This window comes from Calliphora vicina, chromosome 1 (assembly GCF_958450345.1).
Source record: "Calliphora vicina chromosome 1, idCalVici1.1, whole genome shotgun sequence".
Taxonomy (NCBI): Eukaryota; Metazoa; Arthropoda; class Insecta; order Diptera; family Calliphoridae; genus Calliphora; species Calliphora vicina.
The window spans coordinates 52,816,798-52,888,886 of NC_088780.1; the positions used below are offsets into that span (position 1 = coordinate 52,816,798).

The 72,089-nt window shown below is 30.4% G+C and overlaps 4 protein-coding genes across 5 annotated transcripts in view; all 4 read right to left on the reverse strand.

The window, feature by feature from the left end:
• Positions 1 to 8,025: 8,025 nt before the first annotated feature.
• LOC135949074 (aquaporin-4-like) lies at positions 8,026 to 14,964 on the reverse strand. The gene is made up of 2 exons (XM_065498532.1): positions 14,458 to 14,964; positions 8,026 to 8,429 (listed from the first exon to the last, which is right to left on the reverse strand). The coding sequence occupies exons 1-2, from the start codon at positions 14,911 to 14,913 to the stop codon at positions 8,238 to 8,240; spliced, it is 648 nt and encodes a 215-aa protein (XP_065354604.1). The 5' UTR covers positions 14,914 to 14,964; the 3' UTR covers positions 8,026 to 8,237.
• Positions 14,965 to 32,849: 17,885 nt separating this feature from the next.
• Positions 32,850 to 38,152, reverse strand: LOC135964227 (aquaporin AQPAe.a-like). The gene is made up of 2 exons (XM_065516392.1): positions 37,592 to 38,152; positions 32,850 to 33,065 (listed from the first exon to the last, which is right to left on the reverse strand). Exons 1-2 carry the CDS (start codon positions 38,108 to 38,110, stop codon positions 32,850 to 32,852), a joined length of 735 nt encoding a protein of 244 aa, XP_065372464.1. The 5' UTR covers positions 38,111 to 38,152.
• A 5,682-nt stretch (positions 38,153 to 43,834) lies between these two features.
• On the reverse strand, positions 43,835 to 59,422 carry LOC135949075 (aquaporin AQPcic-like). The gene is made up of 2 exons (XM_065498533.1): positions 58,815 to 59,422; positions 43,835 to 44,105 (listed from the first exon to the last, which is right to left on the reverse strand). Exons 1-2 carry the CDS (start codon positions 59,343 to 59,345, stop codon positions 43,941 to 43,943), a joined length of 696 nt encoding a protein of 231 aa, XP_065354605.1. The 5' UTR covers positions 59,346 to 59,422; the 3' UTR covers positions 43,835 to 43,940.
• Positions 59,423 to 64,108: 4,686 nt separating this feature from the next.
• The window catches only part of LOC135961702 (aquaporin AQPcic-like), a 13,386-nt gene continuing 5,405 nt past the window's right edge, over positions 64,109 to 72,089 (reverse strand). The window contains exons 2-3 of one of the 2 annotated variants that reach the window (XM_065513251.1): positions 64,861 to 65,431; positions 64,109 to 64,796 (exon numbers count right to left, since the gene is read on the reverse strand). In XM_065513251.1, the coding sequence (XP_065369323.1) occupies positions 64,584 to 64,796; positions 64,861 to 65,400 (753 nt within the window). In that variant the 5' untranslated portion in view covers positions 65,401 to 65,431 and the 3' untranslated portion in view covers positions 64,109 to 64,583. The remainder of the gene's footprint in view (positions 64,797 to 64,860; positions 65,432 to 72,089) is intronic. The other variant, XM_065513259.1, reaches the window with a different exon arrangement.

Consider the following 72,089-nt stretch of genomic DNA (forward strand, 5'->3'; position numbering starts at 1 on the left):
AAATAGGTATAATCTAACATTATGTTATTTTGTAAGGATGCCTCGTGTACTCAATGAACGTTTAATTGAAGATATTTTGTTCGAAGGTATACCTTCAGATGGGAATGTGTCTGCAGTCTTGAACCTGGTGAAGAAAAGGATTATTAGGAGCAAGTCGATCTGATGATGGTGCTCGGTGATATACCTTTGGGGCTCCAGTTAAAATATGATGATAAAATTTGGCTAATACTTCTGTTAGTGACTTATCTACCCAAACTGTTGTGGTGGAACCAAAATGGTGAAAAAATTGTCGAAAAGAGATTACACAGAAGGTGGGGGTATACCAAATTATATAAAATAATTGGAGAATGTCTCACCTAGACAGCTATTTCGATTATTTTATTCAGAAAATTTTGTCAAAATTACAAGTTTTGAAACAAATTTATACGCTACAAAAACCACCTTATTCCATAAATACCTTTTGCTGTATTTTTATTTTTTCTTATTTTTCATAATTAAAATAAAAATGCAATTGTCTTGAATAAACTTATACATAAACAAGTAAGAGTGCTATATTCGGCTATGCCGAATCTTATATACCCTTCACCTTTGTTGTGGATGCATTATTATATTTTATAATTAGTATATATGTATGTACATTGCCCACTTTCAGCTTACAGCATCCTAAATTTATCAAGAACACAAAAAACAACAACAACGCCAAACGAAACAGAACACCAAAAGAAAAAACTAAAACAAAATACGCAAGGCAATGAAACCAACACACATCCAAACATACGTTTAATTGTATAAAAAACAACAACAACGCCAAAAGAAACAAAATACGCAAAGCTTGCACATCCAAACATACGTTTTGTTGTTTTTTTGTCAAAAAAACCAACACACAACCAAACAAACGGTTAGTTGTATAAAAAACAACAACAACGCCAAAAGAAACAAAACACAAAAAAAACAAAATACGCAAATCTTGCACATCCAACCATACGTTTTGTTGCTTTTTTGTCAAAGCATGCAATACATTGTGTTTTTTGATGAAATTTTCAGAGGTTGTCTCGGATTTTTGCTCATATCTCCGTTATTTATGGACGGATTTTGCTCATTTTAAATAGCAAAATTCTCGAAAGTATTTCTGACAGAATTGTTGAAGATTTGGATCACGGAGATATCTGGGGCCTTCAGAAAATTGATTTCAACAGACAGACAGACGGACAGACAGACAGACGGACATGGCTTAATCGACTCCGCTATCTATAAGGATCCAGAATATATATAATTTATAGGGTCGGAAATGAAAAATGTAGAAATTACAAACGGAATGACAAACTTATATATACCCTTCTCACGAAGCTGAAGGGTATAAAAAACAGTGGCTGAAAGCGTTAAAAGACGAAAAAAATCAAGGATTTCATGAATACTAGAAGGTAGAAATAATCTTGTTATATGGTTAAGTTAGGTTCCATGGGCAGCCACTTTGTTGTCTCAGAGTTAAACCAACCAGATTCCCTGATGCAGAAGTAGAAATGGGATTCCGAGGATGCGTTCCCTTAGGTTTGTCTTCATGATAACAGCTTCTAGAGTAGTCGTCGTTGACAATTAGCTTTATTTGCTCACGACGAAATTCCATAAGTATATTCGTCCTGTTGGCACGGGTCAAGTCGACCTCGTTGCAGAGCTGTAAATGAATCATTCTTTTTTGATTTTAATTCATTATGGATGAGCTAAATTTTGAATTAATTCATGTAACAACAAAAATGAATTGAATGAAATATGAAACAATTCAAACGAATTAGGCAGAAATGAATTTCAATTCATTTCCAATTCAAATAAATTTGTAAAAATGAGTTGCAATTCGTTTCCAATTCATTTGAATTAATACAAAATCAATTCAAAATAATTAGCAATTCAAATGAATGAAATCAAAAATGAGTTGCAATCAATCAAATTCAAGAGCAGATCTCTAGGGGGAATGAAAAATTTCTCCTACCAAAATGAAAATATTAAGTTCAAAAATTGAAAATCCTTGTCCTAGTTCCGAGTTCCTGATCAAAGAAAACATGGTGTTTGGAGTTTGTTTCTTCAAGAAGAACTGATTTTTATTTTGAAATATGCTGAACACATTTAATATTCAAGAAACAATAAATAATTTTTGAAATTTTGTGACCCGCGAACACCCAACGACAAACTTTTTGCTAATATTTATGTTAATTTATTTCAAAAAAATAAAACTATCTTCCACAAATAATCAAAAATTAGGAAAAATAACAATATATGTATGGAATAGGGTATTCATTAGACTAATGATCGTACGATTAATCGAATAATTTCTTACGAATAATTATTCGAACAATTTAAAAATGGCCATTTTCGAATAACGAATAATTCGAACAATTTTATGTGGAATAATCGAATAAAACGAATAAATGTTCATATATGGGGGATTTCATGTCAAGTGAACCAACTTTTGAAATCGATGTCTTCCGATCGGGATGAAATTTGCACCAAGGTTAGCTCTATTGGATAGTAACTCAGACACAATTTTTCAACAACATCGGTCGAGAACTCTCTGAGTTATAGGGGGTAAAATTTTGACAATTTGGTCAAACAGGGGTTTTTTCTTATCCATGTAACTTATTACCTATTGTTCTTAGCAAAATGTGTTCCAAATAGTATAGATAGCTATTTCTTCGATCTTTCGAAAAAAAATATTTAAAAAAAAAAAAAAAAAATTTTTAATATTTTTTTTCCGAAATCAAAAACTTTTTTGACTTTTTTTTAAAATACGCTATTTTTTTTTTTTTTTTTTTTTTTCTTAAAATAAAGTTTAGATATTTTCCTTGAACACCTACTTGGTCGCTTAGTGGGATGCGAGTGGGATATCTATCAAAATAAATATTTTGTAACTCAAAACATAAAATTTTTGACTTTTTTTGCAAAATCAAAAACTTTGTTGACTTTTTTTTTCAAAATGGACCCTTTTTTAATCTTTTTTTTTAGGTCAAACAAAAGCTTAGATATTATCCTTGAAGACCCTTTTGGTCGCTTAGTGGGATGCGAGTGGGATATCTATCAAAATAAATATTTTTTAACTCAAGACTTACAATTTTTGACTTTTTTTTTTGCAAATACGATTTTTTTTCCAAATGGGCCCTTTTTTTAAAATTTTTTTTGTAGTCAAAAGAAAGCTTAGGTCCATTCCTTTAAGATATTTTTAGTCCCTTAGTGGGATGCGAGTGGGATATCTATCAAAATAAATATTTTTTAACTCAAGACTTACAATTTTTGACTTTTTTTTTGCAAAATCAAAATTTTTTTCCAATATGGGCCCTTTTTTAATTTTTTTTTTGCTCAAAAGAAAGCCTAGGTCCATTCCTTTAAGATATTTTTAGTCCCTTAGTGGGATGCGAGTGGGATATCTATCAAAATAAATGTTTTAACACAAAAATTGTATGTCTTGAGTTACAAAACATTTATTTTGATATATATCCCACTCGCATCCCACTAAGCGATCAAAACCATCTTAAAGGAATAGGCCTAAGCTTTCTTTATAGCAAAAAAAAAATTACAAAAAGGGCCCATTTTAAAAAAAAGTCAAAAAAGTTTTTGATTTTGCCAAAAAATCAAAAATTGTATATCTTGAGTTACAAAATATTTATTTTGATAGATATCCCACTCGTATCCCACTAAGGGACCTAAAATATCTTAAAGGAATGGACCTAAGCTTTCTTTTGACTACAAAAAAAATTTTAAAAAAAGGGCCCATTTGGAAAAAAATCGTATTTGCAAAAAAAAAAGTCAAAAATTGTAAGTCTTGAGTTAAAAAATATTTATTTTGATAGATATCCCACTCCCATCCCACTAAGCGACCAAAAGGGTCTTCAAGGATAATATCTAAGCTTTTGTTTGACCTAATTTTTAAAAAAGGGCCCATTTTGAAAAAAAATTCGAATTTGCAAAAAAAAAGTCAATAATTGAATGTCTTGAGTTACAACATTTTTATTTTAATAGATATCCTACTCACATCTTCCTAAGTGACAAAATAGGTCTTAAAGGAAAAGACCTAAGCTTTCTTTTGAGCAAAAAAAAAAATTTTAAAAAAAAGTCCCATATTGGAAAAAAATTTCGATTTTGCAAAAAAAAATTAAAAAATTGTTACAAAATATTTATTTTGATAGATATCCCACTCGCATCCCACTAAGGGACTAAAAATATCTTAAAGGAATGGACCTAGGCTTTCTTTTGAGCAAAAAAAAAATTAAAAAAGGGCCCATATTGGAAAAAAATTTTGATTTTGCAAAAAAAAATTAAAAAATTGTATGTCTTGCGTTACAAAATATTTATTTTGATAGATATCCCACTCGCATCCCACTAAGGGACTAAAAATATCTTAAAGGAATGGACCTAAGCTTTCTTTTGACTACAAAAAAAATTTTAAAAAAAGGGCCCATTTGGAAAAAAAAATCGTATTTGCAAAAAAAAAAGTCAAAAATTGTAAGTCTTGAGTTAAAAAATATTTATTTTGATAGATATCCCACTCGCATCCCACTAAGCGACCAAAAGGGTCTTCAAGGATAATATCTAAGCTTTTGTTTGACCTAAAAAAAAGATTAAAAAAGGGTCCATTTTGAAAAAAAAAGTCAACAAAGTTTTTGATTTTGCAAAAAAAGTCAAAAATTTTATGTTTTGAGTTACAAAATATTTATTTTGATAGATATCCCACTCGCATCCCACTAAGCGACCAAGTAGGTGTTCAAGGAAAATATCTAAACTTTATTTTAAGAAAAAAAATTTAAAAAAAAATAGAGTATTTTAAAAAAAAGTCAAAAAAGTTTTTGATTTCGGAAAAAAAATATTAAAAATTTTTTATTTTTTTTTTTAAATATTTTTTTTCGAAAGATCGAAGAAATAGCTATCTATACTATTTGGGACACATTTTGCTAAGAACAATAGGTAATAAGTTACATGGATAAGAAAAAAACCCCTGTTTGACCAAATTGTCAAAATTTTACCCCCTATAACTCAGAGAGTTCTCGACCGATGTTGTTGAAAAATTGTGTCTGAGTTACTATCCAATAGAGCTAACCTTGGTGCAAATTTCATCCCGATCGGAAGACATCGATTTCAAAAGTTGGTTCACTTGACATGAAATCCCCCATATATTTAAATTTATTAAATTGCTTAAAATTTTTCATAATTCGAAATTTAACTAAGTAATAATGACTCACAAAAATTGTATTGTTTCTGAAATTCGACAAATAACTAAAGACAAAGGGACTTTCGATCACTGTAGATGAGCGTTCTGATAGCTCCTTCTATAAATATATAAATATTACTGCAAGAAGTTACAATTCTAAAAACAAATATTTCAAAATTTTTAACTTAGGACTTGAACCAATGAAAATAAAAGGCATGGAATAAAATATTTGTTATTTAGCTGGCGAAATATTAGAAGAATTGCAATTAATAATCAAAATTTTAACTTAGATTAAAGTGGAGTTGAATGTGATGGAGAATGTGATCTTGAAACGGCCGTCGAAAGTGATATTGATTTATATTGATTATATTGATATGTATATAAATGATGTTATTAACCGCGTACGTAAGTGTTGCAAAATATTTTATAAACCGAATGATAAACACAAATATCGTTGAACATCTTTGTCTAATATGGTAATAAACTTTTTGCGTATTTGTAAATACGTCAATCATGCACTGCCTGACTTCAAATTAGCCACGTTCACTGACAATGATATGAAACTTAGGACAGATTGCCTTTATTATGTAATTCCCCAAGTTATAAATAATTTAGAAATAGTGAACAATTAATTAATTTACTAAAGAATTAGTTACTCAATTTAAAACCCGAATTAATGAACGAAATAAAAAAGTTCTTAATACGATTATATTGTATTTGAATTCAGGATCATGTCCAACTAGCTCAAATTTTTTAAAACATAGTCAATTGTTTTCTAGATTTTTCGGGAGGCAATCTGACCAAAATATTTCTAATGAAAATTTAATAATGGAGATTGTTTTTGTATGTTTTTTAACATTATCAGTACTTGCATTTTTTACTTTAACGTTATTTTTTGTTTTCATTTAACAATAAAATATCAAAACTTCATTCTTTACTTTTTTTAAAAAAAAATAATTATTCGAATAATTCGATTAATTTTAAACGTGTGATCGAATTATTCTAACAAGTTAAAATCTCTTATTCGAATTATTCGTTTAATTCGAACAAGAGAAAAATCGAATAATTCGAATACCCTAGTATGTAATGCTTGCTTTTACATAAAAAATTAATTGAATAACAAAACGACAGTGATGCTTACTGTAGATTTACTTACAGAAACAATTCAAATGAGTTGGAAGGAAATGAATTGCTAATTCTTTTTTCTAATTCATTTGAATTAATTCAAAATCAAGTCAATTTAAATGAATTGGAAATGAAATGCAATTCACTTTGCCAAATTCATTTCAATTAGAAACGAATTCTACAAATTCATTTGAATTGGAAACGAATTGCAATTCATTTTTACCAAATTCATTTGAATTGACTCAAATTTCATTCAATTTCTTTTGTGAATGATTAGCGAATTAATTGAAAAATGAATGATTCATTTACAGATCTGCCTCGTTGTAGACCAGGATGGTTCATTGGTCCACCTGTTTTGTACAGCCATCTTGCATTTAACAAGGGAAATACGTAATATAAATTTTGTCAATACAAGTGAAATTTGTTTACATTTTCCTTTACATTTGACCTCTGATACATATGGATGGGAGGAATTTTTATTACATCGAAAATTTTTCAACCTATTTTTGACTATTATGTCTATTTAGTAAAATAAATTATACAATTTCTTATCACGTCTGGGCATTTGCGTTACAAAATGTTTGTAAAAATATTTAATATTTATAACAAAATATATACCAGTATCACTTTCATTCTGTTACATACTAAAAAATAAACAATATGTCGATAAATAACGCCTACATCTACATAGTAGTTTATACATGTAAACAAACAATATTTGAAATCTGCAAGACAAACAGGAAACGGATATAAGAACATGTAAGCATTACTAATCACAGCATGTGGTTTGAATATCTAATTTTCGAAATCGAAAACAAATAATTCAATTCTAATTTCAAACCCAAATGGCAAAACACAAACAACAATAGCAAACACATTCTAAAGTCAAAAGTCAGCAATTACTTAAAATGCAACTATTTGAAACTATCAAATGGATGAATCTTCTCCAAAACTGAAAATATGAACACAAAGACATACAGGACAAACTAAAATGCTGAGACAACACACATTTGAATGAGAACGAGTAGGAACTTTAAATGTTTCAACTGACAACTAAAGCAGCAACGAAATTTATTTAATTTAAGGGGTGTAGGGCAAAGGGGGAGGTAGATAACTATAAAGGGACAAGGACTTAGGACTGAGTAACTAACGTACATATTTATGTTTAGATGACACTATTTTGTAAACTAAAATGTCTACAAGTACAATCTTTCATGTATTAAATATGCTGCCAAAAAAGGCAAAAAGTCATAAATCACACGAACAAAAAAATAAAAATATAAAAAAAAACCAAACAGAACTAAATAATAATAAGAAGAAAATAAATTTAAAAAGGATGTTAAATTGTATACAAATGATTTGACATGGTTGGTAATGCGACAATGTACAAGTGGTAAACAAAACCAAATGTATTCACTGGAATTGAATTTCACATTTACTTTAAGATAAAATACAGTTAGTTATGCATTCAAGCAAATTTATTCGCACAAACAAATAGAAAAGGACCTTTTGTTTGGCTTCAACTTGGCGTTTTATGTCGGGGAGTGAGCAGTCTATGTTGTTTGTAGATTTTCTGTTAAGATGACATATTTACAATTGTTCGTTTCAATATTTTAAATGTGACCAAATCATTTCAATTTCATATATTTTTTTTAAAGTAGAAACTTAATTAAGTTATATGTAGAGAGTAGAGAAAAACAGAACCACTTTTATAAATAATTGTTTCATTTATTTTTCAATAAAATAGTACAATTTCATATATATTAAACTTAAAGCTTATGATCTTCTTTTCTATGTGTTATAACTAACAAATATTTGTTTAAAGTAAGTAAATAATTACATATTAAAAGTTAAATAATGTATAATATACACAAAAAATTACTTAATATCTATGGAATACACCTTAACCTAAAATTATATTTTATTCCGAATCAATTGACATTCGAAAATCCGAGCCCGGATTTGTTTTGAAACAATATTTATAGATTATGCTAGTGATAACCGATGATGATAACGGTGCTGCCCAATAAATCCATTGATATTCAAAATTCGTCAACCATAAAGCGGGACCAAAGGATCGCACGGGATTCATGCTGCCTCCACTTAAATTAATCTGAAAGGATGTATAATCAAATAATTAAAAATATATAAATAAAATGTATGTGATTGTTAAACATCATACATATATTCAGTGTTAACCAACTAAAAATTTAAACATTTAAACGGATCTATACTTAATTGCAATGTCTACAAATTATAGGTCCAAAAATTATTGAAACGGACTCGTTTCGGAAACTCGCTTTTTTTACCAACACTTAGAGACTACCTACATATGGGCAATTCCACGAGAATGGAAACCACGGCTGAAAAAACAAAAACATTTAAAACTTTATTTCAAGATGATCTGAATAGGAGAACACTCTAAAATTGTACTATGTGAAGGTATTTATAGCTTATTACAACATTTTAAGGGCAAAAATAATTTTTTAAACTGACTATTGTTAATTTTTTAACTTAATTGGTATGTTTTAGGCTAAACTTGCGGCGAAAACTAATCGCCCAATTAGCATTAAAGTATTTGAAATGTATTTGACTCTGTTGGTTTTTTGCTATTATCACCTTGTTGTTTGAAACCGGATATATAGTATTTTCTACTTATTATACCCTTCGCCATGAGTGGCAAGGATATATATAAGATTGTCATTCCATTAGTAATCTCTACATTTTTCATTTGCGACCCCACAAAGTATATATATTCTGGATCGTTATAGATAGCGAAGTCGATATAGCAATGTCCGTCTGTATGTTAAAATCAACTTTAGGTAGCCCCAAAATAACTTATAACTTGATTCATACATCAATATATCGGGAATTCGTTCGGCTCAGATCGACAAAATCGGACCACAAATGGCTGAGATATAAGGAAAAACCGGAAAACCTCGATTTTTGGCCTATTTTTGATCTATATCTGGATTACTGTGTCATTACTATATACAATATAGATATCTAATGATAGATTTGCAATGATGTATATAAAGCTATAGTAAGTTGGACCTACAATGCACGATGGGGCCAATGACCAGTTTTTGAGGCAATAAATCACAGGAAACAGCTAGACCTTTCAAATTTCGTACAGATGATAATAATGAGCTTTTAAGTCTTCAGTAAGAAAATTAAGCCAATCGGGCTGTGCCACGCCCATTTCCAGTAGGTGGAATAAAGTACTACTGCGGTTGATGATCACCGGGAAATACAAAGTTTCTGAGTTTCAAATAGGTCACATAAATGCTCACCTAAGACTTTAGTAATCATTTCAAGTCAATCCGCCTACTGCCACACCCACCTCTAGTGACAGGAAATATATGCATGGCTATAGGCGGATCTTGAAATTAAGCGATAATTGAATCAGTCTGTTCAAGATACATTTATTTAGAAACTTACATTAAATAAACAAAATAGTTCATATTAATACATTTAAGAAAATTACTTATTTTATTATTTTTTTTAAATGGTTGACTTTAAAAAAGTACTTTTTGCATCAAAAACCTGTCATTGGCCCCATCGTGGATCGTTATAAAAGTGATTTTCGGAAGTGGGCCTTATATGGGAGCTATGTCTAATTAAAGACCGATCGACACAAAATTTGCTGGTGCGATTTCGGCTTATATAAAACTTATTTGTGCTGAATTTGGTTTGGATATCTATATAAATAAGATTTTTATGAGAGCTTAACTATTTTCTTGTTATTTATTAATTGGAACCTGTAGTTTGATTAAAAGGTTTACATTGACAGAAGGACAGACGGACGGACGGACGGACGACAGCAAAACTTCACAAAAAAGACAACACAAGTTGACACAAAAAATTATTTACTACATCTAACTTTTTTTTGAAATTTTTAATAACATTTTAATTTACACACCTTTACATGTGTTTTCCATTTTACAAAATTTTTATAATCTTAAAAGTTTTTGTTTGACGACTAAAATTCCTTTGTTGTTTCATTATGATTGAATGTCGGAAAATGTAGCAAAGCAAAACTTGGCAACTTTGGCAGCTCGGCATGTCGCCATGAGTTGCCACCTGACTTTAATTTTTTAATATTTGAGTGTTTCAAAGTGTTAAATATAAAATTCCGTTATTATTTTTTTTAAATGGTTGACTTGAAAAAAGTACTTTTTGCCTCAAAACCTGTCATTGGCCCCATCGTACAATGGGTCAAAATCGGAAAAAATATTTTTTAAGCCGAATTTGTTTTTCATCAAAAATTTTTTTTGTCATAAATTATTTTTCCAAAAAAAAAAATTTTTAAAAATTAAAAAAAAAAATTGGAAAAATCTTTTTTAAACAAAAATTAAAAAAAAATTTCTAAAAGAAAAAATTTAAAAAAAACTTTTTTATAAAAAAAAAAATTAATTTTATACACATAAATATATTTAAAAAATTATTATTAAGTATAATTTGGTGAATTGTATCTAAGATTCGGCACAGCCGAATATAGCTCTCTTAGTTGTTTTTTTAATACGGTATGTCACGTACGATATTAAATTTTATTTATTATAAAACCATCCAATTATTGCTTTCATTTAAATATGACGGATTGTAAATATTTGGTTTACTGTAGGAAATTAAAAGAAAATAAATTTTCGAATATTTCTGCATGTACCTCAAAATTATTTCCATTTTATGTCACTTACAATATACCCTTATTTCGCTAGATATTTTGGACAACAATGTTTCGAAAGAACTTATTACTTTTTTTTTAATTATAGTACCCTCTGAATGGAACATAAATTATTTTTCAGATACTCTTATATTTACAAAATCTATTCCACTCTATAGGCGAAAAATGTCACGTACGATCCATGTCATCGTATGCATTTGAATTTAATAAAACTTTGAAAACGCGATTTCTCGCTTTTTTTCTGGGAAAAGGTACTTTTTTTCATTTTAAGTTATCTAAAAATTTTTTAAGAGGATGTATAAGGAATTAATACTTTTTGAAAAGCTAACTTTATGTCAAATATCTTAAATGAAAACTAAATTGAAAATTGTAGAAACCGAGGGACCAGGTCCATCCAAAACACGCCTATTTTTTATGTAAAATTCAATATTAAGGCAAACATTTTCAAATCGCATAGTCGATATCAAAATATAGTAACCCATTATAGATGGCCAAATATGTTCTTAATTAAAAATCTATTTTCTTGGATTTTTCAACACTTTTTTGGGAATTGCGGAATTCCTGATTACAAATTTCAAAATTTGTTTTTATTTTTTCATTTTCAATAGAAAATTCTATAAAAATGTAAATTTTTATTAAAAAATATTCATAAATAAAAATTTGATAAATTTGTGTCTTTGAAAAAACTCAATAAAAAGCGTTTTTTGTCATATTTTTCAGAAAAGTATTCCATGAATTTTTAATTGTCATAAGTTATATACATTTTTGGAAAGTAGACAAAATTTCGTATCCAATGATATATAAAAAGTCTGCTTTATGTTTTTTACGTAGCAAATTAATTAGGGAAAACTTAACATCACGTAGAGAATGCGAAAATCTCCTAAGCTATAAGAGATAATTGACAGTTAGACGGAAATCGGAACACAAATAAATCGTTTTAAAATTTTAATATACCCGGACTAGAAGTTACATATTTATTTTCCTCTTTTTTTTTCTTTACCACTGTGGACAAGCTGGCTTTCCATGTAAAGCTTATGCGCAACGTACAAATCGCAATTTGTAAGATATTTCGATCAGGGACGAAGCCTATTAAAACTGCTTAAAATCAGTCCATTATTTCACCTAGCTACCACTAAAATGTCCTCCCGAAATATCACTTTATCGTAAGAAATGTCAATCATAGCTCCAATATAAGGCCCACTTCCGAGAATCTATTAGCCGAGCATAAATCTCTTAAAAATTTTGGTATCCAAAGAATGGTTAACAAAAATAAGTTTCTTATAGAAATAAATCACACGACCTAATTTCATGGCGATCGGTCCATACTTGCTCATATGTAGCTCCCATGTAAAGCCCAATACCGAAAATCATAGAAATATTATTGACATTTTAAAAGAAAAATGTTTGGCTATGAATGCAATGAACGATACAGAGTCTTAGTGCATCAAAATTAATTGGGATCAATTCAGCAAATATAGTTAAATAAATATGGAAGGTCAATATTACTGTCATCTCCAAAAAACCTATTAGATAAGAATTGATCGCCTATAAATCGTTAAGCCAAATTAAACAAGCAAGAGTGTTAATTCGGCTGTGCCCAATCTTATATAACCAGCTTCAATATAATTCGCACTTGGATTGTTTTTCAATCACTACACAGTGGGGCAGAATCAAAAAAATATAAATCTGGCAATTTCTAAACTATTCATCCGATCGGGATAAAATTTGATTCAAAGTAGGGTACCTTCGACATGTAAAATTTTTAAACGCGTGCAATTTTTTTGTTTTTGTTTTTTAAAATTGTCATTCTAAATAAAAAATGTAAAAAACTTGTCAAAAGGTCAAAGGGAAACCCGCAATTCCTAAAAATTGGAGCGAAAATCCCAAAAATGGTAATTTTTACAATTTTGCCCATAGGATCCACAATTCCTTCGAGGCTGGGAAAATGCTTTGGAGATAAATAGGGAACATATCAAGGTTTTCAAAGCTGCTTCCCCTTTTTTGATCCCAGCTATGGGATCTTAGAACATGTGGCCCAAAGTTGAAATTTTGATAAAAAAATATGTCACATTCCGAAGGGCGTAGGGGCGACGTAATCGAAACATGGGACATCTTTTTATATCAAAATGTTCTTCGTAAAGATACCTTATAGAAAAATAATATAAAATTGCTATATGTTCTTAAAGAAAGTTTATTTTTATTAAAAAAATACAATTTTTTTAATATTTAAAGAAAATCGTTTATTTTTGAATCCATAATTGATATTGCTCTGAAATCTTTTGTAAGTTATTCGTAATTTAGTTGTCTAACCAGCAAAAAAGGGGACCAAGGTATGGCAAAATTTTAAAATTTCAATTTCGAAATGCCTGTCACTCGGAAATTATAAGAGATAAATAGGACACGCAAGCATGTTTAAAAACTCTGAAATCGGATGTGAAACAAAAAACGTGTTTAAAAATTTTACATGTCGAAGGTACTCTACTCCTTGGCAACGCCCGTGTCAAATTTTATGCAGATCGGATGAGCCGTTTAGAAATGCCAGATTTATTTCCAAAAAACATTGATTCTGCCCCACTGTGCACTGTCTTCACAGTTGACAAAGTTAAATCAATATTCCGACCATGTGGCCACCAACTTTCGTAGTTTTTAAAAATATTGTTTATCAATGAAAACGCGTTGTTCTCTGGTGTAATACTTCATTTTACTAACTGTAAACTGTCACCTTTTAAACTGCTTTTTATATTGGTTGGTAACCCTTTAGTTCACAATTGGCGTCAAATTCTAATGAATTTTGGAATGTGACTTGTCTTCAGCAATTGCTATGGTTTTAAAACAAAATTAAAGGAATTATGGAAGTTGAGATCCTAGAATTATTTTGTGCATTACTATCGACGACTTCCTGAAATTCGCATGTTATCAGACTAAAATTAGCGTTCATCCTATTCTTCTGGATCCAGATCTATGATATCGGCCTTGATATGATAATGACAATGTAGATTCGCTCATGTGCGAATAATTCGAAAGATAATGAGCAATTTGTAATCATTATTATCGCACTTTTTGTTGATATTCGAGTTTATCAAATATCTATATAATCTTTAGAAGCTAATGCTAAGCAAACATTAATGTGTTTAAATTGTTTCAGAGTTAGCTTAGGCCCCGATTACCGTTTACAACAGTTGTATTTTAGTGTTGTATTTTTTAAAATGCAAATGTAAATCATGATCGCATTTTTAAAAATACAACTGTTGTAAACGGTAATAGGGGCCTTAATTTATTAAATTGGGAGTCTGACTAATATTTCTATCAAAAGTCAATACGAATGGAGTTTGTTAAAGAAAATATTGGAACGACTCCGAATGTGATTCTAGATAAAACTGGTATAATAAAAAATGTGTGTTGAACCAAAGTTACAAAGGTAACATTTGCAAAGCTATTTCTGGATAAAAACACTTACCGCCGAAAATATCAGACATCCCACCGTTAGACCCAAACGTACTGGTAGTGAATCTTGATGTTTAACATTACGCGAGTCCCAAACCGCACAACAAACAACCACCAACATACTCGTTACAATAAATTCTACAACAAAAGCTTGCAACTGAGTGATGTTGCCATTGGGCAAAGTCATGCAGAATTCGTCTGGCATTGGAGATGAAACGGCTACTAGAAGACCAAAGCCCACAATGGCACCAAAAAACTGACCAATGAAATACACGAGCAGCATATGAAACTTGATCACATCATTTGTGTAGGCGGCCACAGTGACAACAGGATTGACATGAGCTCCGGAGATGTGACCAAAACACTGTACCACTATCATAACAACCAGGGCCATATTGAGACTGGTTTGAAAATTTGTATTTGCAAACTGCACCGATTCCCAGTGGCCCATACAACCCGCAAACATCATAAAAGCGGTGGCAATAAATTCCGAAAAGAAACACTGAATTATTTGTTTGTACGCACAGGGCATTTTGAGATCATTTGTTTTTTTTTTATTCTTTTTCGTTTAAATTATTTTCTTATTTTGTTAATTTGCACTAGAAATTCACGACCATTCACACTAAATTGCAGCTAAAGACTTGACGTTTTTGACTTGTTTTAAAACAATTTTAATATTAATTTGTTAAACATTCTCATACTACACGTATCTAAGTAAATAATTTAATTTTAATGTGCAGTAAATAAATAAATATTTTAATGTGGGAATGCTACCTTGTCAGCAAACACCCAATCGGTTTGTATTTTATATTGCAGTTGGCGATAAGTATTTTATTACAATAATAAACTGATTACTGTTACTGTTTTTGCTGATATCGTGTGTACGATCTAGATATCAGTATTCTAATTTTAAACTATGTTTTAAATTTTTAAAAGTCTGCTGCAATATATTAAACTAATATTTAAAGAGCAATTATTCAAATTGGGGCATTAAAAAAGGTAATTTCTAGGCCAATATATATTTGTTGACTTAACATACTACTGAAAAATTACATCTTATTTGTCGTCAATTAAACGTAACTTTTTGGAACTTTGTGGATTTATAATTGTATGCAATAAATAAAGACAATTTCAATATTTAATTTCTTACTTGGACAAAAGCACTGAAATAATACTCTATACAAAGTAAAAGTATTTGTTTGGTTAATGTGGAAGCATTATACGCTCAAGCAATTGATTGCACAAGCAATCAAATATAGGACACCATTTCAAAAAAAACTTTATCCGTCTATATACAGTGGTTTAGATATGTTTTTTTGGAAATAATTCGGTATATCGAAACGAAATTTCATATGGATGGAACTGAGCTGGTTTCGAGTTTCGATTTACAGTTCTTGAGCTTCGTAGGTGGATTGCGGCCAGTTAGGGACCCCTCAGATTTGGTCACATTGGGTCTCAAATTAAAAAAAACGCCAAAAATCCATTTATGATCCGAATGAGCTGAAATTTTAAATATATATAATTCATGATACACAACGGCAACGGAGAAAAATTTGTTTTAATTTATCAAAATGAAATAAATAAACTAGCAATGGATATTTGACTTTGGTGTCGATTCGGCTAGTTGGCCGGGCTTCACATACAATCTCTTACTCTTCGGGTTTCGCAATGGATCTATTTTTCATCGCAAGTAATGATTCGGTGCAAAAATTATTTCAGACATACAAAATCGTTTTTCTAGGTCTTTCGGCTTCAAGGTCTTTCGACATTTTGAAATGACTACTTACATTCATTTATATTTTGTATAACAGTATTTTCCATAGAAAATATTGAGTATAGCAGAATTTGCCATATTTTCTATAGAAAATATTGTGTATTGTAAATATTGTGGAGAAACGTTAGACATTTTTAAAGGATCAATGTTTGTGGAGTCGTTGTGTATCCTGAATTATATATATTGATACGTTTTAACCTTTTCAAAACGTTAGTTTATTTCCTTTAAATAAACCGGATACTTTTGATTGCAAATAAAAGCCGTTTAGTAGTTTGAAAATGGTAACAACTCTTTATTTATTCAAATGTACAACAACAACAGAATTAAATAGTCACTCAATGTTTTTTATACACGTTTGTAAATTCGCAGAAATACAGACCCAATTTATAATGTACACGAATTTACTTGAAAAAAAAAACACAACACACTTTAAGGCACTCAGTTGATGTTTATTCGAAAAGCGTCTCTGATAAACTCACTCACGACTGCAACCTCTGCCACTATTTATAACACTGCCATCTGCATTCTAGATTGCTCTTTAACTGTCAAAATTCGAATATTCTAGATCTTACTAATACATACGCCATCTGTAGTGTACTTTCTACAATGTTCTTTAACTGAATATTCGAATACAGCGTAGCCAACGTACGATAAAATCAACTGAAAGCTTTTATTTAATAATGCCCACAAATATGTTACAGTTTGCTATTACAGCACTGTTATTTTAAAAGCATTATGCTACTTTTAAATCAGCCCTTAAAATCATTATATTTGAATTCAAGTACATTTTCGTAACAATATTTTAAATTTCTGCTCATTCGGATCATAAATGGATTTTTGTCGTTTTTTTAATGTGAGACTCAAGGTGGATAAAGTTTTCAACATCACGTGCAAATAATAAAATTGTTTCATAAAAATGGGTGTTCTGGTGTGACCCTAATTTTCATCAATAAAAATTTTCAGCGACAAAAGCTAAAAATCAAAATTTCGAATTTGGGACGAAAACAATACATATGAGATTCTAGAACATCCAATGCATCCCGAAAATGTCGATATTTGGTGTGGATTTTAGGCTGGCGGAGTCATTGGTCCCTATTTTTTTGAGAACTACGTCGCACGGTGGCTCATATCTCAATTTCATCGGCCAAAAGTCCAACTTTTTGTTAACTCCATTCAATAGTAAATATATTGAAACTAAGGTAGCCAAAAAATTAGATACAAATATTGTAAATTGTGTGCGTGGCATGCTGTTAAAGTCAAATATTTTATGTCATTTTATAAAAAATGTGATTTTTGTAAATTTGATCAGAAGTAAATTATCGTTACTCGCAAACTATTATCGGTAATTGGATGATTTTTGTTTGTTATGTTGGTAAGATAATAGTCTTTAAGAACTGGTATGATTTGTCACTGTATCGTTTATACCTGATGTGCTATTAATTTTTTTCTTAGTTACTTTATTTTAGTCATATTTGAATTTTAGTGCAATAAAATTGCTTATGGTCAAAATGGGTTAAACAAATTTTACTATTACGAGAAAGGCCAAAGTGTCTTCTTTAACCCCATATATACTTGTTGACCTGTTTTGACATGTTTGTTGAACACTCTTTTCATTTGAATGAAATTACTACCAAATTTTTTTTCTATTTTTATTTTACCTATTCATATGACTGGGGCAAAGTCATTTTGAAGATATTGCGATAAAATTTGGTACATACGTTTTCTTCGGCCCAAGGACAAAGCCTATTGAAACTGACTGAAATCGGTCCATTATTTCACCTAGCACCCATACAAATGTTCTCCCGAAATTATACTTTATCGGTCGTAAATGGTTAATTTATATAGGTACTAGCTGAACCCGGTCCGCGTTGCTGGCCCTTACAATAATTCTGTTTTATATTGCATCTCGATTTGAATATATAGTGTCGGAAAAAAAAGCACAGACTCCCCCGACCTGACATCGCACCCGAAACACTGAGGTGGTCATTTCACAAAGTTGTAGCAGATATCATCTATAAGTACAGTGGCATGATGTGCCCTTAAAAAAAGAACCGGATGTATTTAAGACAAATGGGATATATTTATGAATTCAACTTAAGGACAGAGGATATACGTTTCTTTTTTTTTATTTACTCGGGAGCAAACCACATACAAAAACGTGAATTTTCCAAATGTAAGCCAGCAATAATCAACGATTGGCCTTATGCTTTGTCGTTGGAAATCTTTGGTATGCGTGAAATCAGTACGTCTTTGCATTTTAATCTGCCACCTATTTAATTTGGTGAACATTTTTTGATGGTCAATCATGTTCCGTTGCATAATTTTGGCGCGTTTATATTGAGGAGAAACATTATCTGTGATCCAATCTTCAATGTTTCAGTATCATAATTGAGGCTTGTTCTTCGTTCATTACTGTGTCAATCGATTTGTATTTCATTGTTTCGCCAGTCAGTTTCAATTAATTCGCTCATTGAGCTTGTTGACATCATCATTTATTTCTCGAATGAAAAAATAAAAATAATTTGTTGACATTTTTTTTTTTGGATTTTTTTTTATTTGCAAAAGTTTGGCCACAATTACTGACTTTGAAATCATTAGTATATAGCGGTATAGTGTCATTAGCGGTATAGTGTAAAAATTTGATTTTACCACGCCCCTCCGCCCACAAACCGAAAATCAAAGATCTGAAGATTCACTGAAAATTTGATAAAAATCGGTCCAGCCATATCTCCGGAACCACTATGCCGATTTCGTGCAAACTTCACATAAACCATCTACAGACCATCCCCAACGTACCCTAAAATTGGTTGAAATCGGTCGACCCGTTTTCGCAGTTAGTGGTGACATCAAAATGTACACTTCTTTTTATATATAAGAAGATATACACAAATTTTGCTCCAAATAAGTTTTAAATAAACTGAATTAATGTCGCCTAATTTTATGATGATCGATCCATAATAAGTCATAGCTCCCATATCATGCCTGCTTTCAAAAATCTTTTTAACGAGCATAAATATCTTAAAACTACAGGTAAAAACATAAAATTCAACAGAAATAAACTTCATATTGACATTGATCACACAACCTAGTTTTATTGCGATCGGTCCATAATAAGTCATAGCTCCCATATAATGCCCTCTTCCGAAAATCTCTTTAACGAGCATAAATCTCTTAAAAATATTGGTATAAACACAAAATTCAACAGAAATAACTTCCATATAGACATAAATCACACGACCTAATTTCATGGCGATAGGTCCATAATTAGTCATAGCTCCCATATAATGCCCTCTTCCGAAAATCATTCACGAAAATCAATTATAGTGTAGGGTATTATATGGTCGAGCTTGACCGAACATACTTCCTTACTTGTTTTTATCTGCTTACAACATTTTTATTTATAAGTAAAGCTGATGCAAAAAATATAAAAAATCCGCATTTTCATAGTAAATACTATAAAAAATTAAAAGTTCAACTTTAACTTTAAATTTCTCAACAACTGCTAAACAGATTTTAATGAAATTAAAACTGGAGAAAAGTTCAAGAAGTTATCTGTCCATCAAAAAAAATTCTAAAATATCTATATCGGTTCAAATGTTACAGAGTTTTGGCCGATGAAAAACGATAATGAGCCACTGTGCGTTGGCCAAGTCATCGCCATCAACGAAAAGCGTTTTTCTTAAGTCGCAGATTTATGCGCCAGATTCATGAAATATTGGACATTTTGGATGCGCTTCAACCACCTGACGGTGATATATTCCATACATAATGGCATCGATTGGCCTTTCAAACAAATAAAAAATAGTTCACTAGTTCACCGATCGTACAGTGAACAGTAAAAAGTGCCTTCAGCCTCCGAATGTCTCATTGATTCGTTGAGAGATACCCTATGATGTAATGCATGAATTTCAAGTGTCGTACTCACAGGTAACCCAACGACCTTAGAAAATACTTGCAATAAAAAAAAGGAGTTACTCTGGCACAACTGAGGTCATGATGGAGGAACAAAATAAATGCATTATTGGGTAATGCATTCAAAGAAGTGGCAAAATTACTTTCTCAAAACCCATGGAAAATTTTATAATTTAAGGTAGCAAGTTGCTCTATACAAAATAATAGTGGAAGAATTGTACTTTAGTGACTGAAATGCAGATTGACTTTCAATTAAAATAGGAATATATTAGTCACATAGAAATCCCCGATATCAACCAAAAATACACTGGCAGCATCAGTGTATGGGAGAACATGATCCCGTGTAAACTAGCCAAAATCTACACCTCAGTTGATTTTAGACCTATCAGTGCTTTTGGCATATGGACGGATCCATTCATAAATCCAGCCTTTATACACACAAGTATACAAAATTTCAATGCAAATAATAATGTTTATATATCCTTTGGAATTCATTCCCCTAACAAACCACTTCAGTTAAATATAAAAAAATCGTTTGTACGAGTATTAATTTATAAGTGGTATTATCTAGTCCATTATCAATACTTTCAAAATCTTTGTGTGAATAGTCTTCAACTTGTTGCATTTTATTTACATTGACACTCGCAAGTAACGCAACAAATTAAATCAAACAGAAGAAATTTCATTTGTATTTCTGCAACAAATTTCAAAACAATAGTAAAAACGGAACAATGAACAAATACTGGCAAATGTATAAATAAATAATGTACATAGTTAAATATATAAATATTCTTTATTCTATTGAGGAAAACACTTGACATTATTTATCAGTCATTTGAGAATGTCGAACACTTGCGACCCTCATATCAAATGATCTTTTGTATATCGATAAGGCGAAAAACCCACATCGAAATTTTTTTGACAGTAATTATGATTTTTAGTTATCACACCATTCTGCTGGTTTTTTAGAATTCTACAATTCTTTAATGTTTAAACATTTACCTTAAGAATAGTAAAAAATAACAATAAACATTAGATATGATACGATGAGCAATTAAACACTTGAGACTCAGACAGCAAATATAATTGTGAATGAAAAAAGTTTTTCGAAAAAGTTTGAATGAGAACGATAATGGTCAAGAGTTAATTGTGCGAGCAATTTTATAGAACCGTTGTGAAGACTAGAGTGTGCTGAGTTATAAAAAAGTTACAGTGGGACTGGTTGACAAAATTTAAATAAAATGTATGTAAATACAACTTTGATTGACTGATTTGAATTGCTTATAGCTTTTTTATTTTTACAATTTTTAATTTTATATTTCTACAAAATTTAATAAAATTGTATAATTGCATAACGTGTATAAACTGTGCAATTTTTTTTGCGAGAAAAACAATAACAACTTTTTGAACAAGCTCATTATGAACGATGAAGCACATTTTGGAGTACCCAAAATCCTAGAGGTGTGCATGAGCGACAATTTCACCCTCTCAGATACACGATTTGGTGTGGAGTTATCGATTCATAATTTTTTGAAAATGATGCTGGTGAACCAGCAAACGTCTCCGAAGCGGAATATCGAGTCATGTTGGAATTTTAATGCGTTTGTGCAGATGTTTGTAACGCCCTAAAATATTAGTCTAACACCCACCTTAAAGTATACCGATCGACTTATAATCACTTTCAGAGTCGATTAAACTATGTCCGTCCGTCTGGCTGGCTGGTTGTCTGTCCATGTAAACCTTGTGCGCAAAGTACAGGTAGCAATTTTGAAGATACTACGATAAATTTTTTTCGGCCTAGGGACCAAGCCTATTGAAAGTGGCTGAAATCGCCACATAGCCCCCATACAAATGTCCTCCCGGAATTGGACTTTATCGGTCATAAATGTTTAATTTATATAAGTATCTACACAAATTTAGCTCCAAATAAGTTTTGTATATACAAAATTCATGCCACCAAATTTTGTTACGATCGGTCCATAATTAGTCAATATAGACCCGGACCGGGAGCATTCTGGATAATCAATTTTACCGGTTAATTGAGTACCAATTTTAAGTAGTTTTTTAATACGTATAGTTTTTCGATAATGACATTTAAGGCTCTATATTGCACCCTGATCCATCAGTTGGATCAATATCGTCCAATTTGGTGGACAAGCTTTCACAATAACGTTTTCAGCATTAAGGCAAACTGCTCTCAGGTAAATTTCAAAAATGTCTGTTTAATCTCCATTATCTCATTGGTGAGTTTTTTCATTGATATGAATTCATTTATTTTTTCCACGAAAATTGTAGCAGCTGCATATTTTTCTGCTGCTGCATTAAGTTTGTGAATACAATGTCGCTTTTTTATTTAATTTTGAGTGAAATATTTTAGTCTTTTCTTCGCTGTTAATCCAGAAATTCGAGTTCCTTTAAATCTTTCCTTCCGGAACCATTCATAAACAGCAAAATTTACTTTTATATATGCTTCCGAATCATCGTATGCATCGTTTTATTCACATTGATTGTTCGTAGAAAGAATATTAGGTGCTGTTTCGAACGGACTCTACAAATTTATTTATATTCTTATGTGTGTCGAAATTATGGTTTTTTGTGTGATAAAATTACTTTAGATTGCAAACATCCCCAGCGGGAAAAATATGCACTAAATAGACCTTCCTAAACACCTAATTTTGCAGACACAAGAACGTCTACACACAATATACAGAGGTGTCACGAGACAGAAAATAATCTCGTTTTATATTTGTCTCTTTCTTTATAAACTGCCCTTTTCATTGTTTTGTTTGTTTTGATTACAATACTTTTTCTGACTATTATCTGACTGAATTTTTGAAACGTCAAATTTGATACCTCTGACTTCTGACTTCTAGGCGCTAAGGTTCTATAAGTCGATTGTTCGATGTTCGAACATAATAGTCGATAAAAGTCGACTTTTTTGATTGTTAAAAACAAATATTAAATAAATTTTGTACACTTGCATTTTTTGTAGTGTATGCTAATAATAAATAAATGTTTATATTTAAAATAAAGCTTTTTTCTACACAAAATTCTTACAACATTCTTCTAACTATCTTACTTATCTCCTTGATAAATTTAATTTTTATTGCTAAACATTACAAAAGGCGCATTATTAAATGTAGAAACCATAGCGGTATTCACTGTTAAGTGCGAATGGTCTAGCATCATTGCAAATGCAAAATTTTAACGTAATCCAATAACAAAATACACACAAAAACATTTACAATTTTGCATTTGCAATGATGCAATACCATTCGCACTTAATACTGAACTCCGCTCATGTAATTTTTACAAAAAATGGTAAAAAGTTGAAAAAAGTCGAAAAAGGTCGATTAACTAAAAAGTCGAAAAGTCAACTTTTCATAAATTACTAATAGTCGAAAGTTCGAAAAGTCGACTTTTTAAAATCGGAAAAAGTCGATAAGTCGACAAAGTATTATTTTTTTGATGTAGACCAGGGATGGCAAAATTTGTACAATTGTACTTTTTTTGGTACAATTTGATCTTAAAAAGTACAATGGTACACCAATGACTCATTTTGTAAAATTTGAAAATTTATTTCACAGTTAATATATTTAAACCAATTTACGAATTTATGTTCTCTATCAAGTATACCAAAATATCAATAAATTTTTTAAAATTATTCTTATGAGTTTTTGAAATAAAGAAGAAATAGCGGCATTTGACTAGTCTTGTCACACTCGTAATTTTAAGTGTTTTTCAAACCAAAAAGTATATAAACAAATTTAAGCCATTATCATTGCCATTATTTTCTGCTGAATATGAATATCCATAGAATTTGTAATTCTTAATGATAGAATTTTTCTGCTGTGGCTAAAAAATGTTAGATGGGTGACAAAAATTCGATAATTTAATAATTATCAACTGAGTATCTGTTGCTAGAACCAAAAGAATGAATGGATGTAATGGAATCGAACCAAATTTATTCGTTACAACTGTACATTTGTTCATTGTAACTTTTAAAAAATCCGGAAATTTCAAAAAAAATATTCACGGGAAAAAAATTTCCGTAGAGGAACCCTAGTTTTGGTACAATTACAGTCGAAATAGTACAATTTCTGATACTGATTGGTACAATTTTTAAATTCCGTTTGTCATCCCTGATGTAGACTATTTTCATTTAATCACTTGTTATGAGAAGGGGATTCATAAGGCTTCTTGAATACCTTCTAAGAGCAGGCAGAGTGGAATGAGTATCGAATCTTTTAGAATGTGTAAGTATGTCTCTAAGAAGGCCTACAAACTGAAGTCCTATCATTTTTTCCAGCTGGGTCATTGTGCTAACAAATGTTCCAACATGGTTGTTCGAACAAGAACATAACATCGACTAGAACTGTCCAAACGAGACAAATTCATGTGCTGACTTATAAGGGAAACCCTCAAATTCAGAACTGATAACATACAATGAATGTACATATCGTTATCCTAACTCTAACGTTTTTTTTTGTAAGCCCAGATTTTCGTTTATTTCGATAAATGGTCCACTCATAGTAATATCATATTTAGCCAAAAAATCTCGACTTAAAAAACACGAGTTAGGGCCTTTATATATTAACGATATGTATGTATTTTAATTGTTACTAAAGCTAAAATTTTGCTTTATTTTGAAATGACGTTTTAGAGCTTTGTGGTTTGGTTGAAATTTTAGACTCTAAAACTATAACTGTATTCGATTAAATAAATGACCACACAAAATCCCCATAGTTAACTCTCTCAGCCACAGTTTTATGTGTATAAGTTAATAATCAAAGCAATTGCATTTTTACTTTAATTAGGGTTCATATAATATGAAAAATAAGAAAAAAATAAAAATACAGCTAAAGATTTTTATAGAATAAGGTGGTTAGTTTATTAACCACTATGCCGGTCTGCATTAACAATAATTATGATAAACAAAATATGTTCAGTTTAATATTTATTTAGTACACGCGGCATCCTTACAAATTAACATAATATTATGTAGAGAAATACTTGATATCGAACCTATTTCAGTCACTGTGGTTAGTAATCTAACCACTTTATTTCATAAGTTATTTATCAAAGAGTATAGTATGTATAAGGGTATTCAATTAATCGGGTTTATGGTTTAATCGGTTAATCGAGCAAATAATTAATCGGGGTTTAGATTTAATCGGTTAATTTTAAATTATTCGATTAACCTAATAATTTCTGTTTTTAAGAAAAACAGGAATTTTGTGAACTATCACTGATTCTAGATGCTAGAGAAATCGAAAGTAAGAAAATAATATCCAATTTCTCAATTCTTTTTTTAAGCATATAAAATCCTCCATCATACCATTGGAGTCCTTTTTGTTTTTTTTTTAGATTTTGAATACTTTAATAGTTTCGTTAAGTTCTGATAAAAGACTCGTTTCAGTAATGTCTTCAATTTCGTTTATTATCATGTCGGCATCCGATTCTTTTCAAATTCCTTAGTTTCAGTTTTCACACTATGTATACTTCAAAAAACTATTGCTAGGAGGGAATGTTCACGAGTTAAGAAATAAAATATGTGGCCCATAATCATAGTCAAAAATAAAGTACATTTTAAGAGAATTAAACTCGACTTTACTTAAGAGTGGACTTTAGGTCTATCATAGACAAGTTAAAGTATACTTCTGACGCTGAAGTCGACTCTAAATATAAAACTAGCTGAAGTTGTTTTTAACTCGTTTAACAACAGCATCAGCTGTTCTTCGCCGAGTAAAAAAGTTCATCACAAAGTAAAAAATGTTTAAGTTACAAGATATTGGTAGAGATTTTGCAATTATTGAACAGTTATCAATAAAATTAGTACCAAAATATCGTAATTATGATATTAATCTTATCTTTTCCATTTTTCCACAACAAACAACTTCCTTTCTTTAGATGTCCCGGTTACTTTTATTGTTTACGTTTTTTGGATTTTTTTTTAATTTTGTATGTCAGCTGTTCAGCGTTGCCACTTGTCTGTTTTTTGTTGTATATTGTATGAAAACATTTTCTACATTTGTGGTGGCACCCAGTTAAAGTCGGTTCAATTTAAAACATACTTTAATTTTGACTATGGTTGCAAATTAATAAAAAGCTGGTTTTTATTTTAAAGTTGTTTTTAAAAAGATCCGACTTTAGTGTTTGACTATGATTATGGGCCTGTGTGTTTAGAAAATATTTCTATATAAAGTGCAAAAAAAGAGAAATTTCGGTTAATCGGTTAATCGACACAAATTAATCGGTTTATTTGTTACTTGAAAATCGTCAATTTTGAATTATTCGAACAGTTCACCGACCAAAATTAATCGGTTAACCGATTAACGGTTAATCGATTGAATACCCTAGTATATATAAACTATTACTTTGTTACCATAAGCCAACCAAACAGACACTAAATAACAAAGTAACACTGAATTTGATGAACAATAAAAACTCTGACTTTTTTTATTGAATGCGGGAAAACCCCATAGAAAAACTGCGTTTTACAATATTTTCAAATTAATATACAGAGAGCCTCAAAAGTGAGTAAACACCACAAATTATTTGGTGTTTTTTAAGATAATGAAAATCCTAAAATCTATCATCCATCGATTACAATTTAAAAGTTTCGGTTTTTTGAATATTGGGCTGAATAATAGATTGGGTTCTGAAAAAAAAGATTTAAGTCGGACTATAATGATTTTCATGATCATAAAAAAATCACAAAATTCTAAAGGCAAAGTTTTACAAAAAAAATTTAAACGATGACTTAAACAAATTTAGTTGTTTACCAAAATGTTGTTTAGGTGGTTAGCAAAGTGACCACTAAACCGGAAAGAGTTAATGCTTCTTAATATCGATTTAAACATATTCACAATATACATACATAGGTACATACAGTGGTGATCAGATAATTAGGGATAATATTGTTGCTGTATTCCATGTGATCACAATTAATTTTTCAAATATTTCCACAAATATATATGCAAAAGGACTATTTTAATACACAAGTATGTTTTATTCAACTGTGCCAATTCATACATATTCACCACAAAAACATACGGTTTATTTACAAATTGACAATTTTTTTTTAAATAAAGATATTTCCTAACTTTTATATAATTAAATTTTTATTATAAGAAAATATTCAGACCAAATTTCGTATTTTTACTGATTCGGGTCAACATATTTCCACATATCTTTTTTTCCAAACTTTTTTGAGCAACTAAAAATAGTAATACAAAAATTTCATACCCTAGGTCTTTTTGTTTTGCCACAATTCTCACTTAAAATTCAGTCGATAAAAAATTCAAATATTTGTCCCTAAGTAGCTAGCCGCTACTGTGTATATTTTTTGTGATAATTTCAAATTTAATTGTTTAATTTTAATTTTCGTTTAGTTAGTTAGAGTATCTATTGTTATTCGGTATCGTTTTTATCATCCCAAATCATTTTTTAATTATAACGATATTTATTATTTCCGTTAAACAAACTGTTATCTTTTTTTTTGAAATTTTAATACTTTTTTAATTTATTTATGTATTTCACAATTCATACACGAGCGAATTTTGGTTTGTTTTGATGACACATAACTAATTTATTTATTATCGATAACAATCAGTTGGAGTGTAATACGATTGTTGTGTTATTCCACTGTTTTTACTGTGATTAGAGTATCCAAAACCGAAAACTGGTCAACCGGTTTCATCATTGTAAAATCCACCGGTTTCGGTTGTTTTGTAAGACGGTTAACCGGTTTAATGAAATATATTTTCTAAATCTCATTCAAACATATTTATGAAAAACTTTGATACCACTTTTAAAAATATTGATTTACTTTATAAAAGATATAAAATAATAGCATAAAGATAAAAGTGGCCTTAAGAATTCAAAAATGCATTTGACTTTTAGTCAAATAATGTTGAAACCAGAAAAATTGCTTTTTGATTAGTCCCCTGACCTGTAACAGAGTGATTTGCCGGATTTGTTTAAAATTCATTGAAAAGTTGTCAACTTTTTGCCACAATTGGACAAGTAAAAGTGATATCAGTAGTGCGATTCACTAACTTTTAACGAACCGACAATCGTAATGTTTATCGACATAAATAATCGCTTGCAGTAACGATAGTGTGATTCAGTAATTTATTTTTAACGATTGTTTAAGATATGACATCTCTGTCTACAAAATATCAAAATAAGCGAAAAGTAGAAAACCATTATTTGACACAAAATGAAATAATTAACCAGTGGTGTAGTGAGTACAACGTTGACTAGCAATCGGAAGGTTGTTGGTTCGACACTTGGCTGCGACTTACTTTTTTTTATTTATTTTTTTTAGTAAATACATAATTTTATAAATAATTCTACTAGCAAAATAACTTATTTCAGTCCAAAATGTAAAGGATTACTTTTGGGACATCGGGAACAAAAATAAGTACTTCTTCCAGGTGAATAATTAGTAGTATAATCTTCAAATTTCCCTATTTTTCAGCTTATTTTTTATATTTTATTGTAAATATTTATAAGTTAAGTAAATAAAATTGTGTTTCCATTATTTTTACGATAGTTCCAGCTACAAAAGATGAAGATGACGAAGAAAAAATTGCAAATACACTTTATCGATTAAATAAACACAACTTAAATTATTGTCGCTAACATAACGAAAAAAAAAACTGCTTTAAGTAACAGCTGACTTCAACCGACAGCGAATGTCGTTAAAAATGTTACTGAATAGCAAATTCGATAAATTTTCGTTATATTTATTTTAACGATACGATTATCGTTATAAAAGTTAGTGAATCGCACTACAGATGTCACGGGAATATAGTGCGTTGGTAACCATTGACAGTAATTTCCCGCAGGGTACAAATAACAATAACAACATTTTGAGTATCTACAAAGTTCTCTAACTAGAAAAGTTAATTTTACAAAGAAACATCAATTCCACTTGGTTTCATTCCGAAAGAAATTTTTGTTTTACTTTTTCTGAAGAAGCGAAATACTGAATTAATTATGCCTTCGATCGGACCGGGATAGCCGACCGTTGATGGAATTTTAGAGCATTAAAATGTGTGACATAAATTTGATATACAAATCAAAGCAAACATTATTTAGCGGTCGACAGATAACTCAGCCTTAAATGCATTTCTTTTAGATTTTGAACTTAATTAATTTTGAGAAAGTCTTTGAGCTATCAATTTAAACTAAATAATTATTATATTTAGCAATATCTCAAAATCGAAAATCGAATTTTTCAAAAAGATACCGTTATTTTTATGTTACCCCCGAAAATCGCCTTTTTGACCCTTAAAACCAAAAAATTAGGCTTGACAATGTTCCGCAAATTTATCCAGGAGTGTTAGGTCTACATTTTTTCTGAATGTACCAACTTCGAAAAAAATCCAAATAAGATGTATTTTCTTAAATTTATAAGAAAAATGACATTACCACCACCTTGCGGTCATTTTTTGCAAGAATTGGTGAAACAGAAAAATAGATAATTTCAAAACCTTTCAAAAGAGGTATCTGTGATGAAATTCTGACAAAAAATAAGAAATTTAGACGTAAAAGTAATAAATATTACACCGAATCTGTTTTTTTATAATTAAGTTTATTAAGATCAAACGAGTTTATTCAGTGTTATTCAATTTTATATATAGCAAAAATTGTCACAAATAGTTTATATAGCTATTTTTCATCAATCATTAATAAAAAATAGTTGACTTTTTTTTTTGCAAAATCAAAAACTTTTTTTCTTTTTTTCAATTTGCAAAAAAAAGTCAAATATTTTTTATTTTTAATTTTTTTCCAAAGATTGAAGAAATAGCTATCTAAACTATTTGGAACAAATTTAGCTAAGAGTAATAGGTAATAAGTCACATGGATGAGAAAAAACACCTGTTTGTAAAATTTTGACCCCCTCCAACTCAGGGAGTTCTTGACCGATCCTGTTGAAAAATTGTATAAACTACTATCCAATTGGAATAACCTTGCTGCAAATTTCATCCCGATCGGAAGACATCGGTTTTAACAATTTGTTCACTTCACATGAAATCCCCCATATAGTTACAGTAAACCGTACCTCAAAAAAAAACCGTTCACCCGCTAATATAAAGTATTTATGCAAGGCTGTTACGAAATTTTTTTTTTAAATTTTTTTGCCGAATGTAGGTGTCGCCTTTTTAAATTTTTCGTTATATCTTTGTCATTTTCAGTCGGATCTCAATGTATGATATATCAATGTTTTCGTCTCGAGAAGACCAATGTTTTTCTCTAAGGTTAGCAAAAGTTTAGTGATTTCTAGCGAACTTTAATTTTCTGACATTACGGAGGTACATTAGGTTGGTAGGATCAGAGATCTGGTGGATAAATACTAGAACGGGATACTTAAAGCCAATGGCCCTTAGAGCCTTTTTTTCAATTGATATGATCTATTCACATTGCTATCATACATCAATCTCGGTTCACCATGTGAAAAATCGAAAAATGCCACAAATAGGTTCGCTTGTTTTTAAAATGGCACAAAAATGGCTGAAGAGTTTTGCTCGAAACTTTGCACACTGGACAAGAACTTCAATATCTAAAATCCTCCGAGGCGCTTACCAATGCAATGCTTAGTTTCTGAGATATCTATAGCGAAATGTCTGAGATATCTATAACATTTTTCAGTTTTTTTTTAAATTTTTTCAATTTATGTCCGAACAAAACATTCTATCGTTAAGCGGCTCGGAGGAATTTTAGATATTGAAGTTCTCGTCCAGTGTGCAAAATTTCGAGCAAAACTCTTCTGCCGTTTTTGTGCCATTTGAAATATAAAGTTGTGATTTTACCATTTTCACATAATTCATACAGTATTTTTTTTTCAGTGTACTGATAAATTTTTTATCTTATACGATAGTTTTTACTCCAGCTAAGTATCCGCAAATTAAAAACAATTGTTTTTATATTATTAAACAAACTACGGCGTCTAATTCGAATTATCTTGAAAAATAAAAGTCGCAAATATCATCCTATATTTCATACAACGGATAAATGAGAGCCGACATAATGTCCGTTTGAGATAGCCGAATGTATCGCCCATTGAATAGAAGTAATTTGGTATAAATATCTTTAAGTTGGAAAAAACGTTTTTTTTTTTTGATATATTGCTAATTATATTTATTCAAATTTATAAAATTTGTCGTAGCTTATTATTTATTTTTTTAGTTATAATACAATTACTAATTAAATCATAACATAATTTACCAAATGGCGTAACAAATATGATTGTGTTATATCACACCAGATACTGGTAGGAATCGAACCTAATTACAGGTTCAAGCTCTCAGTGATAACTTAGTAAAATTAGTCGTTAAAAAATAATTTCAAATAACATTATTATAACAATTAACTTAAGTATTAAAATTTGTTCGTAATTTCGTTTGATTTAAGGAGTGAGATCGAAAAATTCTTAACATACATATATGTTTATAAAAAAGAAACCACTAAACTTACAGCTTTAATTTTTTTTTTATTTGATTGAAATTATTATTACAATTTACAAAAAAAATTATTTTTATAGTTTTAATCACTAGTGATGAAATTTTGAACCTTTTTCGGAAACCCTTCCATTAACGTTTTTATAGTGCTTTCTGTCACTTTGCTCGAACATGTAGTCCATCTCCGTTTAAAATCTACCACACTTTTGGACACCTTTTTTGTACTCTTCAATTCTCTTTTAACAAGAGCCCAATATCTCTCCACTGGCCTTAGCTCCGGGCAGTTTGGAGGATTTGCCTCTCTTGGTACAAATACCACATTATTGTTCTTGTACCACTCAAGGGCTTGTTTGCCATAGTGACAGGATGCCAAGTCAGGCCAAAAATAAGTGGACACATTATGAAGTCTTATGAATGGAAGCAGCCTTTTTTGTAAACATTCCTTGATGTAAATTTCGGTATTTATAGAGCCCGTTGTAACAAATGAGTGGCTTCTTTTGCCGCAACTGCATATTGCTTGCCATACCAAGAACTTTCTGGGAAATTTTGTCTGCTTTTGGGTCCTAAACTTTTCTTCAACATTCCCTCGAGCATCAGCAACATAAAATTTTTGACCTGGAAGTTGCGAAAAATCTGCCAGAACATACGTTTCGTCATCCATTATGCAGCAAGAATATTTTTTTATAAAACTTGACTTCAATTTCCGTGCTCTGTTTTTGGCCTCTAAATTTTTAGTAGCGTTCCTGTCAGGAACTTTTTGAGCCTTGTATGTTTTTAAACCTGCATTAGCTTTAACTTTTCGTACCAAATAGTCCGAGCACTGAGCTAACCGGGCTGCTTTCCTACCGGATGTGTTGGGAGCTCTTTTGAAAATGCGTTCTATTTTTTTGGCTTTAGAAACATCATGTGGACCATTCCTTCTACCTGAACCAGGTTTTCTATCAACTGACAAGTTCTCCCGGTACTGTTTAATAACATTGGAAACAGTTTGACGGCAGACCTTTGTATGCTTGGCCAACTTTTTGTAAGACCAAGTTGGGTTTTGTTGAAAATATTTAATAATTTCAGTACGCACTTTTTTCTGGTCACTCATTTTAATCAGATTAACAAAAAAATTAATATAATTGACATTACACATAATAACTGACATGTTTTTCAAAGGTAACTTGATCAAAAAAAAATTCAAATAATACTTGGGTTAAAAAATGTAATGAAAAACGTGTGTTAAGAATTTTTCGATCTCACTCCTTAAACCTGAACCTTGTTCTGGTCTGCTTCTACAGTGTTATTGGTTATGGCTTCTTTCGGAGCAGGAGTTTTGAAGAAGTATTTGTATATAAGACTTGAAATGACAGCAGATGACAAAGGAGACACCCAGTAGAGCCACTGGTAATCAAAATTTGACATCAATAGAGCAGGTGCAAAGGAACGTGCTGGATTCATGCTACCGCCACTCAAGCGACTCTGAAATATAGGGGATAAGAAAAAGTTATAATTAAATTTTATTCCTCTTATAAAATATCTAAAAATAATTCATAATTTTCGTCCACAATATCCTACCAAATAAATAATACTCATACTAAATTATAAATCTAATTTAAAACTTCAGCTTACATACTCATTTTCACGGTAATACTTAGACTTCAACCAGGGATATTAAAAAAAAACCTTCCCTTGTAAAATTTGGTTTTTGGCGTCTTTTTTGCTGTTATGACTCGATATTAATAATTAGCAGCCAACCTTGGTCCCAACCATTGCGACTAAAACGACTCAGAATCACTTTCTGAGTTGATTAAACGATGTCCGTCTGGCTGTCTATGTAAATCTTGTGAGCAAAGTATAGATCGCAATTTTGAAGGTATTTCCAAATTATTTAATCTTGCTGCCATACTAATGTCCTCCCGAAATAATAAATATCTGATTTTAATAAGTATTCCACAAATTCCTCCACAAATGATTTGTATATAAAAGGAAATCACATTTAAAATTTTGTTCGGATCAATCACACTATCGGTCCATAATTGATCATAGCTCACATATAAGGTTCTCCTCCGAAATTCACTTTAACAAGGGTAAATATCATTAAAATGTTTGTATCCAAATAAAATTTAACAAAAATGAGTCTCATATAGAAAGAAATCCCGCAACCTAATTTCTGGGCAATCGGTCCACTTCCGAAAATCACTCATGAAAAAAAAAAATTATTTTAATAGAATAATGATTTGCTCATATACTCAGTGTAGGGCTTCTTACTGGTTTTTATCTGAATAAGTTCAACAGTGATACAAATAAAACGAATTCAATTATATTTTTATTGTAGTCAATTAATTGAAATGAAACATTATAAATCTTTCTGGATACCATCCAACAATCAAATAGTTGATGTCAATAATTTCACAGATATTAACAAGTAAGACAATAAAATAGTTTTCTGATATAGGGTTTATATGCGGGTAGAGTAAATTATGGACTGATCTTCACAAAACTTGTTTATGTTCAATTTCATCACGATATTATTTAGATCATTTTTGTAGAATAAACATATAGTTCAGCTGGTCTGAATTTTTTTTACAGTGGGTCAAAGTTTGAAGTTTTTGGTCGAAGGGATCATTATACTAAATGAAAAAAATGTTGTAAGTTAATGTCTGAGAGAATTCTGAGTTATATGGTGGAATTTTACGAGGATAATTTTTGTGGAAGATCTTAACCCTCTAGCTCCTTTCTTTAGCGATTTTTTTAAAAAATCTGAGACCCAAGATTGCGTATACTTTTTCTAATTAACTGTAAAGAGCTCTACTTACAACTTTGGTATCTTTGTAGACCCTCACTGAAGTTTTTTGGAAACCATTTTCATGGAATATTTTAATCCTTAAATGTCCTTTTTGAAAGGACTTTTTTATTATCTCAAAAAATGGGTCAAATTGATCCCTAAATAAAGGAGCTAGAGGGTTAGGATCTTCCACAAAAATTATCCTCATAAAATTCCACCATAAGAATTCTCTGAGACATTAACTTACACATTTTTTTCATTCAGCATTCAGTTTTTTTTCATTCGATCAAAAAAATTTAAACTTTGACCCACTGTAAAAAAGATCTACACAAAATGCCCTTTCAGAAGTATAGGGTCGCTATTCTGTTCCAATCAAAAAGTCTCAATTGGTTGGACAGTATTATTATAAGACAATTATGAATGTTCAAGTCATTTTCTGAAGTGGAAACTTGTATGGGGACTAGCAACAAATGCTGCCCGATTTTCGCCATACTATAAATCTTTTTTGATGGTGTGTATAAAAACAGCGACCAAATTAGCAATTCGTATAGAAAACCAATTCGATAGCGAAATTATAATAAAATGTATTCAATATCTTGTTCGATATCGAATAATAAGAAAATAACGATAAATTTTACTCGATCACTAATACGGTAATTCACACCTGAATAAAACTAATCACTAGAGTCTCTTCCGTCTAGTTTAATAAAAACTAATTCCTGGATGGCATTTAACGGTTTCAATTATAATATTTTAAATTAACATGCATATTGCATGAATAATCTATTTTAGATGCAACAAAATGTAACTAAAATTAATTAATAATAATTGATAAATTGTTAACGATTTGCCACATTTGGATAAGTTAAGTGACATGTCCACTTTTCACAAGTCATAGGACTAATATGTTTAAAACAATTGACACAAATTCTTCAGACTGGAGATGTTTTTCTAGATTAAACAAAAAAATCAATGAATTTGAATTAGTCAATATATGTCTGCTACATTCATGTAGAAAAATTCCAACAAAATTCAATGTTAACTTTAATCTAATCACTTTTAGGATAATTCACATCGAAAGGGATTATCAAGCGATTAACATGTGACCACTTAAACTGATACAACTGTTGTTGAGATAAATAATATTTGGTCAAGTAGGACTCGTGTTAGTTCAGAATGCGTGTACAAATGACATGCGATTTTAAGTAAAACTTTTAAAGAGTGATTCGAATAATTAGATTATTTTTTCTGCTACAGAAGAATATCTTGTTTTAAAGATTAAAATTCGATTTAACCATATTCAAGAATATTTACACTAACAAACCGGCATAATGATAATAATTTTCAGGACCTCTATAATCTTCAGTATTTTATTGGTAGTTAAATTAACATTAACTTTTTAACTCTTTCAGCCACGCTTTTTTGTGTATAAGTTTAAAATCAAAACAAGTAAAAAAAATTAATCAAAACATGAAAAAACCACCCCATCCAAGGGTTTTTGTGGAGTGAAGTGGTTAGTTTACTAACCACCGTGGCGGTTGGCATTAAAAATAACTATGATAAAAAATTTTGTTTCGTATAAATTTTTATGAAATCGAATATTTTTGACTAAATTTTCTGACCAAACAACAGAAATATCAAAGTAACACTGAATTCGATGTACAATAAACACTTTGTGCTTTTTTTAATTGAATGAGGGAAAGTCTCTTAAAAAAAGTGATTTTTACAATATTTTCAAATTAATATATTTATCTAACCAGAGCACCCTGATGGCAAATCATAAACGATGACTTCAAAAAATATAATTGTTTAGCAAAATGACAATAGATGTCAATAAACCATGATTTAAAGACCATAGAATATGTGGTTAGTAAGCGTACCACCAAACCGCAAAGAGTTAATAGAATAAAGAATTGGAATTAGGTTTAGAAAAAAAGTCTTGAAAACTTCTTCTCAATAACTGACATCAAAGCCCATGAAGAAAGCTGACACAGACCGTAGTGTGCCAAAAAAAATGTTTATTTAGATAGTTTCCAATATTTGCAAGTAAATATTCTTTAGAAACAAATTTCACTTTTCACATCTAATTTAATAAAATTACGTGACATGAATTCCATATATACAAAAGTTATTTGGAGCGAAATTTGTGTATATACCAACATAAATTAAACAGTTAAGACCGATAAAGTCCAATTTCCGGAGGACATTTGTATGGGGGCTAGGTGAAATAATGGACCGATTTCAAATTTGAGTTGAGTTACAAAACATTTATTTTGCTATATATCCCACTCACATTGCACTAAGCAACCAAACAGGTCTTAAAGGAATAGACCCAAGCTTTCTTTTGAGGAAAAAAATAAAAAAGGGACCATTTTAAAAAAAGTTAGATTTTGAAAAAAAAAGTCAAAAATTTCAGAAATCTGAGCTTTCTGTTGAGCAAAAAAAAATTAAAAAGAGTGCCCATTCCGAAAAAAAGTCAACAAAGTTTTTGATTTTGCAAAAAAGTCAAAAATTTGAGTTACAAAACTTTTTTTATAGATATCGAACTCGCATCCCACTAAGCGACCAAACAGGTCCTCAAGGAAAATATCTAAGCTTTATTTTAAGAAAAAAAGAGCCCATTTTGAAAAAAAATCAAAAAAGTTTTTGATTTCGGAAAAAAAAATATTAATTTTTTTTTATTTTTTTTAAATATTTTTTTTCGAAAGATGGAAAAAATAGCTATTTGGGACACATTTTGCTAAGAACAATAGGTAATAAGTTACATTAATGAGAAAAATCACATGTTTGGCCAAAATGTAAAATTTTGACCCCATCTAACTCCGAGAGTTCTTGACCGATCTCGTTGAAAATTTGTGTTTGAATTACTATCCAATAGGTCTAACCTTGGAGTTCAGATCGGAAGAAATCGATTTTAAAAGTTGGTTCACTTGTCGTGAAATCCACTATATACCAAATTTTATCGAAATATTTAAAAATTGCGACCTGTACTTTGCGCACAAAGTTTACATGGACGGACAGCCAGCCAGCCAAACGGACGGACATCGGTTAACCGACTCAAAAAGTGATTCTGATACGATTCAAAGAAGGCCAAAAAAGTATTATTTACAAGAACATAATCTTGTTAAAATTTAACTGATATTTAATTTAATCACAAAAATTAAAACGTTTCTTTTTTAGCTAATTTAAAAACTCATCCCACAAACTTGCATAAACTTACCGCTGAAAACACCAAAGAACCCAATGTGAAGCCAATACGTATGGGCAACGCATCGTGTCTGCCAGCATTACTTGAATCCCAAAACGTGCACACTACCACCGTCAACATACTCGATATAACAAATTCCACAACGAACACCTGCAACGTCGTGAGTTCCTCATTGGGCAAGGTCAGACAAAAATTGTCGGGCATGGGTGGCGAAACGGCCTTTAAGATGCCAAAACCAGCCGTGGCTCCAAGAACTTGGCCCAGAATGTAGACAACCAGCATGGGAAAATTTATGACGCCATTTATAAATGCGGCCACTGTAACCGTAGGATTCACATGACCTCCTGAGACATGACCAAAACACTGCACTACGATCATAACGATGAGGGCAATATTAATGCTGATTTGAAAGTTGGTATTGGGAAATATTGTTGATTCCCAGGCTCCCATGCAACCGGCGAACATTAAAAATCCGGTGGCAATAAATTCCGAAAAGAATAGTTTCGTTAAAAGTCTTATTGTTGTAGACATTTTGGGGGCTTGTTATTTGTTCTTTGATTTTGTCACTTAATTAAAAATAATAATTAGAATTATTTTTTTAGATTTTTTTGATTGTTCTGATTTAAGCGATCCAACTCACGACGACCATTCACACCAGTAACCACTTCTCTACTCTAAATTGTTGTGTTGAATAAATATTATTTTATTTGATATTTTTTTGGGATACTAACACAAATAATAACTAATTTAGTATTATTTAGTGCTTATAATTATTTTAATAATGGGAAGGTTGGCTAATCAACAAACTAGTATCATTAGATTTGTTTATAAAATTTTAGATTTAAGAATTGTAGAAATCTAGGCTGCAACAGTACAGTTTATGCCCATTGGCTAAAGCTTAATTAAAATTGAGCAAAAATTAGAATTGGTAATAAAATATGGAGTGTGGGACAAAAAGACACAGGTTTTGGGATCAACAATTTTTTTATTTTTCATTATAGTCTCCTTTGAGCTCTATGCACTTTGTCGTTTCTTCAATTTGTTTATTCCTTCCAAAAAAAAATTTATTTGTCGATGTCATCAAAATAGGTGATTTCATCGTTGGAGTCAAATCTCTTTCCGCCAACACATTTCTTCAGGTTTGGAAACAAGAAATAGTCACTCGGGGCTAAATCCGGAGAAGAGGGAGCATTTCGGAGCAAAATATATGGATTATGGATATATGTGCACCAGATTGTGAGCAAAATTCCATATGTAACGCCTATGGCTTTCACAAATTCATTCAATCTCCGATCGGCCAACCACTACTTCTAAATAATGCAGTGGGGGTGTAGTATTTATTACAAAGTAATTTAAGTAGTTATTATATGTAATTAACCAGATATTGCTGGTATTCTTCCACACCCTAGCGAAGACACCTACATTAGAATTCTTTCCCCCAGCTGATCAAAATCAGTCTACTATTTCAAAGCGCCTGTATTAATTTTGAAGTACCAGGTGATTATTTTAGTGGTCGTTATTATCTAAACCATTATTATCACTTCTTTTAAAATCACTGCATAAACCAATGCTCAAATGTGGACACACATCGCTCGCACATACTGGTTCAAACGAATTAAAGAATAAAATATCTGCGCCAAGTCATTTAAAATATCGTACACAAGCGAAGATAGTATCAAAATATTAGTGGCCACTAAAGCACAATAAGAGATATGACGTAAAAACATATTTATTTTAAAATGAAAACTCCCTCAAAATAACGTCAAAATAGATGCTATGAAATAAGCACTTCAGTGTGTCAAATAAACAATCAAGATCAAGAAATTAAATACCTTAAATGGTTTATCAAAATAAATAATAGAGTTATGGCTACCAATAATCTGAGAATTAACACTTTAAAACGACAATTACAAAAACAATTGACTAAGGTAAATTCTTAAGGTTTTAAGAAAGATTAAACTAGTTTTTCATAAAATATCTAATTTAATAGTTAATCAGCGAAATCAAAAAATATTTATAGAAAAATGTGCTACTTTAAGAAATCAATATAATATGGCTACGTTTGCCAAAAGATAATTGTAGGAAGTTCTTCACACTTAGTTAAGTTCTTACTTCTGATGATTTTAAAATAGTTTTTGGCAACTAACTGTGGCCAATTTTCCCTGTGAACCTCGGTTAGCCAAAAAATTACAACTCTACTTCTATTATATCACAGCAAACAGAGTGATACAAAATTAATTATCTCTGTGTTTTGCAAAAATTTTTATTAGCAAATTTTAATTTTTAAATGACTCTGGGTAAATCCTAATGTGATGATCAAAAAATTCCGAAATTTGTTTATCAAAGTTTTTAAAAAATTGAAAATGGAGATTTGAAACTACAGCCACTGTGGAAATAAGTAAAAATAAAAATAACTTATAAAAGAATAGACCGATTTTAATAAAATCAAGGAGGTGTTGAAAAATTTAAGTTTTGAATTTGGGGGCGTCGAGTCCCAATGCCCCAAAGTGGGGCACCTCGGATATATCAAAAATTAAAAATGATGCCAAATTTTTGTTTGCGATCCGATTGCATTATAGTTTACGAGTTATTCGCATTTGATAAATAAAATTTATGTTTTTTACCTATCTTGGTCAGCTTTTTTGCTAATAACGGATCCAATCCTTTCCGTTTTTTCGCCATTTTTTCCGAAAAAAGTACTTACATTAATTTTAAATTATACAGAAAATAAGAAAAAGATATACAATGTGTTTATATTTTTCTGAAAGAAAACATCTCGGGAAATATTATAAAAGCAAAATAATATCAAAATTTGTATTAGTGCGTGGTCCAGAGCCTTCCGAAGTAGACCAATTTTTTATATAAATTTCGACTTTAGCGAACATGTTCTCTAATCGCATAGCTGCTTTCAAAAAACTAAGACCTGTTTTGTACGTCCCATTATATTCTTCACAGAGACCGAAAATAACGGGTTCACTTTCATTTCAATGGTAAATTCTCATTCGCAGCCATTTAAAAATAATTTTTTGTGATATATCACTGAGAAAGTGATTTATTCGAGAACATTTTAGGTTTGGGTTTGAGAGAAACAGAAAAGAAACAAACACAAATAATCTGGATGAGTGATTTATAATTTATTTTTTTCGTAAAGGTCAGCTTGTGACCTCACACCAAATCATTAAAAAACAACAAATTGAATATAGGTCATACCAAACCATTTAAATAAAAATCATTTTATAACTGTTATTTTCAGTGATTTATTTTTATCACAAAAATATAAATCACAATTTGGGTTTTTTGGTATATGGACGAGTTATTTTCGATTTCTGGTTCTTCAATATTGTGCGAAGGGATTTTATAGCCCCAAATTTGGTGCCTTCAATATATTCAAAAATCAAAAAAATCCTAATTTTGGGATTTTTGAAATTCTTTTTGGGAATTGTGGGATTGTCATTGACAATTCAGAAATATCTTTTTCACTTTTGGATTTGAATCGGAAGTTTATATAAAAACGATTCATAAACAAAACTTTTATTGCATTTTAAAAATTAAAATTTTCCAAAAAAAATCAGCTACCATTTTTTATTCCCACATTTTTGAAAAAAGTCTTCTATAATTTTTTTAATTCTTAAAAATTTTGTACATTTTTGAGAAGAGGGCATAATTTCCTACACGTTCATATATAATATGTATATATTTTCTTTTCCACTAGTCAAATTTATGGATTCATATACATACATATACTATAAACATTTTTTTAATAGTGCTCCACTTTGAGGCATTGTGACTCGGCGCCCCCTTGGTGTTCTAAGTAGGGTTTGGGGTCCGGGAAATCCCGGGAATTCCCGTAAAATTATTATATACATTTAAATATGACATCTCTGTTTAATGAATGGCTTGTACCATATATTAGTGGAAGTTTCAAACCCCATTAAGGTTACAGTAGAAGCATTAAGCCGACATTTTGCTATGATGAACACTCTTTATGAACAGCTATTATCAAAAAATTCTACGATTTCTCAAAAAATGGTTATTGCAATAAAATGTAAAGTTAATAAACAATATAACAGCAGACTTATGTAAATTTCCTAATAACTTCACAACATAATAAGCTAAATTATAATACATAAAGACAATGTTCATACAAAGCCTATTTGACCGCAATGTTCAAAGCGATGATGATAATGTTTCCGAAATACAAATGGAGCTAAATTTTAAAAACGAATTAGATTATTCAATCTATATTGAAAAAGAAAATCCTAAACATTTAAAATAAAATGCTGAAAGTAGTTTTAAGCGGGAATTAGCTTTATTTGAAGCAAGCAGCAATCGGAGAAAAAACTTAGATTGTCTTTATAATGCTTTATTAACGATAAAGCCACCACCTTTAAAGCGAAAGAGTTTTCTCGTTGTCTGGAAACTTTGCCACAAATGACTAATGCAAACTATTTTTTTTTTTAAAAAACATTATTTATATGAAATAATAGCGGTATTCAAAATGTAGAGTACTTTCTATAGCAAAGTAGCAAAAGAGCAGTTTATTTACACTTTTTAAATTATATGATGCAACTTTTGTTTTGGAAATGAATTAAATTTTGTTTTAAAATATATCTTATAAACAAAATATGTATAATAGAAAAATTAAAAACATGAAGCTAAAAACTGCATTACAAATGCAATTAAAATATTCATCGACAGTGAATTATAAAGGTACATTCACAATTTATAAAATTTTGTGACACTTAATTGCTCCTTTGCTCTATTACCAGGACAAGAGCTCTACATCATTAATATCGCTAATATTTAATTTTATAGTAACAAATGATCTCCAAATATTTTATTCAACATTTTTTTTTTGTTTTATGTTAGTAGAATTGATTTGTAATGTTTTGTTTTTCATTTTCTTTTAATACACAGAGAAAACAGATTCGTGATAGCAACCGAATTTGTTGCCAATCGAATGATTTTAGAAAGGGTAACTAAAGTTTGGTTGCTTTAAGCGAAATTCTTCTTTGTCAACTGACTTTCTGTTTGTAGAACCGAAAAATTCTATGTGTGCAACCGAATCATTCGATTAGCAACAAATTCGGTTGCTACTACGAATCTGTTTTCTCTGTGTAAAATTAAACAATTTTTTAAAATAATATTCTTTTTACTTATTTTTCTAGTTGAAAAGAAGTTCCCGGGAATCCCAGGAAATTAAATTTTTCATTCCCGTTTCCCGGGAAATAAAATTATCCGGGAAACCCCAAACCCTAGTTCTAAGCCTAAATTCAAAACTTAAATTTATAAACACCTCCTTTATAGCCATGGGAACTATTATTAAAATTGGTCTATTCGTTTAGATGTTTTTATAAAAACTGAAATAATAAATAGTAAAATGTTGCAAATATCTGAACTTTGACCTCGATGCGCGTCCCGAAATCGTTGTGCGATTTAGCTCAAACTTTTAGCAGCACTTAACTTTTAGGCCTAGTGTCACAATATTCCACCGGCACCCTTCAAAATTCAAACATAATTTTTTTCCATACAACTGATTGTCACTCTAATGTATACAATTGGTCCATTCACAAGATCTCTAATCATGTCATATTGTCATAATGTCCTAATGTTTCACAATGGTTTTTATGACTTTTCAAGCAAAAAATGTCCTAAAATAATACTACTCTGTATGCTATGTATATTGTGTTATCGTGAATTGATCAAATGTATTAAAAAAAAGAAATGTTTATACAAAAAAGAACACCCTAATATACATATGTATATGTATGTATGTACATTAGGGATATAACTATTGACATTTTTTGCAAATTGGCATAGCATGATCGAATAGAGAGTTAAAAAATATGAAAATATACGGTATTATTTTTTAACTTTAAAAAAGTTCACGCACTAAACGCAATAAAGTTTTTCATTCAATATTTACAATTATTTTGAAATAAAATTGGTTAATTCACAAGGTATCTTATCAGTCATATTGTCATAATGTCCTAATATATCACGACTCGGCGGGTCGGCTTAATCGTCTCTTAGGCATTCGGCGCAGGTCTCTGCTGGTTGGCTACGATAACACAATAAACATAGCATACAGAGTAGTAATAGTTTAGGATATTTTTTGGTTGAAAACCAATAAAAAACATTGTGAAATATTAGGACACTATGACAATATGACATGATAAGAGACCTTGTGAATTGACCAAATATATGTATTTTATTTTAATAATAACGGACATACTTCAAAAAAAAAATATGAAATTATTTGGTGCATTTTAGAAATTTTGTTGGTGAAAAAAACCTTTTTTTAATATCTTTATACACTTAAATTAATTTCAAATTTATTTTACAATATAATCGTTGAAAATCATTCATGTACTTCACGCCAAAAAACCAGCTTGTAAACATAAGAACTAACAACGGCTGCACTTAAAGGGCCAATCCAATAAACTCCCTGATATTTGAAATTGTTATTCCACAAAGCAGGGGCCAAAGATCGTGCTGGATTCATGCTGGCACCAGTAAAGTTACCCTGTAAAAGATAATATATAATAAATCATTAAATTCAAATAACATTATTATAAATATAATATAACAGGAGTGTAATCAGAACCACTTCAGATTCTTTAATGACCGCCTAAAAGCTATTGATGTCCCAATTACTTCTGAAATGCATTCTGTAGAATGCTATTATTATGCTAAAGTGCTACTAAAGAGTTTGGCACTAATTATTTGAAACCGACTTTATATTTTTTGGAAAAATATTCATCTTAAAAATTTGGAAAACTACTAGGGTGATCGGCCCGGTTTTTAATAACCGGTTATAACCGGTTTTTTTGAAAAGCTCACATTTCGAATATCGAAGAAACCGGGTTTTTCTCCTCGAATAGCCGGTTTTTTCTAAAGTTTGTTTTTGTGAGTTTTAGTGTATTTTAAAAAATATTCAAAATCTTATAGATAGATAGCGGAGTCGATATAGCCATGTCTGTCTGTCCGTCTGTGTGTTGAAATCAAGTTTCCGAAGCCCCCAAATAACTTACATACACGATTCATACATCAATATCTCCGAAATTCTTCCGGCTCGGTTGCTATTAAAGTCGGTCCACAAATGGCTGAGATATAGGAAAAAACCAGGACAACCTCGATTTTTGACCTATTTTTGACCGATATCTGGATTACTAAATCGTATATAAAACCATAAAACAAGGGGTCAAAATCGGGAAAAATATTTTTTAACCCGATTTTTTTTTTCAACAAAAATTTTTTTTCACTAAATATTAATAAAAAAATTTAAAAATTACAATTTTTTTTTTAAATTAAAAAAAAATATTTTTTAAAATTTAAAAAAAAATTGAAAAACAATTTCGAAAAAACAAGTGGATAAAAATTTTTTATTTTGTTTACCTAAAAATATTTAAAATTTTTATTTTAGAGTATAATTTGGTGAAGGGTATATAAGATTCGGCACAGCCGAATATAGCTCTCTTACTTAGCTTTCCAAAAGTGAATAAAATTCAATTAAACAAGTAAGAGTGCTATATTCGGCTGTGCCGAATCTTATATACCCTTCACCAAATTATACTTCCAAATTTTAAATATTTTTAGGTAAACAAAATTTAGTTTTTTTTTTCATTTTTTTTAATTTTTTGGAAAAAAAAATTTTTCGATTGTTATTTTAATTTTTTTTTTTTTAAATTTAAATTTTTTTTTTTAAAATTTTAAAAATTTTTTTTTTTAATTTTAAAATTTTTTTTTTTTAAATTTTAAAATTTTTTTTTTTAAATTTTAAAATTTTTTTTTTGTTTTTTCAATTTTTTTTTTTTTAAAAAAAAATTCGGGTTAAAAATTTTTTCCCGATTTTGACCCATTGTGGGTCCAACTTACTGTGGTCTTATATACGTCGTTGCAAATGTCTTTGAAATATCTATTATTAGATATCCATATTGTCTATATTAATGTCTTAGTAATCCAGATATAGGTAAAAAAATAGGTAAAAAATCGAGGTTGTCTTGGTTTTTTCCTCATATCTCAGCCATTTGTGGACCGATTTTGCTGATTTTAAATAGCAAAATTCTCGAAAGCATGTCTGACAGAATTATTGAAGATTTGGATCCCGAAGATATCTGGGGTCTTCAGAAAACTGATTTCAACAGACAGACAGACAGACAGACAGACAGACGGACAGACAGACAGACAGACAGACGGACATGGCTTAATCGACTCCGCTATCTATAAGGATCCAGAATATATATACTTTATAGGGTCGGAAATGAAAAATGTAGAAATTACAAACGGAATGACAAACTTATATATACCCTTCTCACGAAGCTGAAGGGTATAAAAATTGATAAGTTTTGCTATTTTATCAGGATTTATACATAATCAATATATTTGTGAATGCTCAAACTGTATTCCTGGGGGACATTTGTATGGGGACTAGGTGAAATCATGGATATTTCCCATTTTCAATCAGAGAATATTTGTGGAAATTTTCAGAGAGCTAGCTCCGGAATGACAAAATCCTTTTTGATATGTAATGGGTATACAAATGTATGATATTTTGAAGTTAATTTCTCTAAAACGAAGTGATCGATAAACAGTACTCTATGCACTCCAACAAAACAGAATTGCTTCATGAGAAGCCCTGCTTATTTTGTTCGTATTAGAATCTTTATATGAACCAATTTCTTATCAGTATACGGAGTTTAGAAAAAAATGGTCGGGATCGGAACAGTAGGATCATCCTATACAAAGTACATAGAAAATTTTGATTATCGGATAACTAAAATTGAGAGATTCTTTAAACGTTGTCTGAAAAAATATTATCAAATATCTAGTGAACTATATTAGAGAAAATCCGAAAAACTTTGAAGAATTTATTTAGTTACCATGGTACGTAGTTGGCTGAAAATGTTTTGCTAAAAATGGACGAGATCTGAAAAGTCGGTGTAGGACCTCCAGTACAAATAAAATTGTAATTTCGAGGGTTTTTAAACATTATCTGAATAACTTTCAAATAATTTTTTTGATGTTTGGGCGGAATCGGCTTAGTGGGAGTGTCCCGTATCATATAAAGAAAATAGTTATACATAATTGAATATATCTGGATAATTATAATAACTAGTTAAACTAATGCTTCCAATTGTTTAATTTAAGTGGGATGCGAGTGGATTCTGTAACTCAAGACATACATTTCTTAAAACATTTATTTTGATATATATCCACTCGTATCCCACTAAGAGGAATAGAACTAAGCTTTATGTTGAGCAAAAAAAAATTAAAAAGGGCCCATTTTATTAGATTTTTTATTTGGAGATATCCCACTAAGCGGCCAAAAAGGTCTTCAAGGAATGGACCCAAGCTTTCTTCTGAGCAAAAAAAAATTAAACAAGTAAGAGTACTATATTCGGACGTGCCGAATCTTAAATACCCTCCACCTAAATATGATGGCATAAAAGCTGAAATAATATAACAATTGTTAGAAAGACTAGTTTACGCAGAAGATATTTTATTTCAAATGTACAAAATATTGTATCTAATTCAGCAATTTATAACTGAAATTCCTATTAGAACGTTTGACACAGTTAATTATTGTCTTTTAATTGATAAATTGTCGTCTAAACTTAATTTTTCTAAATCTTCGTGTAAATTATTATTTTCTTACATAGGTAACCGTTAACAGTTTGTTGGAACTGGGTTAAACGATCTACAATATCTGAGTGTCAAAGTGGCTCACAGTGGTATGAGAAAAAAAAGAGGGAAATAAATCTGTAACTTCTAAACCCTTAGTCCGATTTTAATGAAATTTCACATGCGCAAAGGGGAAGTGTTGTCGAGTTTAAGTGTGGACCTCATGAAATGAAATTTAACAATTTATATACTTAATAATTAGTTAATACGTTTGGATCAACATTTTTCCCTTTTAACCTCAAGTGAAGAAACAGAGTATAAAAAAAGGGTATACAAATATATTTAGACAAATTTCAAAACACTTGGTTGTGGGACTTTTGCGGGAGCTATGACCTATTATGATTCGATTGTCATAAAATATTTTTACGTGATTTTTATGTATTTATATGAGAGCTGTGGCCAATTATGGACCAATATTCACAAAATTCAGTATTATGATTTTTGAATACAAATTACTGATCTGTGTACCATTTTTTTTAAATATATGGATGCTATGACCTATTATGATCCTAAGTATTTAAGGGCATTTTTTGTAGAATTTCATATAAACAACGCTATTAACAAGAGTGGACCTTATGTGGGAGCTATGGATACAAATTACTGATCGGTGTAAAATTTTGGTTGAGTGTAGATTTTTATGGATATTTGTGCACGGTAATGTGTTTTCCTGAAGTAGTTCTTATATGGAGGTTATGACCAATTATGGGCCTATCATCATTAAATTTGGTACATCGATTTTTGTATATATTGAATAAATTTGTTTTGAATTTCAACCTGAATATAGTTATATTTGTAAGAAATTTATGAGCATATTAGTGATTTTCGGGAGTGGACCTTATATGGGAGCTATGGTTAAATATGGACCGATATTCACAAAATCCAGAAGTATGATTACTGGATTCAAATTACTGGATCTGTGCGTAATTTCATTTTGATATCGATATGTTTTTAATACTTTTTAAGGTTAATATCTTTTTTCGGAAATGGCCTTATAGGGGAGCTATGACCAATTATCGGCCAATCTGCATAAAATTTGGAACAGTGATATCTATATATATGAGTATAATTTATGTGGAATTTTATCATGATAAATGTATTTATAAGAGATTTATGAGTACTTAACTGATTTTTGGAAGTGGACCTTATATGGGAGCTATGGTCAAATATGGACCGATATTCACAAAATCCAGTAGTATGATTTCTAAATATAAACTATGGATGTGTGTGAAATTTTGTTTTGATATTGATATTTTTTAGATATTTATGTAGGTTATTGTGTTTTTCGGAAGTGGTCCTTATATGGGAGCTATAACCAATTATCGGCCGATCTTCATAGAATTAGGTACAGCGATTTTGGTATATATGGGGATTATTCATGTCGAATTTCAACTTGATAGCGATATTTATAAGACATTTATGCTTATTTAAGAGATTTTCGGAAGTGTACTTTATATGGGGGCTATGGTCAAATATGGGCCGATCCACGAAAAATTTTGTAATATAATTTCTTTTACCACGAAACTTATTTTTGCTGAATTTCATGTGGATATTCCTATTTTGTAGGCATTTATAGACCATAGAACCATATTTCGGGAAGAAATTTGTATGGGGGCTAGGAGAAATCATGGACCGATTCTTAAAATTTTCACCAGAGTTACTCCTTTTATCATAAAAGTAACGAGTGCAAAATTTTATGATATTAGCTGCAATATATTTACAAAAAATGTCCAAAAATATGTGAAAATTATCAATTTTTTTTTGAGGTTGTCCCACATTTTCATTCATTTTCTTTGGTTCCACTGTACCGATTTCGCTGATTTTCAATACCAAACTGCTTAGGACAATAATAAACATTTTTCTTGCAACTCTACTAAGTTTGTTTGCGTATTTTGGACGTGAGCGTGTTTTACACAGACGGACAGACAGACGGACATGGCTCAATCGACTTAGAATTTCATAAGGATCAATAATATATATACTTTGTTGGGTCTCAGATGAATATTTCTCAATGTTACACACGGAATGACAAACTTATATATACCCTCATTCACCACTTATGGTGGTGGAGGGTATAAAAAGGGCTCGTTTTGGAAAAACAGTCAAAAATTGTATGTCATGAGTTACAAAATATTTATTTTGATAGATATTCCACTCGAATCCCACTAAGCGACCAACAAGGTCTTCAAGGAAAATGTATAAGCTTTCTTTTGAGAAAGCTTTAAAGAAAATTCGAACAAATTTTTGATTTCAGAAAAGAAATGTCACCAATTTTTTATTTTTTTTTTAATTTTTTCAAAAGATTGAAGAAAGTGTTATCTAAACTATTTGGGACACATTTTGCTACGAACAATAGGCAATAAGTTACATGGTTGAGAAAAAACACCTGCTTGGCCAAAATGTCAAATTTTGACCACCTCTAACTCATAGAGTTCCCGACTAGAACTAACCTTTGTACAAATTTCATCCCGATCGAAAGACATCCCCCCGAGTTTTGCATTGAGTAGGTGAAATGCAAAATTCGCTCGTTACACATAAACCGAATTTCGGAAAAGCACGAAAAACATGTAGCGGATGATCAAATGGACCAAATTAGTCGAATGTTTTAAATTCTTAGATGTTACTCCATTTTTGACTAAAACTCTACAGTTGAAAAAATTAAATAAACTGCAAAAGGACTGCCAGAATCAATAGTTATCTAAATATTTTGAATTTTTGTAACGAACGAGTTTTGCATCTCACCTACTCATATAAAAAAAACTACTTCACAACATAAAATGTTATAAAAACAAAGTTTTCTTTTAGATTTTGTACATTATTCTGATTTTATGTAACGATTTATAATAAAGATAGTAAAATAAATTTTATTATAGAGAGACAACATATTTGCAATTACAAAACCAATCATGTTTGAATTTTAAATAAAGTTTTTTTAGACCTTATTTTTTTGTATTTAAATTTTGAATATGTATGAAATTTTTGGAAGGAGAAGCAAAGCACTTTTAGAACAACTTCTACGAGAAGGCAGAGTAGAATAGATATTTTAGGTGGCCTACAAAGTAAATACCTAACATTTTTCCCCGCTTGGCAGTGTCCTGTTTTACCTAAAATTAAAGGGATCGAATATCTGGAGAACTATAAAAGTTAGATTCTCGATATTATAGTTCCCGTCCCATATTCGGTTAATTGTTATTAATGGATAACTGGAGATCTATAATAGTGTGATTCTCAATACAAAGCATGTGTTATTTTGGTACCATTATACGTATTGCAAATGGATGGTATCAGATCGTACAAAGTAAATAGGTATTTTGGAATATCTAAAGAACTGTTATATCTAGAGTCTTCTAACTATTTATAAATTACATTCCTATTATTGTAAGAAGTTTGACTAAAAATTGGCTGGATCGAAACTTGCCCACTGTAAAAATCTTTTCACATTTCTTTTTATTTTACTACGATAGTGAAGCGCACCGGGTTAAGATATAAGTCAAGTCTTCCCAGATTAACGCTTTCAAAAATTAAAGTATATTATCAAAATAGTTAGAATCCGAAGATTTAGCAAATATTAAACAATGTAAGGGCAATCACTTCATTCACCAAATGTTTCAACATTTTTTTTAAAAAAATGCAAATTATATATTTTTAGTTGCTACACAATATAATTGAAAAATTTTAATGTATCTTAAAATTTCTGAAATGAATTATTTTACTTACAGCAGTGCACGCCAAACAGATGATAGCAAAACCGAATTTCAATGGTATAGTCTTCCCATTCTTTGCATTTCTGGGATCCCAAAAACTGCAAGCGAACAAAACCAAAGTGGCCGTAATAATAAATTCAATGGCCACTGCCTGCATGTAACCCAATTCAGGATGCGGTAATGTTAGACAGAAACCATCGTTGTTGACTCCAGGCAAAAATGAGCTCGGTATCAAAAACATTAAGAGAGCATATCCCATAAAGCAACCCAACAACTGGGCACAAAAGTAGCCGACTGCCATTAGTGGATCAATAAGCTTCATGATGTAAGCGGACAATGTAATGGCTGGACTTAAATGAGCACCAGATATACAGGCCAAGCTCTGGATAATAAGCATAACGATGAAACCCATAGTAATCGAGATTTTTAATAAACTATTTTCACTACCGGCACAGCCCAAACAGCCTAGAAATACCAGTATTGTGGTACCCAGAAATTCCGCCAAAAGACGGGACACTATATCGAAAGTTGGCGCCTTCATGTTTATTTATTTTTATTTGTTTCTTTTCGCGAGTCTTTAGTCTTTGTTACTTTATGTCTTTAAGCATTATTTGACACTGAACTCATTTGTGAAACTAATTTTTATATTTAAAATGATTTAGTTTAGATTTAGTGAGAAATTTTCAAATAGATACATAAACATACCTATGAGATTGTTTTATAGAGTCCATTAAAATATGAAAAGTAAATAAGTAGGCTACAATCCATATAAGTTGACATTAATTCACCCTTTCTGTATCATTGCTAATAACTCTAAAATTTATCTCTACCTTTTTAGGGCATAAAGACGGATGTATTAAAATCAAATTTCTGTCCCAAAAAACCCAAGATAAGATTGTAATATTCGGCTATGACGAATTTTTTATACCCATCATCAATATGTGACAATAAAATATTTGTCTGATATAGCGGTTAGGGTCAATATGTATATTTAATTATTATAAGACAATTATGACTGTTTAGGTCATTTTCTGTGGTGGACCTTGTATGAGGACTAGGAAGAAATTCTGCCCGATTTTCACCATACTTTACGGTATTATATAATATCAAAGTACTTAGAACTAATTTGTGCAAAATGTTATAAGGAATACCATATAATCAACATATTGCTACGTTTTACCCTTTTCAAATCGTTGGTTTATGTCCTTTAGATAAACCGGATACATTTGATTGCAAATAAAAGCTGTTTAGTAGTTTAAAAATTGTAACAACTCTTTATTTATTTAAAATGTACAACAACCACAGAATCAAATAGTCACTCAATGTTTTTTTATAAACGTTGATAAATTCGCAGAAATACAGACACACTTTATAATGTACACGAATTCACTTGAAAATACAGCACAGTTGATGTTTATTCCAATAGCGTCTCTGATAAACTGACTCACGACTGTAACCTCTGCCACTGTTTATAACACTGCCATCTGCACTCTAGATTGTTCTTTAACTGTCAAAGCTCGTATATTCTAGAGCTTTCGAACACACACGCCATCTCTGGTAAACTTTCTACAATGTTATTTAACTGCCAAAGCTCGTATATTCGAATTCGAATTGCCATACCTACGATCAATGATCAACTCAAAGCTTTTATTCAATGTTAATAATGCCCACAGATATGTTACAGTTTGAGAGGCACAGCTGTTTGAAAGCATTATGCAACTTTAAATCAGCCGTTAAAATCGTTATATTTGAATTCAAGTACAATTTCGTAACAATATTTATGACAGTTTACGCAATATTTTGGAGGGACATTTGTATGGGGACTAGGTGAAATCATAGACCAATAATATCGGTCCGATATTACCCTTTTTCAATACCAAACAAACCTTATAAACAGAGAGTATTTAAGGAAATTTTCAGCTAGCTAACTCCTTATGTTTGGGTCCTATATTGTTTTCAACAGACAGACGGACGGACATAGCTAGATCGCCTTAGAATTCAATTTTTTTTGGAATTACCATCTTTTTTGATGGTAAGTATAAAAATTTGGAATATATTTCATGAATTACGAACTAAATAATGAATTGAAAATAACTTAAGTTTATGGTGTACCGCATCAAGTGTAATAAATAATGAGATAATTCATATCTCAGCAAATTTTACTCTTGGTAGATCTATTGTTTCTTATCTTTATCTTTACACTAGAAGATTTCATGGATTATGATTACGTCTATATTTAAACCACAATTAACCATTTAAAAGCAAAATTAAGTTGTGTTCCAAAATAACACAATGATCACGGAAAGGCAAGTAGTCGCAACCACCAGTCCATAGTGCGGCAGAATCTAAATTTTTTGAAAATAAATCTGTCATTTCTAAATGGCTGGTTCGCTCGGGACAAAATTTGACGTGGGCGTAGACAAGGAGCATTCGAGTTTAAGTTATTAAAATGGACCCTACAAATGATCAAGGGGTGGCGCTATTGGAGCCCAAAGTAAGGTACCTTCGACATGTAAAATGTTTAAACACGTGCCATTTTTTAGTTTCCAATCCGATTTCAAAGATTTTTATATTTTTGGAAAGCGTGGAAAGCAAAAAATGTTGATTCTGCCCCACTGTTCAGTCTAAAAATTAAAGCTCGCCAAAAATATAAATAAAATACTAATGTTACATTCAAATAAATGTTTATTGATCACTAGCTGACCCGACAAATGTTGCACAGTGGGGGAACAGGAAAAGAAGTGGAAATAAATACAATTTTCCATGGCTATAGAGGAGGTGTTGATAAGTTTAAGTTTTGAATTTGGGCTTGTAACACTAGGGGGGCCGAGCTACAGGGCCCCAAAGTGGGGCACCTCGGGTATATCAAAAAATAAAAATGATGCTAAATTTTTATTTGCGACCCGATTTGAAAGGTTTTTATATATAAGGAATCTACTAGACGAGATCTACAAAAAACAATTTTGGGATTTTTTAAAAGGATTTTGGGAATTGTGGTAATGTGGTATTGTCATTAACGAATCACTAAAATCTTTTTCACTTTTGTATTTTGTTCAAAAATTTCTATGTAAATATAAAAACTTTTATTAAAATTTTCCCAAAAAATAACCTACCATTTTTTATTTCCATATTTTTGAAAAAAGTCTTCTATAATTTTTTTAATTCTTAAAAATTTTCAACATTTTTGAAAAGAGAACATAATTTCCTTTTTATTTAATATGTATATCTTTTCCTTTTCGCTAGTCTAATTAATTGAAATCGGGCTATTCATTTAGAAGTTACAGATTTATTTACAGATTACAGTTACAAGTGTTGAAATGAAGAAAAACTATATATTTTTCTTAAAAAAATTATATAATGTATGTTAAAATCTCTCAAAATGATTTTTTACTTACAGCAGTGCATGCCAAACAAACGACAGCTAAACCGAATTTCAATGGTGTAGTTTGGCCATGTTTTGCATTTCTGGGATCCCAAATGCTGCAAGCAAACAAAACCAATGTGCAAGTAATAATAAATTCAATGGCCACAGCCTGAGTGAAGCTCAATTCTGGATGCGGTAATGTTAAGCAGAAACCATCGTTGTTGACTGCAACAGACAAAAATGAGCTCGGTATCAAAAACATTAAGAGAGCGTATCCGATAAAGCAACCCAACAACTGGGCGCAAATATAACCCACTGTCATTAGCGGACTTATTTGATTCATAATGCAAGCAGACAATGTAATGGCTGGATTTAAATGACCACCTGACACGCAGCTCAAACTTTGGATAATAAGCATGACTGCAAAACCGAAATTCAAGGAGATTTTTAATAAATTATTTTCACTTCCGGCACAGCCCAAACAGCCAACAAATACTAGTATTGTGGTACCCACAAATTCCGCCATAAGACGGGACACTATATCAAAAGTTGCCGATTTCATAATTATTTGTTACTTAAGTATTTAATTATAGTTGCACACTGAATTCATTTTAAAAATCTAAAATGATTTAATTAAGTGAGACATTTTAGAACTAATACATGCGATTGCATTATACAGTCCAAAAATGATTTACGAAAAGTAAATATATAAAGATACTACCCGTGAAGTCGACATTTGTGCACCTTTTCTAATTCATTCAATCATAATAATTTCATTGGGAGATTGTCAGTCCAATGGCTATTCAGTATTTGCCTTCTTATGTCTTCGTTTAACGACTCTATAATTATATTAGTTATGAATGCATTCAAATCAATATAGCGAAATTTTTCTAGCGGTTTCCCAAAAAAAACATTTATGACTAATTTGTATTACACTATGCGACAAAAAATAATACCTGGAAAGTGATACAATTCTTCTGGAAGGTGATGTCGAGTATAACAAGAATCTGTCTTTGAAATTTGCAAAACACCTCCAAAATCTTAAGTTACAGGTAAAAAAAAAACGGGTTGTCATACCTTTAAGCACTTATAAGCCATTAACTAAGCCGATTCTCAATCGATTTTAATTTTCTAAACGGATTTAAAAAGAAGAAACTGTGGCCTTTCCAATGGTATATATATTATTTAAGTATTTTGACAGAATTTGTGTGCATTTCTTCAGTAAACATATTTTTGTTTTTATTTTTTCACCATTTTCCAACTTTGAAGAAGATTTTACATAGTATTTTATAAAGGAACCGTACTTTTTATGCATCGATTTAAAAAATAAGTTTATATATGCGTAAATCTTTAATAACTTTGTCAATTTCCAATGGATTTTTAAAATCAATATTGCGTTTTATGCATAAATAAACTTATTTTTTAAATCAATGCATAAATAGTACGGTTCCTTTATAAAATACTATGTAAAATCTTCTTCAAAGTTGGAAAATGGTGAAAAAATATAAACAAAAATATGATTACTGAAGAAATGCACACAAATTTTGTCAAAATACTTAAATAATATATATACCATTGGAAAGGCCGCAGTTTCTTCATTCATCCGTTTAAAAAATTAAAATCGACTGACAATCAGCTTAGTTAATGGCTTATAAGTGCTTAAAGGTATGAAAACCCGGTTTTTTACCCGTAACTCAAGATTTTGGAGGTGTTTTGCAAATTTCAAAAACATATTCTTATTGTACTCGATAAACCCTATCAGAAAAATAGTATTACTTTCCTGGTATTTCTACTTTAGTCTTTTTTGTCTCATAGTGTTATCTGCCAGAATAAATCTTTATACATTTCATTTACTTCAAACGAAATAATTAGTTGAAAATAACTTGATTTCATGGTGTACCGCATCACATGTAATAAAGAATGAGATAATTCATATCTCAGCGAATTTTTTCGCTTCGTAGATCTAGTGCCTCTTATCTTTACACTTTATCATTTTATGGATTATGATATTTAAGTTGTGTATATTATAAATATTAAGTTGTGTCAATGAGGCAATGATCACGGAAAGCCAAGTAATCGCAGCCACCAGTCTTAAAATATAATATATGCGTAACCTTTATTTTCTGTAAATATCAAATAGGTCAGTAAACTTATACGAAAAAAAATGCTGAATTGTGAGATTTCATTTTTTTTACAAATATCTCAGCTATGCACCCAACGAGTTTTGCTTGAAGATCTTTTCATTTGATACTTAAATACTATATGTAGTATATCGAGAATTCCACCAAAGAGCATAGAAAAAATACAGATTTTAAAGACTGGGTCTTCGGATTTTGACCATATTCAGAAATCAAATACCCTTTGGAGTCCTTTCAACATTTTCATTTTTATTTTTCAAATTTCAAAAAGATGAGATTTTATTCACGATTTAAATTTTAACATGTAACAGAGCTATATTCGGCTGTCCAGAATCTTATATACCATTCACCAAAGATAAAGATTAAACCTTTTTGCTGGAAATAACACTGTCCAACAAATTGAGACCCTTTGATTGGGAAAGAATAGCGACCGTATAATTCTGAAAGATCATGTTGAGTAGATCATTTTTGAAGAATAAACTTATAGCCCAGCTGGTCTAAATTTTTTTTTTACAGTGGGTCAAAATTTTTATTTTTTGATCGAAGGCAGAATTATACTAACTGGAAAAAATTTTGTAAGTTAATGTCTGAGAGAATTCTTATTGTCAGAGTTATATTGTGGAATTTTATGGGGATTATTTTTGTTGAACATCTTAACCCTCTATCTCCTCTGTTTAGGGGTCAATTTGACCCTTTTTTTGAGAAAAATAAAAAAAGTCCTTTCAAAAAGGCCATTTAAGGATTAAAATAGTTTACGAAAATGTTTGCGGAAAATTTCAGTAGGAGTCACCAAAGATATCAAAATTGTAAATAAAGCTCTTCACTCTTAATTAGCAATATTACCGGGCACCTCGGGTCTCAAATATTTAAAAAAAACAAGTAAGAAAGTATGGTCGGTCAAGCCCGACCATATAATACCCTACACTAAGTAAAAGAGCAAACACATTTTTCTTTTAAAATTTCAATAATTTATATTTTTGAGTGATTTTCGGAAGTGGGCCTTATATGGGAGCTATGACCAATTATGGACCGATCACCTTGAAATTAGGTCGTGTGATTTATGTCTGTTATTTCTGTTGAATTTTGTGTACATACCAACATTTTTAGGAGATCTATGCATGTTTAAGTGATTTTCGGAAGCGAATCTATATGGGAGCTATGACTAATTATGAACCGATCGTAACAAAATTTGGTGACATGAATTTTGTATAAATGAAATCTATTTGGAGCGAAATTTGTGTAGATACATATATAAATTAAACATTTATGACCGATAAAGTCCAATTTCGAGAGGACATTTGTATGGGAGCTAGGTGAAATAATGGACCGATTTCATCCAGTTTCAATAGGCTTCGTCCTTGGGCCGAAAAAATGATATGTACCAAATTTCATTGAAATATCTTAAAAATTGCGACATGTACTCTGCGCACAAGGTTTTCATGGACAGCCAGCCAACTAGCCAGACGGACGGACATCGTTTAATCGACTCAGAAAATGATTCTAAGTCGATCGGTATACTTTAAGGTGGGTGTTAGACTATTATTTTTGGGCGTTACAAACATCTGCACAAACGCATTATACCCTCCCCACTATGGTGGTGTAGGGTATAAAAAGCCGTATTTTTTCGTTTCTTCCCAAAAAAGTCCGTATACATATTTTTTCTTTTGTGGAAAAAAATTTTCTTTGGGACTATATTAAATTTGTATATGATCCGAAAACAGAACTTAATGCAAAAGCGTGTAAAGTAAAATTTGGCTCACTTAAGCGGATCTATCCAAACTTTGCCAATTTAAAAAAAAAAAGTAGGTTTGAATAAAAAAATCTAAAAAAGTAGAACAGCGATCCTCGAAAAAGCTTCATATTATCTTATTTAAATACATACAAAGTAATTTTTTATTACACAGTAAATAACGTCACAGTAGGCACTTTTCTAAAAAACCCAGTTTTTGGAACACATTTTCCCCGTTTTAGGAATTTCGTTATATGAAAATAAAAAATGTCAAAAATTATAATGCCATTGATTTAAGGTAATTTGGGTCTATAAAAAGTCCCAAAAATTCAGAAAATTATTCAATTTCACTAAACCGTTAATCTTCAAGTCCTAAGGTATTTACCAATACCAACTACTTATACAAAAACTTATATTTATTCATCAGGAGCTCCATTAACCATGAATCATGTATGTAGGTTATTTGAAGGCTACGAAAAGTTGATTTTAACATATATGGATACATCGCTATTTATACGATCTACGTCTATAACGATCCACATTATATATACTTTATGGGATCGCAAATGAAAAATGTTACAAGCGGAAAGAAGGATATAAAAATAACAATGAAACTTACCGCGGTTAAACCCATACAAACGACTGCCAAACAGAAACGCAACGACACGGTCTCGCAAAATTTCTCATTTCTGGGATCCCAAATACTGCAGGCAAATAAAATCAATGTTGACGTAATAATAAATTCAATTGTGCAGGCTCTGACGAAATTAAAATCCGAATGTGGCATTGTAACGCAAAAACCAATGTTATCACCATCCACCGGCAGAAACGATTTCGGTATTAAAGACATCAAGAGAGCATAGCCAACATAGCTGCCCAACAGTTGGGCAAATAAGTAGCCCAAGGACATACGCAGCGATATTAAATCCATGATATAAGCACTCAATGTAATGGCCGGATTGAGATGAGCACCCGACACACAACCAAAACACTGGATAATAAGCATAACGGCGAAACCGAAATTCAAAGCCATTTGCAGTAAACTATTGTTTTGGCCAGTACAGCCCATGCAACCCAAGAACAGTAGCAAGGCGGTGGCTAAGAACTCACCCACAAGACAGGTTATGGTATCGAAAGTTGAAGATTTCATTTCAATATTTCGTTTAACTATTTAAAATTTTTATGAATTTGAATAGACAATAAAACTGGCTTTGTGTATGCTGCCCTGATCACTTACAGACTAAACTAATTGATTTTCAATTTATTGTTTAGAACTGGGAGTGATTTTTATAATTTCAATGAAATGTAAATAAATAAGTTCACTTGATAAGTATTGGTCGAACTTTGGGTTACACTTCGCCTAGAATTAGTTAGAAAAGCTATACAATTTCGGAAAAAAACTGAACACATTGGGTGTACATTTTAATTATTAACATGTAGTTTTAGGAAATCCACTTTCGTTATCTGAAAACTACTTTAAAATGTTGATAAACAATTTCAAATTATTTACCTTCTAGTATGCAGCAGAACGATAAACAAAATACAACCCCTGTAGGCATCTACATATTTATTTTTACTTATGTATATTATAACTCTATTAGAATTCGTATCATGATCATGGTTCCCTATTCGCATCTTAATTTGTCTGTAATCTAATCTATTTATGCATGTATGTACGTATTACATCAATTATAACAAGCCTTTAAATGTAAATTTGCAAATGTTTGTGTTATAAATTAATGTAAATTTAATTTAACCTAAAATTATAAAAATAGAAATTGATAACATAGAAAATGCATTTTAATCTATCTTATCTAAACATCGTACTCTATTTGTATAAAATTATAAAAAAAAACTGAAAATTTGATTATTATAAGAAATTTCTTATTCTTAAATATTGTTACAATTTTATTTCACAAAATCATAATGTTTTGAAACGCTTTTTATTATCATAAAAGCTCCGTTTCAGTATTAGAATTTTAGATTTTAATAAAAAAATTATCAGAAAAACCACAAAGTAGAATGAAATCTTGAGTACCACAACAATTTCCTATAAATATATGTATGTAAGAATATACTGAGGAAAGCCTTACTGTGACGAAAAACATAAGATTGTCATATGATTTTTAGACTATAATTATTAATATAATGCTCTCAGCTTTGTTTCTAGTTCCAGCATGCCAGTAAAATAATCAAATCATAAAAATCGAAATAAAGTTCTTTTCGATCAATAACAGTTACTAAACAGCAAGTTTTTTATTGTTACCTGTGCCACTGTTCGAAATGTTTATTTTTGTGCCCATAAAATATGTGACATTTTAATCTGAAGTCATCATATACAAAATAAAGCCTAAAAGTATGCCATATTATTATCATCTTAAATAATAATGTAACAGACAAGACAATACATTTAAATGTGTTGTTGTTTTATTTGATCCATATTTTTTAGGGAAACTAAACATTTTTTAAACTCGCCGAGTTGTCGAGACATTTACGTTGTTTAGTGTGCAAATTTAACGGGAGACACAAAAAACGTTGTAAAATGCTTAGTTTTAAAGCATTTTAGAACTCTCTGAGTTAGAGGGAGTCAAAATTTGACATTTGGGCCAAATTATTTACATCGAAGATCAAACTGATAACGATATTTGTAAGAGAATTATGCGAATTTGAGTGTAGTGAAAATGCACTATATAAAGATGGGTGCTACCGATTCAAACAAAATTTCGTTTTTATGGTGATTGGCAGAAATCCTGGATTTACTATTTTGCCCATTTTCTATACCAAACATTTATGTTCAACAATGAATATTATGGGAAAATGTCATCCCCGTACGTCGTTTCCTCGAGACCCTATCATTTCATTAATTTTTATCGTTTTCACTCTGTTATTTTATTTAAAGTCTCTATTGTCACTAAAGATGCACCTAAAAAGCAATAAAGCAACGCTTTCGATCAACAGTCGAGATGATAATACATTTCAAATTGCTCCAAATAAATTTCCATAAATAATTTATGATTAAAATTTATTGGTTAAAGTTAAATGAATAAACTAATAACACTACTCGACAGCTAAAAAGGACTCCTCGAGAAAATATTTTCTTTGTTTAATTTTGGGACGCTGATGCACAGTGGTTTAGAAACTTTTTTTTTTGGAAATAATTCGGTATCTTGGAAACTATGAAATCTGTTTGTTCAGCTTCCTAGCGCTAATGGGGGCCAGTACGTAGCTCCTCAAATTTGGCCACCTCGGGTCTCAAATTTTTTTAAAAAAAATCGCCAAAAATCCATTTTTGATCCGAATGAGCTGAAATATAAATAGTCCTTGAGAAGATCTACAAAAAATACGCTTAGAAGTGTAGGTTATCTCTATTAGTTGAAGAGATATTCAGGTTTATTGATTTATTTTTTTTTAATTTTGCTCGATCTTTTTATCGATTTAAATTTAAATTTATTTTTAAAATATTAGTTACTTTGACGATAAAATTCTAAATAAAATAAACTTTCTTACAGTTACCTCATCCCTATAAAAAGTTCGAAATTGTAAAAAAGGCCGTACTTTTTACGTTTTTTCCCAAAAACCCCATATATTTCTTCTTTTGTAGAAAAAAATTTTCTTCGGGACTATATAGAATTTTTATATGATCCAGAAAGAGAATTTAATGTAAAAGCGTGTAAAATATTTTGGCTCACTTTAGCGAACACAACACAACACCACCCAGACCTATTAAAACTTGGCCAATTTTTAACAAAAATTTTAGATTTGAGTAAACAATTCTAAAAAGGCATCGAACCGATCCTTCATATTTGTATAACCCTAAAAAAATAAATCAATAAACCTGAAAATCTTTTCAACTAATAGAGATAACCTACTACGTAGATCTTCTCAAGGACTATCTACAGTGCCGGTCAAAATAATTGCAGCACAGAACCTTAAAGCAATTAACATGGGAAATATTTTTATTTTCATAGTAATTTTAATTATATATATTATAAGATCGTTAATTAATCTCTTTTTCTTCTATGAGTAAAGTTTTCTTTAAGAAATATTAACCTTTCTATCAATTATATGGTATTTTTGAAAAATACCCAGATTTTGTGCAGTCAAAATAATAGCGTAAGAAATTGTTGAAAAATATGGAATATTTATGATTTCGTTTTAAAAAATCGACATAAAATTATAATTTGAGTCTAGTTATATCGAAATGAATAAAATTAAAAACAAAAAAATTAATTTACTTTTCTAATTTTTTTAGTAACAAAAAAGTGGTGTATGTGAGCTCTAGTTCAAAAAATTATGATTTCTGAACATACAAATTAGCTTAATTCAGAATAAAACTATTTATAGATATTTAGAAATGATTTTAAAAAACATTGCTTTGAAATAAAAATATAAATTTTAGGTTGCGAAACCGCTTATCGATTTAATCATAACACTTTTGGCCCACCGTTTCGAAAATCAGGCATTTATGTTCCGCACGGTGGTCAAAAGTGACGACTAGTGTTGCAGTTATTCGCTAACCATTCCAAGAACAAAATTTAAATTAATTAAATCCTAGAAAAGTTTCACCAATAACAATATAATATCCTCTATTAAAGGTAAAATTTCCAAAGTCGCATTAGCATTTTTCAACATTTAAGTACCAAAACACTTTTTGGTCAAATAATTAAACAAATTATATTGTTTGATATCAGACTTCTATAGAATGTCCTCCGAATAAAATTTCAACCAAAATTTAAAATAATATATTCATCTTATCCTACAAACACACAGATTTTGAAATTATAGTTTGATCGTGGTTTTTCTATTATAACATTCGAAGAATATATTGAATATGTGGAATAAATAATTCAATCTTATATGAATAACAGAATTTTATTAAAAATAGATGGCCAAGAGTTACAAAAAAGTTAAAAGGAAACCAAAAATATTTAAGAATTTATTTTGGGGAATGAAAAAATATATTTGGCTACAAGTTCGATACAAAATTTTAAAAATTTTAGAATCTTTATGGGAAGGTGGTGGTCGGTCTCTTTTTTGCCAAAAAATACGAAAACAAAAGACAACAATATTTTACTTTTAATACTAACCTGTTAAGAACGTTACAAACCATAAAATTTGTTACCATATTCAATTTTGTACTGGTTAATTTTTGTTGATTTTAATCGATTTTTATCTTGGTGCTATTTTTTTGACTGATGAATTTCTTAGGTATTTATATATTATGTAGTTTTTCTTTAAAATTTGCATCTAATTTTCAAAATTATTTTTAGTGTTTGAAAGTTTATTGAATTAACTATAAATTTATACAAAAACAACGAAAATTAATTTAACAGTTTTTACGTAATATTATTATATAACAATATGAATGTCGTGCTGCTATTATTTTGACCGCAGTTGTATATTCAAAATTTCAGCTCATTCGGATCATAAATGGATTTTTGGCGATTTTTTTAAAAAATTTGAGACCCGATGTACCAATTTTGAGGGCCTACGCACTGGCACCCATTAACGCTAGGAATCTGAGCAAACGAAAACACCTCAGCTCAAACCATGTGAAATTTCGTAACAATTTTTCCAATAGTTTCCAAGATACCGAATTATTTCCAAAAAAGTTTTAAAACCACTGTGATATGGTAACCATATTATGGTTGTAAATTCCTATTTCACCACCTCTGGATGCAAACATAAAGAATGATTGACAATTTCGGCCTGCTAGGAATGCTAACAGTTTCTACTAGTTTATATTTCACACGAAATTTGCAAAATTCACCATTATTTTATACTATTAAAATTAAAATAAACCTTACATCTACGTCTACATAGTACATGAATTATTTCGAAATTAACTGTCATTTTCAGACTTGTATTTACCCTGACCAGGTTATAGACAATTTGTAAATAAAACATTTGCCATCTGTTTTAAACAACAATATTATTTTTTTTTATTTATATTAAGTATTAGTACTAATTTAATTTAACAATAATTAAAACAAAATGTCTAACTTCTACATAAAGAAATGCAGTTACTTACGAGCTTAAATTGTACATATGTAAATTTTTGTCATAAACAACAAAATAATTTAATTAAAATTTAACATTTGAGAAAACAGAGAGTAACAGATCTTAAAAAAAGACAAATTAATTGCACAAATGACAGCTTAAACTAAATGTTTGTGTGTGTTTAACATCTAACCGAACTAAATAATGTTCGATATTCTTTATACATAGTTTTTGTCTAAGGAAAAGAATTGTTGATGAAAAATATTCAATTTTAATTTAAGTTTTCAGCCTAAATAGATTGAATTATATGGCAACACTGGAGGCTAAATAACAACTCCGCCAGGTTTTTTTTGTTGTTGAAAATTTAAAGAAATGCTTAAACAAGGATTTAAGACAAAGGAACTTCTTCCATGGCACGTAATTTATGGTGTACAGCTTCCTCTTGAACTTCACGTCTGAAGACGATTTTGTAGCCATAAGCAGCAAGGGCACCACCCAGCATGGGACCCAACCAGTAAACCCAGTGGTGTTCGAAATCATAGTTCCACAAAGCAGGAGCAAAAGAACGAGCAGGATTCATACTGGCGCCAGTGAAGGGACCCTAGAAGAAATTCATTTTATTATTATTTCTACAATAGATTTTATAAGATTTCGTATATACTTACAGCAGTGATGGCTAAGCAGGCAATAGCCAAACCGAAACGAATTGGTACCGAATCATGGAATTTAGCATTACGGGGATCCCAGACACCGCAGCACACCAAAATCAAAATGGCTGAGATAATGAATTCAATGGCCAAACCTTGCATGGGTGAAATATCGGGATGAGGCACAGTCACGCACAAATTGTGAGCAGCTCCTGCTACTTTAATTGTTGTTTCTGGCAACACAACCTTCAAAAGGCCATAACCAATGAAACCGCCCAACATTTGAGCGCACATATAGACAATAGCCATGGGTGCTGATACCATATCATAGATGAAGGCAGCAATTGTAACGGCCGGATTTAAATGAGAGCCAGACACACAGCCGAAACACTGGATGATAACCAAAATGACAAGACCAAAGTTCAGGCACATTTGCAAGTGATTGTTATGGAAAGTTTCGGTACTGACACAGCCCATGCAACCCAAGAACACCAAGAGGCCAGTGCCGATGAGTTCTGCCAAAAAGCAGCAAATTTTATCCAAAGTGGCAGTCTTCATTTTGTATATTTCCCAAAACTTGGAACAGCTACTGAAAGAAAAGAAATAAAAAAATAAATTAATAAAATTCGTTGTTAGAAATCAGAATAGTGTGGGAATTTGAGATAAGTGTAATTTAAAGCTTAAAGAGAGAGAGAGAGAGCGATGGTCTATTTGGATTATTTGGTATAGTTTCTTGTTTTTAATTCCAAGGGACCACATAACCTTAAACCAATCTCCATAATAACCCAATTTCAATCCAATTTTCCTATATAGTCAACGTTTCTTTAAAAATGTTATCTTTACCTCTCTTTAGTCTCTTCCATTTTCATTACAAAAACAATTGAAAACTTTCCCCCGAGACGAATTTGTCAAATTTATTACACACACACGAAGAGTATTTTCCACTTCTGTACAATTTAACAGCACTTTTTCAACTGTCAATTGGAAAATTGTTCATGGTGTCTACCTGTTTGACTTGTCTCGCATTTATGTTTGGTTTGCTTAATCTTAAACCCACTTTATGTTCTCTACATAAAATAACAAAAAACAAATCAAAAAAACAAAAAAACAGTGTTGTAACTTCATCATGAGAGGTTATCACAGACACAGCTGCGGCTGCATAAAGTCCATAACTCATGTGGCAAGAATGCAATGACGACTCTTAACCTGTATTGGGTGGTGGGGAACTTGTTTAGTTAGATAATGGGAAGTAATGTTTTCTACTAAATAATTTATCTTCATAAAGACAATAATAAAAACATCGTCTTTATACTTTGACTAGTAGAAAATTGTGGCTTTATACTAAAGACCAGTGTTTTTATACTAAATACAGTGTTCTTTATACTAATTACTAGGGTCTTTATACTAAATACTAGGGTCTTTATACTAAAGACCAGAGTCTCTATTCTAAAGACCAGAGTCTCTATTCTAAAGACGAGTTTCTATTCTAAAGACCAGAGTCTCTATTTTAAAGACCAGAGTCTCTATTCTAAAGACCAGAGTCTTTATACTAAAGACCAGAGTCTTTATACTAAAGACCAGAGTCTTTGTTCTAAAAACCAGAGTCTTTATACTAAAGAGTCTTTATACTAAAGACCAGAGTATTTATACTAAAGACCACAGCCTTTGTTCTAAAGACCAGAGTCTTTGTTCTAAAGACCAGAGTCTTTGTTCTAAAGACCAGAGTCTTTGTTCTAAAGACCAGAGTCTTTGTTCTAAAGACCAGAGTCTTTGTTCTAAAGACCAGAGTCTTTGTTCTAAAGACAAGAGTCTTTATTTTAAAGACCAGAGTCTTTATACTAAAGACCAGAGTCTATATTCTAAAGACCAGAGTCTCTATTCTAAAGACCAGAGTTTCTATTCTAAAGACCAGAGTCTCTCTTCTAAAGACCAGAGTCTCTATTCTAAAGACCAGAGTCTCTATTCTAAAGACCAGAGTCTTTATACTAAAGACCAGAGTCTTTATACTAAAGACCAGAGTCTTTGTTCTAAAGACCAGAGTCTTTGTTCTAAAGACCAGAGTCTTTGTTCTAAAGACCAGAGTCTTTGTTCTAAAGACCAGAGTTTTTGTTCTAAAGACCAGAGTCTTTGTTCTAAAGACCAGAGTCTTTATTTTAAAGACCAGAGTCTTTATACTAAAGAGTCTTTATACTAAAGACCAGAGCCTTTGTTCTAAAGACCAGAGTCTTTGTTCTAAAGACCAGAGTCTTTGTTCTAAAGACCAGAGACTTTGTTCTAAAGACTAGAGTCTTTATTCTAGAGACCAGAGTCTTTATTCCAGAGACCAGAGTCTTTATTCTAAAGACTAGAGTCTTTATTCTACAGACCAGAGTCTTTATTCTAGAGACCAGAGTCTTTATTTTAAAGACCAGTGTCTTTATTCTAAAGACCAGTGTATTTATTCTAAAGACGATTGTCTTTATTCTAAGGACCAGTGTCTTTATTCTAAAGACCAGAGTCTTTACACTAAAGACTAGAGTCTTTACACTAAAGACCAGAGTCTTTATTCTAAAGACCAGAGTTTTTATTCTAAAGACCAGAGTTTTTATTCTAAAGACCAGGGTCTTTGTACTAAAGAACGGGGTTATTATACTAAACACAATGTCCTAGTTTGTGAAAGTATCACATTGAGCAATAAGGTATTGTATAATTTTAGCTCAAATAAAGTCTATATCCTCCTTAAATGGGTTAAATTTTCATTGTTTACATCTACAAAACCCACTTATAATTATATGTACATTGTTCGATTTAAATTGTTTACTATATCAATAAAACCAATGCGTAAATATTTATTTAACCGTTGATAGCAAACTAAAGTACCCAACGTCCGTCCACATTTTAAGCAAGTATTTATTCGTTTGGGAAGAGGAATTATATCTATCAATAAATAAATTTCAGTGTTTAAAGTAGAATAGAAATTACATGTGTTACATGTATGAGAGTACTGCAACATCTTAAAGGTATTAAGTACATTTATTATATTATCTATCAAATGGTTAAGGGCCAAAAGATAAAAAGTTGTTTGATAAGTCCAAAAACTTGGCGAGTGAAAGCACAGTAGGGCAGGTAAAGATACCTTTACACTGTCAGAGTTTTCAGGAAGTATGTTAATCACATATCTAGTGTATATCACTCTGTGAACAGTTGAAAGTTATTTGAGTGTCCAAGGAACTTTTTAACTTAGCCTACATGGGACCCTTAGAATGAGCCATAATTATGATACAAGTATCTTTACATTACCAAGTTTATTTTTATCTATATAAAAAAATTGTCTAGCAATATCTTTTTGACACACGTTCTGCTAATTTTTTTAATTCATTAACACACTTCCTTAGGTCTCACGCTAAAACTTAATATTTACATGTCAACAAGTTATTTGATAACAATTTGCATACTATTGCAAATTAATTGCAAAAAATGGAAAACTATTAAGAAAAATTATCAAACAATCACTAATTGCAGGTGCCAAAATATAAGCGTCAATTTAAATGAAGCAACTAAGTAATATATATTTCTCAGTATTTAGTTAACAATATTTGATCTTATGACAGATGGTACAGATGCTGTTTAACAAAGTATTTAAAAAAGTTTTACTTTCACTGGAAAATTTAATTCAATTATTTTATTTATTTGAATAACTTGGACAAATCATAAGAGATATTAAGTCATATTTTAATAGTATACAGAACACTGTTCTGTTAGTACACAATAATGTTAGTATTAAGAACTCTGTTCTGTTAGTATTCAGAACACTGTTCTGTTAGTATACAAACACTGTTCTGTTTGAATAATGAACACTGTTCTCCTAGAATAAGGAACACTGTTCTGTCAGTATAAAGAATACTGTTCTGTTAGTATAATGAACACAGTTCTGTTAGTATAATGAACACTGTTCTGTTAGTATAAAGAACACTATTCTTTGAGTATAAAGAACTCTGTTCTGTTAGTATAAAGAATACTGTTCTGTTAGTAAAAAGAAGACTGTTCTGTTAGTATTGTTACGTCGTATTGCGTACGATTTAGAACCCTGACTTAGAACCCTGACTTAGAATCTAAATTAAAATGCAACAATGAAATTAAGCACACTAAAATACAACCTTGTTTTTAATAAATTTGATGACGTGGTAAAAAATTAATTCTTTTGCTATAAGAAATCGAAGACTCGTCACTTATTGACAGTCAGTTTCAAGTAATTTGTTCTATTTCAAATAGTTTGTTCTAAATTATTAAATCTGTTCAACCGCGAGTTAAATTCACGAGAAAACATAAATGTATGTATAAATGAATAGCTTATAAGAATTGTAATATGAATTGTCAAATTTCAGATTTTAGCTGCGAATAAAACTGAATTCGTAAACCAGCTTTTTAATTAACCAAGCGAACGAACAAGTATAATGAACACTTTTCGTTCAGTATAAAGAACACGTTTATGTTAGTATACAAAACACTGCTCTGTTAGTATATAGAACACTGTTATGTTAGTATACAGAACACTGCTCGGTTAGTATACAGAGTTAGTAAAAAGACGACTGTTCTGTTAGTTTAAAGAACCCTGCTCTGTTAGTACAAACAACACTGTTCTGTTAGTATAGAATTAAAAGGTGTTTATTATTTACCCATAACTATTAATATATTTTTCATTAAATGTCTCCTATTCAGCCATATTTATTAATAAGCAAATACGAATAATGTTACTTTAGTTATGGTTAATTATAGCATTCATTTCATACTCAATGATTGTGTACGTAGAGTATTATTTAAACAAATATTTAACATTTATGATATTTGCAATAATAATTCTACCGTATTTAAAATACAATTAAGATTAAGACTTAAGAGGCGTTAAATAAAAAAACTATAATATTAAACAAATATTAAGTAAAGGAAGTGGGTGCTGGATTAAAATAATGTATGTAGCTAAGAGATACATATTTATAGAGGGCATTAGAAATGTTTTGTTTTAAATTCGAATTTTGTGGCAACATTGCAAATCTTTTATTTTATAACTATTTATGTATGTTTTGCAAGGTTGGCTACCGATTCGAAACGGTTAAAAGATAACGCTAATTATTGGATTATTTCAGTAATGGTATTTTATTGATAACGGAAATTGTAATTAATTAAGGATTAAATTATTAATAAAATTTACAAAAATTAAAAATAAGTTGACAAAGTTGGTGTTCTATTAATTATATTTTAAACTAGTTGACCCGCCCGTCTTCGCAGGTAGCATTTACTAATGTTAGTTCTTCAAGATTCTCCAACCCACATACACCTGCCTATTCTTATTTATTTGCAAATAAAATATCTAAATTTGTACTGCATACTTTAGGGAGCTTTTTTATTACAGTTGACTGGACTCAAAAAAATTCCGAGTTTTACCCGGAATTTTTGAATTTTTTTATTTACAAACCATCTCCTCAAAATTTCGAATCGAATAAAAATCAGCCAAATATTGATAGATATATAGATAGATTCTGTAGTTTTAAATAGACTAAATTATTGAAATCAAAAATTTGTATTTTAATAATTTATATAACGATAATTGTAATTATTTTGATAACATTAGCGGTGGTTTAAGGGCTATAGGGGTAACGTCACCTTGGTGTTTTGTTATTGGATTTCTTTGCATTTTACATTTGCCATGGTGCAATTTTGTTTGTTTTTAATTCTAAAATCCGCTAATATATTTATTATAATAAATTGCAAAAGTCATTGACCCTGATATGAATGTTTAATTTTCATTTTCTGCAATAAAATTATTCATAAATCAAATAAAAGGAGTTCAATTAAATGTCAATAAAATTATCTATTTTGCAAGCGCATTTTAATAAATTAATGCAAAAACAATTGACAACAGCAGCAGCAATGACAACAACAACAGTAGTAGTAACAATAGATCAATGTACAATAACAATGTGATTGATGAGTTCTTTATTTTTTTTTTTTTGCAAGAACAAAAAGTAGAAATGCAATTGAAACGACCATCAATCCACCAGCCATAATAATTGACGCACTTGTAAGAATGTAAATAAGAAATCTAGATTCTGAATCTAGAACTGATTTATTATTGTTGCTGTTATTGTTGTTATCTACGCACTTTAATAATGTCAAATCAAAATGAAATGTAAACAAAACGATTGCAATGCGTTGATAATAATAATTCAATGAATATTTACAATAACAACAATATTAAATTCAAAATATGTAGCAAAATTTATAGAAATACAAATGACAACAATCCCATGTAAAAATTGTAAAAATAAGGAGTGCCCAGACAAGTTCATCTTTATTACACTCAAATAAATATGAGACTAATGGAAACGTTTGTCAATTTGAACTGTCACAGAACTGGTGCCGTGGTTGGTTCTTCGGGGGTAGTACTTTCCCACATTGTATATGAAAAGGGCCTTCCCACTTTATACTCTGGGACAGGTCAAGGAACTAACACTCGTTTTTCGAACATCTTCGAAATTAAATATTTTTCTGATATAGGGGATATATGAGGGGTAGGGTTAATTATGGACCGATTCTCACAAAAGTTGGTATAAAGATTTAGGTTCATATTAAACTACAACAACAATTATGAATGTCCAAGTCATTTTCTAAGGGGGACCTGGTATGGGACTAGGAACAAATATTGCCCGATTTTCGCCATACTTTCCAGTATAATTTCAGAGTACTTAGAGATAATTTATGCAAAATTTTATCAGGATTATGTTTATATTTTTGACTGCTAAAACAGCATTCCGTGGGACATTTGTATGGGGGATAAGTGAAATCATTGACCGATTTTACCCATTTTCAATACCAAATAAACCTTATTAACAGAGAGTATGTTTTCAACAGACCGACTGATCGTCTTAGAATCTCAACACAGAATAAATATACTAATGTGGGTCTGCGACAAATATTTTCATAATAATTTCATTTATTTCGTTAAAAAAACATTATGTTCTTAAAATGTCAAACTTAAAAACCCTCTAAAATCGTATATGTATTTGTTCTATACAGTCCCTGTTAAAAATAACTATTCTGTTTCCATATCCAACCACATTCAACACCCATTAACTTTGATACATACCGCCCTTTAGCAGCGATAATTAAAATCGTATGTTAAGCCGATAGCCTAAGTTGCTAGTGCTTTTAGTTATAAGATTTATTGTAATTTTAATTATAATAAATATCTAAATAAATAAATAATAAAT

Excerpts from the sequence above, each read along its gene's own strand:
- LOC135949075 (XM_065498533.1), bottom strand. The coding sequence starts at position 59,345 with ATGAAATCTTCAACTTTCGATACCATAACCTGTCTTGTGGGTGAGTTC. Across the intron at positions 44,106-58,814 it reads TTTGTATGGGTTTAACCGCG|GGTAACTTTACTGGTGCCAG; the intron begins GTAAGTTTCATT and ends TATCTTTTACAG.
- LOC135964227 (XM_065516392.1), bottom strand. The coding sequence starts at position 38,110 with ATGTCTACAACAATAAGACTTTTAACGAAACTATTCTTTTCGGAATTT. Across the intron at positions 33,066-37,591 it reads GTTCTTTGGTGTTTTCAGCG|AGTCGCTTGAGTGGCGGTAG; the intron begins GTAAGTTTATGC and ends CCTATATTTCAG.
- LOC135949074 (XM_065498532.1), bottom strand. The coding sequence starts at position 14,913 with ATGATGTTTGCGGGTTGTATGGGCCACTGGGAATCGGTGCAGTTTGCA. Across the intron at positions 8,430-14,457 it reads GATGTCTGATATTTTCGGCG|ATTAATTTAAGTGGAGGCAG; the intron begins GTAAGTGTTTTT and ends ACATCCTTTCAG.